The 61,744-nt window shown below is 52.9% G+C and overlaps 1 protein-coding gene across 6 annotated transcripts; it reads right to left on the reverse strand.

Annotated features, from left to right (window-relative positions):
• Positions 1 to 303: 303 nt before the first annotated feature.
• TMEM184B (transmembrane protein 184B) lies at positions 304 to 49,312 on the reverse strand. Of its 6 annotated transcripts, XM_036865738.1 has the most exons (11): positions 49,184 to 49,300; positions 32,884 to 33,046; positions 24,265 to 24,514; positions 22,578 to 22,743; positions 10,968 to 11,058; positions 10,373 to 10,448; positions 7,492 to 7,583; positions 6,459 to 6,628; positions 5,794 to 5,988; positions 3,708 to 3,728; positions 337 to 2,749 (listed from the first exon to the last, which is right to left on the reverse strand). In XM_036865738.1, exons 3-11 carry the CDS (start codon positions 24,454 to 24,456, stop codon positions 2,508 to 2,510), a joined length of 1,245 nt encoding a protein of 414 aa, XP_036721633.1. In that variant the 5' UTR covers positions 24,457 to 24,514; positions 32,884 to 33,046; positions 49,184 to 49,300; the 3' UTR covers positions 337 to 2,507. The 6 variants fall into 6 exon arrangements, with proteins under 6 accessions (XP_036721634.1, XP_036721633.1, XP_036721632.1 ...); XM_036865737.1 differs by lacking the exon at positions 32,884 to 33,046 and having other exon boundaries at positions 49,184 to 49,312; XM_036865733.1 differs by lacking the exons at positions 32,884 to 33,046; positions 49,184 to 49,300 and adding an exon at positions 35,411 to 35,844.
• Between the last annotated feature and the right edge of the window lie 12,432 nt (positions 49,313 to 61,744).

Raw genomic sequence — 61,744 nt, forward strand, 5'->3', positions numbered from 1 at the left:
CTGGGTACGAGGTATCAACCCACTGTGCACGCCAGCCCTGTGGGGTGTTGAGGAGGGTGGACCCCTAGTGACCAAGGCTGCCACCATGTCCCACTGGCCGGGGGACGGGGAGACACTTTGTCCAACAGGGGCCTGGACCCCAACTTCAGTCTCTGGCAATGGGAATCCCCCCATCACCTACACCTACACCGGGAAGGAAGGGGGTTTCCTAGGACACCCTTGTCCACAACCACTAAACCCACCCCCAAACACATACAAGGGAGCCGAGAAAGAGGAAGGAAAAAGCCTTACCCACAGGCAGAGGAGATTTCAATACAATCTATATTATCTCATATATATATTTCTTTCTCACTGTATTTGCTCACTTCTGTCACGCATTTAAAATGTCACAGAGACCAAAATAGAGCGGCTTTCTGGTGGTACTCATGGCAGTCATACACGAGATACAAAACTAGGGGACTCTGTCTTCTCATACATCATACAATTAATTTTTCAAGTATTTTTTATGTACAAAGAGCTACTCTATTGGGGAAAAAAATTAACAAAAAATAAAAAATAAAAAGACAAGGCAGATTACACATCCTAGGAAGGAGGGGTGGAGTGGTCGGGCACACGTTCCCAGCCCCCAGCCCCCCAGGGGCTGCTAGCTCCCTGCCACGGAGCCCCGCATCCACCATGCCAGCGGGCAGGTAGCAGGGTAGGCAAAGACCAGTGGGGCAGGGAGTCAGCAGCACACTTTGGCCTGGAAGGAGAATCAGAGAAACAGATTCATGAGAGCAGATGGTGGGGGCGGATAGAGGTCCTCCTGGGACGGCCTGCACCGACCTGCTGCCTCCTGCATAGCCTGCCACCACTGGCCAGGCCCACCAGGGGCCCGAGAGCTGGCCTCCGGTACCAGACATGCAGGCCTCTGTGCGCCCCCACCTGCAGGGCTGGCTTGGTCACTGAAGGAGGCCAGGGAAGACTACTGTGATGGAACCCCCCTCCCGACCTCGGTATAGTTCAGTCCAAGAGTGGCCAGAAGGAGAGATGCCACAGCGAAGTTCTGCTCCCACAGGACAGGGCCCTCCTCCCCCACTCTGCCCCCTCCTCCAGGCTGTTGCAGCCCAAACCCATGTGCTCTCTGGGTTTCAAGTGACAGAACACTCTGCCTGTATGAACGTGCATTGTGTCCCATCACAAGGCTCTTCCGAAGACAGTGGCCAGTGTAAGCCCGGCCTGCCTGGGGGCTCTGGCCCCAGGAGGCTCCATGATATGGGCATGGAGGTGGGGGAGGGAGAGGGGACTGGTGGTCCTGGCCACCCCTGAGGCCTGTCCAAGGGCACTTGGCCCAGCACTGCAGGATCCTCTGAGCGCCAGCAGCTTAACAGGGGGCCCCCAGGGAGTGTCTGGGACAGGCTGAGGGCCCAGTGAGGGGGAGCTTTCATATGTGACTAAGGCACAGAAGAGATGGGCCTTGGGGCCAGACAAGGCAGGACACCAGGCCCTGTTCGGATACGGGGCCAGAGAGAGGAGTCCCTCATCTCCTGGCTCCCCGCCACATGCCCCATCCCTCCCTCCTCCCTCCCGAAGGACTGTGCTCCTCTGGAAGCTGGTCTGAAATGCGGAGACCAGACCCTCCCCAGGAAACAGGACGGAGCAGCCCCAGGGAGACCAGGATCCAGCAGAGGTGCTGACTGCTCAGCCTGGGAAGGAGGGGTGGGAACCCCTGACCCTTTGAGTAGCTGGGAAGCAAGGGCTCTACCCAAAATGCTCTCAAGAGGAAAGACCGCAAGTGGGAGGGCAGTGTGGGCGGCTGGCTGTCTTCAGCAGGCCAGGAGGAAGGGGCATGAGGCAGGCAGAAGGTGCAGCCGCAGAGAGGACACTCAGGAGCCCAGATGCGCCTGAGCACCCTTCTGAGGTGGGACCCGTGGCTCTTGGTGTCTGGCTCTGATCCCTGCAGCATGCCAGTTAGGCCTGGGTCAGGAGGAAGGTCCACAGAGAGCATCCGTGTTCCCTCCTCCCTCCTCCTGCCCAGGGGGAGGCTAATCTAGCATCAGACAAGGGGACAGGGGAGGGAGCAGGCGGGAGGGAGAGCCCGGGTCAGAGTATTGCACGGTGTTTGGGGGAGGGGCTGTACGTCTTGTGGGGGAGGGGCTGAGAAGGCTGCAGCCGCTGGTCCACAACACAAGCGTCTGGGCCTGGGCACGGCTGGTCCCAACATGCTGCCACCAAAGGACGAGCCGCAGGGGCATGGGAGTCGCTCCCACTGTCCTCTGCCCGTCGTCCAGGCAGTAGGGCCTTGGCCTTGTATAAATATTCCTGAAGGCTCCTGGGTGAGCCTGGGCCATCCTCCGGGCAGACAGCATCTGGCTGTTCCTCTTGAAGCGATATGTGTTTCTGGTCCAATAAATTAAAGGGCACTGCCGAAGCTGAGCCAGCCTGCCTCCCAGCCTGGACGTGAGGCTGGAGGAGGGGCACACCCTGCCCTGGCCAAGGTCCCAGCCCTTCCCCGCCAGCAGCCGCACCTAGAACTCGTCATCAGAGCTCAGCAGGAGAGTCTTCTCGTTGTCCCGGGCGCCAGTGAGGCTGTGGGAGCGCGAGAGGCCGTGGGCACCCCCGCGCCAGGTGGGCCCGGGCTCCAGGGTGGACTGCTGCGTGTACTGCTGGTAGGCAGGCGAGAAGTTGTGGATGGCGTCCTGCACGATGTCGTGCGGGTTCATGGTCTCCTTGAGGCTGCTGGAGATGCTCTTCATGGGGGCGCAGCGGCCTACAGGGCAGGAGGCGGGGGTGAGGGGCCCGGGCAGCGGGGGGCAAGGCAGCCTGGCCCCCTGCCCCTGGTCCCGGGACCGAACCCCCTGCCCCAAGGCTGTGTCATCTAACCAACCCCTCCTGGGACAGAGAATGGGGTCCTGGACATGAGAAGGGACAAGCAAAGAAATGGCTCCTTTGGCGGGGTGCAGAGTGGAGCGCACCCCCGGGGAAAACGTAAACAGCCACTTGGGAAAGTCTGGCAGGTGGGAAGGGAGCTGGGGTGGAGACTGGCGTGCTGCAGGCGTGAGCCCGAGCGCCCTGGGGAGGCCAAGACGAGCTCCGCGCCAACTGAAGACAGGGAGTGGAGGCGAGGGGGCCCAGGCTCCACGGGCGCTGGCCCATGCCCCTCTCGCCTGCGGGGTGCTCCCCTTCGCTCTGGGGAGTGGACCAGGGACCCGCTCCATCAGGACAGGCCGACAGGGGCCTGGACCCACAACGGAGCAGACATCTTCGCTCTGACAGGGCAGGGGCCACCTGCCTTGAGGTGCTTCCTCGTAATTCCCTAACAAATCATCCCCAAGGGCTCTGGGGGGCAGAAATGGCCCAGGCCCCCAAACCGAGATGGAAGGGGTGAGCCCAACTCTGGTCCCAGGTTTTCAGACTCAAACTTGCATGCTCTTTTCCCCTTCACACTCTCTGCCACGGAACAGAACTAAACTCCCCAATTCCCCACTAACAAGCACCGTGCCCCCAGACAGAGCAGGGCATGTTCCAGGACAACGAGAGACCAGGACGGAAACAGGAAAGCTCTACGGAGGGCAGCCCTTGGAGGCGAGTGCTCTGGGCTCTGCCGCCCAGGGGTGCCTGGGGGGGAGGAGGCGGGGACACAGCGAAGGAGCTTGGGAGACACATGCTGGTGACAGGGACCAGGACTGACGTGCAGGACAGACGTGCAGACTGAGAGCAGAACCTACCGTAAGGGCCGTATGTCGGCACTGCCCGCGGCCAAACCCGGGGCAAAAGCGGGGCAGGGGGAGGGGGAGAGGAGCCAGAGAAACAGAGAAGACAAGAGACAGCTGAGTGAACACCTCGTGCCCACCACCGAGGCCGGCACCGCACCACGCACCCTGCCCGCCCCGCCCCAGGCCCTGCCGGCACCCAGGCAGCCCGCTGCCCCCCGGGGCCTGGGGGGCGTGTCCACCTAGAAGACTCCTCCTTTGGGGCTCACACTTTCTTCTGGTGGCGGACAAAGAGTGGACCCCCAGAACGCTGGTCGGAGTTCCACCTCCGCACTACAGTAGGGACCACCCACCCCACTTCTCCTCAGGCTTGGCTAGAACTGCTGAGCCTGTGCTGCATGCTTTACAAACCTCACAACACTCCACAGACGGGACATGGAGGAGGGGGCAGGTGACGTGTACTGACCACACCACGGCTTTGCACCCAACCCTGACGGGCTGAGAGGGGCCGGGCGCTGCGGTTAGTGAGGGGACAACTGGCTGGGGACCAGCACAGTGGTGGACAAAGGCTCGCAGCACCTTTCCCAGGCCGGGCTGGGCTGGGCTGGGCTGGCATCCCCGCTAGAGCTGGAGGCCTGGCCACGCTGTTTCTGGCTGGAGCTGGATGTGTCTGGGGGCAGTGGACGGGAAGACAGCCCAGGCAACCGCGGAGAGCCCCTGCAGGGCCACTAGTGCAGAAGCGCCAGCTTGAACCATGTTAAACCTTAAGGGTGTAGAAAGGGTTCTTGGCCGTGGCCTCAGACTCCTGGCATAAGGGTGACTTTCCCAAGGGCAGAGGGTGTCAGGACCAGGTCGAAGGGACATCGCCCTCAACACTGGGAGGGTGTCAGCCAGATCCTTCCAACTGGGGGCCTGGTGGGAAGCAGGTGGGATGGCAGCCGGCAGCGGTGAGCCCTGGCCACTACTGCGCCCAGCACTAAGTGTAGAATCCAAACCGGAAGAAGTACCTAGAGTGCCCAGGCAGCAAGTGTCAGGTGCCCAAGAGTCGTGAGGCCTGGAGGGTGATTCAGTCCACATGCTTCCAGCAGCCTCGGGTATTTTATGGCCTCTTCCCAACCAGGGAAAGAACACGGCAGGTAGGGTGAGAGGTGGGGGCCCGAGGAGCCCTGCACAGGCCAGGCCAGGGCTTCTACACTCTGCTCAGCACGCCGCTCCCCGGGGCCCGAGGTGGGCACAGGTGGTGGGCCTGGGCAAGTGGGTCCTGCTTTCAGCCCCACAGGCAGGGAGCTGGCAGCAGCCAAACCCCTGGGTGGATGTGTTGGACCAGGAGGCTTCCTCCTCCCCAGGCCACCCCCCCACACACGGGGTGAGTCAGTTCAGGCATCCCGAGCCTCCTCTTCCTCCTCCCCCCTGAGCATCCCCTCTCTGCCCAGCAGCATCCAGAGGTGGCCCCCAGCCCCTGCTTCTCCAGCCAGCAAGTTAGACTAGCCTGGGGATCTGTCAGCACATCCTGCCAGGCCCAAACCCAGGCCAATTATGCAGACTCTCCGAGGGTGGGGCCTGGACAGCATGGACTTTTAAGACTCTCCAGGGCATCTTAATATACAACTGGGGTTGCCAACTGCTGTTCTAACAAAGCGAACATTAGCAGGTGTAAAAAGAAAGCTGTTAAAAGCTATTACCATCTGAGTCTGTTTCTTAGAAGGGATCAGGTTAAAAACAAAAAAAAAAGAGCTTTAGAGACAAGGGAATTACAGGACAAAATGGATAACAGTGTTCGATGTCAGGAACCCTTAGGAACTTGTTTATTCTAGGGTCTCTGTCCTGACCTTCCCATGGGGATATTGTGCTATATCATCTCCATACTCCAGATCTGCTTCAAGAGACAGGTGGGTGTAGCTTCCAGGACCAGTCCCTGACCCTGACACCTTGTGACAGGGGACAGGGGAGCCTGGACCTCTGTGGCCCCTTTCCTACACCTGGGATCCCTGACCTGACCCATCAACACCTGAAGGACCCTGGGAGGCAGGAGGGGCCCTGGGGCGGGGCCGGGAAGGAGCCTTCCTACTGGGGGGGTCGACTCCAGGACCCTGGCTCATACCTTGTGCGTCCAGCCTCTTGTCAGCATAGACCTTGTAGGTGAAGGCGTGCCGCAGGGCCAGAGCTGCAAAGAACATCTCCACACAGATGATGAAGTCCTGGTAGCCAGCAGCCACGGTGCCCTCACCCACCGACACGCGGGCCGAGTGGATCTTGGGGATGGCCCCGCACTTCTCCAGGATGGCCAGGAGCATGCCTGGAAGGGGAGGTGTGGAAGGGGAGGCGTGGGCGTCTGGCCCCAGACTGGACCCCCTCCCCCATCTCTCTTCCTCCTTACAGCCCCCCAAATGCCACACTCTCCAGAGAGGTTGGAAGCACGGTCCACGGTTACTCCTGTTGGGCAGGGATGCTGACACAAGCCAAGGCCTCAGGGAAACCACACTCCCCAGGTCCTGGCTAGACACCACCTGGATTGGATCCCCCTGTCCAGAAAGCAGTCCCACCCAAGGTCATGGCTCCTGTGAAAGGCCCCTGAGGGCCCAGACGTCACACCCCACAGGTGCTCAGTGGATAGAGGTCCCTTTGAGCTCCAGGCCAGGATCGCCTAGGGACAGCCCCATGGCCTGGGCCCTCGGGGCACTGCGGAAGGTGAGCAGGAGCAAGAGGACAAGGCTCAGGGGACAGGGAGGCACAGGCCAGCCTCACAGGGGCTGGGAGGAGGCTCACCTTGCCAGAAGGAGAGGAAGATGACAGACTTGACCATGAAGAACTTGAGGACGGGGCTGTAAGGGCTGAGCAGCTCCCGGGTGGCAAAGTAGAAGAGGAAGAGGGCGTAGAGGGCCAGGCTGACGGAGATGTTGTAGATGATGGTCACGTAGAGGTAGCCACTGGTGACGCTGCGGGAACGGGGAGCATCCTCTGGCTTGAACTGACCCTTCTGTGGGACAAGGGGCCTCCTTCCCCCCTTTGCCCTGCCCACATGCCACTCTGCACAGCTCTCAGAAATGCTCCCCGAGCCATCAAAGGGAGGGGACGGGTGATCAAAGCGGCCCAAACACTGGGGGGAGTGCGAGGGTGAGCACCTGCAGGACAGGCCAGCCCTGCCACCTGCAGCTCCGGTGCCCACGCTCCTGGTGGAGGACTCCAGGTGTCCTCGGGGGCGGGGCCTCAGACTGATGGTCAGAGGGACACGAAGCTCAGCTTTGCTCTTTGCGCTTGAGCCAAGTGACGTCCCCTGTGAGCCTCTGTTTGCTCACCGGCCCTTGGGGGCTGTCGTGTAGGGCACAGGGAGTGTGTCTGAAGTGCGTGCAAGCTCAGGGCCACGTGGGACACGTGGTCACTTTCACTAACCCCCTGAAGTCTTGTGTGTGCGTCAATTCACACAGGAGAGGAGACTCGAGACGGGACCCTCAGGGCTCTGGCCCTCTCGCCCCCTGCCCTGGGATGGTCACTGTCCCTTCTTGCTCCCCCCGGCCCCCACCCGGCACCACTCTGCAGCCTGAAGGTGACAGATGCTGAGTGCTCACGGTGGTGCCGGAGGCGGGGCCAAGTGCGATGGCACCACTGCCAGGCTCCGGCCTTGCAATTCAGGGGTGCAGCAGACGGGAGGAAGGCCGGGGTCAGGCTTGGCCTCCACTCAGAGGATGAACACGGGGGTGGGGCAATCTGAGGCCACCCCCTTCCCTCGGCCAGGGCATGAGCCTCGGGGCAGGGCCACCCACTCCTCCCAACACGTGCCGTGGGGGGACCCGCTGCTTACTCAAAGTCACCGTCTCGGTACTTGCCGAAGGCCTGGAGGACCACAGTGCTGACAGCCATGAGTGGCTTCACCACGCAGAACTGCAGGGTGGCCTGTTGCAGAGAGAAGGTCAAGAGTCAAGGATAAGCACAGAAACCAAGGAAGAAGCACCTCCTCTGGCCAGCTGGGCCTGGGCTGGATGCCAGGGGATGGGGGCGGCCCAACCTCCTGCCCCTGGGGGAACTGCTGCCAGGAGGGGAAGGCAGAATACACGAGACAGTAACAGGGCGATGCAGCTGCGTGAGAAGACAGGAGGGTGTGAAGGAAGAATGGCAGGAGAGAAGACAGGAGGGTGTGAAGGAAGAATGCAGGAGACAGAGATTCCACCAGAGGAGGGGCCCCCACGAACGTGCCAGGGACGGGGGGACGGACAGAGGGAGCAGCTCACGCCAGGGGCATGAGCTCGGCCCAGGGGCAGAGAGCAGACAAGTGCAAGGGGTTAAGTGCTGGTGAGGGGCGGCAGCAGGGAAGTGGCCCCAGAGAGCAGAGGCAGGTGAGGGTCTCCTTGTCTACCCCGGGTCTGGCTCCCATGCTCTAGGCCTGGGTCCAGGGTTTATGTCAAGCTGGGGTCTTACTGGGGATGGAGATGACCCCACAGGAGCACAAAATAGGAAGCAGCCTGAAGCCCGAGGTCCGGAGTCCCGACACGTGTCTGAATTCTGGCCTTGCCAACTACCGCTGCAGAAGCCCGAGTGGGCGGTCACTCAGCCTCCGAGTGGCTGCTCGCGGTAGATGGCTGTAACCAGCCCCGTGTTGCGCGGTCGCTGTGCGGGGACTGGGGAGCGAGACCGCACGGGGTGTCCTTGGAGGTCTCCCACTTCTGAGCACTCAGCAGAGGCCTCTGCCACGGAGAGAATCCCTCAGCCAGGTTTCCACAAGTCCCTACAGAGGCACCAGTAAACGCCAGAGGTACCCTCGGTGCCCAAAAAATCACTAGAAGCACCATTCTCTTGAAACTAAATAAATCTAAGCCACAAGGCCCCTTCTGTGGAGATGGGAGTCATTTTACAAGGCTAAGCTAGTGTGGCTCCAAATGGGACAAGGACCCCGGAGCACAGAAAGTAACCCGTGGAACCCAAAGTTTCTGTCCCGAAAGAGGCTCGAGCGAAGTTTGCAGGGGAGCCCGGGGCGGCCTGAGCCGTGTGGCTGCCAGGAGGAGAGGCGCGTGTGACGGGGGCTAGAGGGGCGATGCTGCTGTCAGCAAACCCCACAAAACCCCCCTGCCCCCCAGCCCCTAGAGGACGCGGGACCGGCACGCTCTGGGGAAAGGGAGGGTCAGCAGCGTGTCCCAAGCGAGCCCTGCGAGCCTGCCGATAGGCTGGTGCTGCCCCGGGTCAGCTCACTCGGTGCTCACGACAGCCCCGTGACGTGAGTACTGTCATCATCCTCAGGGTACAGGCGAGGAAACTGAGGCACAGAGCAGCTGAAGTGGCAGGAGAGGCAAACTCTCCCGGAGACTCAGACCCGGGAGCCGGCACTGACGACAAAGCTGCGGTGTCCTCTCTCACGTGGGAAAGCGGGGAGGAGGCTTCTTCAGTTCTTTCCTTTTACTACCTGACCCTGCCACTTCCAGGAGCAGCAGTGGAACACCAAAGCCCACAGGGCTGGGGAATAATCTGCAACAAGGCAACCCAGCTAGTGAGCTGCGGTCAAAACTTCATACACAACATCATCATCAAAGAAGGCAGTGAGTCAGCTGGGCCGGCACTGGTAAACAATGGCTCTGATAGGCCCCACCCTGAACCCAGGACAGTTTGAACTCCTTCCCTGCAGGTCCTGTGGGGAGGTTTTGAATTTAGAAACACCCTAGGGAAGGAGGATCTGGAAACAGAACTGGAGACTGGGCCATCCAGGCAGTGCTTTGTGGGTGCGTCTGCACTGCGGGCATGGCCCCGCCCAAAAGGGAGCAGAAAGGCCAGTCCTCCCACAGGTCATGGTGATGGGCCATGGGTTTCATTTCCCCTTGTGATGACGCTGCACGATGCTGGACGGGCTGACAGGCCCTGTGGAGCCCCAGAGGAGACTAAATCGAGGTCATGCCAGCTGGGCGTGGCGCCTGACTCCCTCCCGAGCAAGGGACAGCGGGCTCTGAGCCAGGGCTGTGTTAAGGGCTTTCCCTCACCTGTTCCTCAAACCATCCCTTGAGGTAAGTATCATTAAGCTCATCTCACAGAAGAGGAAACCAAGGCTCAGAGAGGTTTCGTACTTTATCCAAGGTCACACAGTCATAGGAGAGGCTGCAATTCAAACTCAGATGGTCAGACACCCAGACCCCATGCACTTACGCACAACACCACGCTGCCTCCACCCAGGCCACTCGAGGCCACTGTGGGGGGCAGCTCTGGAAACTGGAAGCTGCTAGACTGCCTGCCAAGTGAGAAATGGGGGAAAGGACCAGAGGCTGCTCAGAGCTGTTTTGTCATGTTCTTTAATGCAGAAACCCTCCTGGCCTCTAGCCGCAGCTGATCAGAAGTTTTCAAACTGAGATTCTAGAATCGCCATGCACTTCCTCAGACACACACACCACAACTTGGTCAAAGTGAGCAAGAGTCTGGGACCACTTCCTGCCCAGGGCTGCATCAGGCACTCCTGGGACACCTGTTGCTGCCCCTCTGAGCACGCCCCACCAATGCAGGTGCATCCCTAACAGCTCAGGGAGTGGGTGCTGGGGCTTGGGGTGCCTCACAGGAAATGGGAACCCTGCAGATGGGCCCTATGAGCTTTGTCACTATGTCAACCAGGGGCAGCACGGCCCCTGCAGCTGCTACTCCAGGGCACAGACCCAGGCTCCTGGTGCCTGGCCTGCAACTCTTGACCAGGGCAGTTTGCTAGGGGTACCCACCTGCTTGCAGAACCGCAGAAATCCGATGGAGTAAGTCTTTCCCCAGAGGCAGCATGTGCCATACATACAGCTGGACCTGGAAGAGACAAGCAGAGAAGGGGTTGGTGAGCAAAGAGCCAGACTCAGGAAGGTAGGGCTGGGGGAGGCTGCCCTCACCCTCCTGCAGATCCAGACAAGCTGGGGTAGGGCGGGGTAGGGTGAGGACGGGGCTTGGATCCTGGGCAGTCTTTAAGCACAAGGCCAAGCACAGGGAGAGACGCAGGAGAGTATTTGCATATGCGGTAGGGTATGCAGGAGCGGGGCGACACTGCCCTTGGGATAACAAACCAACTTAAAAGGCACTGAATGTAAAAACTACAAGAGGGAGAAACAGGCAAACAGGAAAGGACAGGAAGAGAGAGAAGGAGAAAGAGCCAAACAGGCCCTCCCAAGAGTTCCAATGAATGGCCTCGCTCAGGAAGTGTGGGAGAGGCAGAGAGGTCAAGGTCACAGGCAGAGATGGTCTGTGTGACCAGCTGACACCAGGAGAGCTCGGAGAACGTCAGGCCCAGGAAACAGGGTGGTGTGGGGGGCTCTGGGGGGACTTCATACTCACTCGATGGGCTTCCCTCTGATCTCTGACATGATGGAACTTTCCCCCCCAAGGTATTCATAGCACAGGCTCAGGAAATTATAGATGACCAAGGCTGTGAAAACAATGTCCAGAGAAAAACCACTCAAATCAACAGGATGGATAAACAGATGGTGGAATTCTAAACAGCAACGAAAGTGAAAGAACCACAGTCACAGGCAGCAACGGGGAGGGAACCTCAGGGACATAAGAATCCGCAGTGAATATTCCATTTGTAATCAAAATCAGTCACGGCTAAATCATGCTGTTCAGGGATGCGCACACACACTGCTGGTCACACCACAAAGAAAGGCAAGAAAGTGATTACCACCAAATCCAGGACCGTGTGGGGAGCTGTGGGAGGGGAGATCGGGACGGGATGCTGGGGGCTTGAGGAGCTGGCAGTGTGCGTGTTCTGGGTCTTGGCTTTACAGTTATTTATTAGCCTTATGCGCTTTTCTGTTTGTGTGTCACAGATCACAATTTTATGACAAAGCAACAATAAAACTTTCTCCAGAGGGATCTCAGGAGAAATTCTCGGCAAGAATGAGATAGAACCCCTTACGCATTCAACAGCGTGTAGCGGCATCTTAGTGAGCACAGCATGATAAGCTGTAACAAAACCTATGAGAGGTGCACAAAATATAGTGCAAATGTCTTAGGAAGCTGGGCCAGCTCATCCTGAATCATGACACAGCTTGACATCACCCACAAAGATCCAAAATTTACAGCAGCAACCTAGGGCACAGCAGAAGTATGTTGTAAATGCTGCAAATACAGCACTACATTGTAATTGGTCTCCTGGTCAGAGGACTTCCGCGGGGTCAGCAAATGCAAGCTGCTGCCTGCAGGGTGCTAGAAGCACACGGAAGTGTCGGGAGCCAGGGAGACAGGCCGTGGAGAGGAGGACGAGGAGCACAGTGGAGGACGCCACGAAGGAGAGGATGCAGGAGGCAGATCAGGGACCTAGGGCAGGGGAACAGGAGACGCGTCCAGCGCAGGAGTGAGGCCAAGGGGAGGGTCAAGGCGGGGTCAGGGGATAATAAGATCCAGGGAGAGGCACCAGCAGCCCTGCAGCCAGCGGGCTCCTTCTCATCTGACTGGCCAACCCCCGTGCAGCAGAAGGGCCTTCAAGGCCCCCCGGTGCAGCCCCCTGGCTCAGCTCAAGATCTCTCACCAGGTGGCTTGGTCCCTGCCCACCCCTCACACTTCCTTCCCAGCAACACTAGGTGCCCCCTTCCCCTCGGCAGGGTCTTGTGCCCTCCGTGTTTCTGCCCTTGCAGATCCTACTGCCTGGACGCCCTGCCCTCTGACCTCCTAGTACTGTCAACCCGTCAGACACCACCCACCATGAGAAGTCCCCGGCCACCACCATGGGGGCTCGTGCGTCCCCACCCACGGAACCTACTGGTTTGCAGACGGACGCTGTGCCCCCGCCCCGCCCACCCCCGGAGTGCGATTACCGACTGGGAGCTTGCTTCTCCCTCTAGCGTGGGCCCAGCCCTCGGCACATACTAACCACACCACAAACGCTTGACTGCCCGAAATTGGAACACAGGAAATCCTGGCCGTACGGTTCAAGGTAGAAGTTGGCCTTCAGCAACGTGGAAAGGAATATATTTGAGGGCTCTACGTCCCTCAGTTGCTCTAACCTAGTAAGGTTTCACATCTGGGGCTGGGGAACAGGGGCCCAAGTGGCACCCTACATAAACATGACCTGTTTAGCACCTGTCACCTGTGCTGCAACCGTCCCCCTAGAGACATACAGCAGAGGTGTGACTCTGCTGGGAGGTTCTCTGCGGCTCAGTTTCCTCATCTGTTAAAATGGGGACAGAAAGCGCCCCTCCGGAGTTAGGAGGCGGTGGGATTTCAGTGAGTATGCAAAGTGCTCAGAAGAGTGGCCAGCACACTCAGTGTTGGCTGTCACGGCCACTATTGTTTATCTGCCCGCCTCCCTCAGGGGCCTCTGTCCCCTGACGGGGCTGAGGGCCCTGTGAGCTGCCTGTCCGACACGGAAGCAGCTCAGGATGTTTGGTGGCTGCAGGAACCTCCACTGACTGGGCTCCAGATCACTCTCCACTGACAGAAACTTCGGGGTATCTGAAGGCAGGGGGGTGAGGGGGCGGGGGGCATCAAGCCCAATCTGATGTCAGCCTGCTAATAACCTTTGTCCAAAACCATGTAAGGCCAAGTAGAGTGGATGTGTCCATTCCAATCTGGGTCCAGCCGTATTGTGGTTGATGGTATTTTCCAAAGGCAGCCACATCCCATGACAATGACACTCCTCTCAGAAGATGGGGTCTTCTTCCCTCTTTTTGCATCTGGGTGAACTGGGGTGACCACAGCGGAAGCGAAGCGTGGTGACATCTGATGCTGGGGTTAGAAAAGGCCTCTTTCTTCTGGCTCACCCTCTCTTGAGATGCTTGCCCTTGGACCCAGCCACCGTGCGGTGAGGAAGCCCATGCCGGCCCACGTGGAGAGTCCACATGGAGAGGCTCGTGTGGGGGAGGAACTGAGGCCCGCAGCTGACATCAGCATCAACTGCCAGACACGTAAGTAAACCAGACATCAGATGGTCCCTCCCCTGCCTTCAGGTCTCCAGCTGAGGCCCAGGTATCATGGAGCAGGACCAAACTGTCCCCAAGATGCCCTGTCCAAATTCCTGACGTGCGGTATCCATGAACACAATAAATGGCTGTTTTACACTCGTCTGTTTTGGGGTAGTTATGTACACAGCTACAGTAAGTGGAATGTACACAAAACCACTTCCGGAGTTCCCAGGACACGCCGTGATCTCTCACGCCTCCCCTTGGTGGCACAGCCCGATCTCTCTGCTAAATCCCAGAGGCAGCCCCAGCTCAGATGCCACCTCGTCCTTGGCGGCCTCCCCTGTCCTGTCGCCATGCTCACATCACACCCCACAATCTCTCTGCTGATCTGTCTGACCCTTCCAGGACAAGAGGCAGCATAAAGCAGCCAGAAAGCCATGGATCCTGGAGCCAGACTGCCTGGGTGCGAATCATGGCTCCACTACTTAGGAGCTGTGTGGTCTCAGGCAAGTTTCTTAAGTGCTCTGTGCCTCGGTTTCCTCATCTCTAAGCCGGGGATAACAGCTTCTTCCTGGTGAGGCTGCTGTGAGGACGGGCCTCAGGGGTGGGAGTGTGATGCCTTATCTATAAGGCTGTGCTCACAATGAACAGCCCATAGTGTTACCCACTGTCTTCTGTAAACACTGTAAACACCTTGCAGGCAGGAACCGAGGCCCACCCACAACAACTACCAAAGGGCTTGACACTTCCATCCTCAATCAACACGGAAGGAATGAACGGATGGACACAGGCCACAGCTCCAGGTGAGGCTCAGAGAGGCGGGGCAGGCGGGTATGGCCAACACTCAGTCTTGCGCTCAGGAGCTCACCCTGCCACACAGCCTGGGAAGCTGCACCTTCCCCAAGTCCCCAAAGACAAAACCCTCAGGCGAGGCCACAGGGGCCCAAGGTTCATCAGCCCCTCTGTCCAGAACCACCAAGCTAGGCTGTCCTGCAATCCACTCCTGGGAAGAGCTTGGTGCCTGAGCTCACATCCTTTCCTGTGTCACAACACACGCGGCATGCTCCTGATTACGTGGTCCACTGTCTGTCCATGTGCAGCTCTGCATTCAACTGGGCAGATCATCAAATTTCATCCATCTCTCTCAGTTCAGGACTTTTGACCTTTTCACAGTGCTATGGGGCCAGACAGTCTGGCCAAATACCAGTTTGCTGACGGTGTCTGTTAAAGAGTCGTTAGTGAGTCAATAATGCATCTCGGAGAAGGGAGACAAGACAGAATCTCCTCGAGATGACGCAACCAGCTCACACCAAGACCACTGACCATCTGGACAAATCAATGCCCTTCCGAGGAAATGATGGAGCCGTGCAAAATACCACCCCCCCCCACCCCAGCAGGCGTGTTTAAACTGGACAACTCAACACACACCCCAGGAACAAACACAGAGATATGCTGGCTCTGGACATCAGAAGAGCAAAAAAGATTATGAGTGGGGTTCTCAACCAGCAGCACTGTCGCCTGACCACGCTTCTGACCACAGCTCCAGTTCTGGTCCCCTGGAGAGGCCCCAGACACACAAGTGACCAAGGGGCCCACAGGGAGCATCCAGCTTGAGGAAAGGGATGGGTTCCCACCCACCCCACCCCCCCGGCCTCTCTCTCTCTCGCCCTGGAAAATCAGGTACCTGGAACTTTCAGCTCCATTCTAGATACCAAATCTTAAAGGAACTAGAGACAAATGCACACAATCAGGGGCAAAGGACCAGAATGAAGATGAAAGGAGGATGGTGCTGGAGACTTGAGGCCTGGAGAAAAGATATTAGGGATCATTCTCTTCATGTAAGTGATGACCACCTTCGTCCAGAGGGTCAGACAGGACCCACTCATCCCAGGGGCAGATCCTAGGACTTCAGCTTAGTATAAGAAACAATTTCTGGCAGGTAGTCTTCAGAGATGAAAGGTAGTGAGCTCCCTGCCAGTGGAAGCATGCAGGCTAGGCAGCCTCTGAGATGAGAGATTAAGGGGGTTCCAAGCAGCTAGGATTTTACGGGTCCCTTCCAACCCTGAGAGGCAAGGCTTTCTTTCCTCACTGGCAACTTCTCCCACCAAGAGCTGCCCGGACAGGAAACTGCAGACCAAGAGATTACTCTCCACTCAGCCTCCCATCCAGCGTCCCCCGTGGCCTGACAACTGCAGCCACACAACCCTGAGGGGCCCGAGGGGCTTCAAGAGAGGACCCGCTAAGAAGCATATTCAGACTGTCCCTGCCAGCTGCAGGGGACTGTCCTCATGAGTCCCCCACTGCAAGTGACACTGGCTACAGGTCACTGACTATCCCAAGTTCACCTCCTCCACACACCCGCAGCACCTAAAGCCGGCCGCAGGGCCTAGCCCTCTTCGCTGCACAGAAATACTTTGGTTATTTGGAAAGATATATTTCAGAGTAACTTGTGGATGAGCCCGGAAAACTTAATTTTGACCACTTTGGACAGAAATCTCCTCTGCTCAGTAAATAGGGGCACCCAAACATTCTTTCCCGCTTTTTCTGTGACTGGTGATCACCACTGACAACAACGGATGCGACGTGCTACAGCCAGGTGGGCGGGGTCCTCCCTAAGCACCTGTCCCCAGACTCTGAGCTGCTCCGATGGCACTTTGCTCTTCCTCTCTCACAGCTTTTCTGTCCTTTGCTGTTCCTGCTCATTGATGCTTCTTGCCACCCGAAACACTGATTCTGGTCCCTCTTTCTATTGGTTTCTTCCAGATGTCTGCCTTTATTCTGATTGGTTGAGCTCTTCTGATTCCTGGCTCTCTCAGAGCCATGGCCAGCAAGGGCCACTACCAGCCCGTGAGTCCTCCTGGCAGCACACTGGCCTCTGGGTCTTTTGTGGTCCTCAGCTGTATTCATCCAGGCTGTATGCTCCCTAGCTGGGAAGACGTTTTACTTGGGCCAGATTCCAGGAAGCTAAGTTTGTCCTAAATCTGAAACTGGGACAGATTTCAGAAAATGAAACATCATTCTTTGCTTCTTTCATGCAAGTAAAATCTCTTCCCTTAACAAGAGTTCACACTTTTGCAGGGGAGAAACTTGTCCTGTATTCCTTCACCAAGCCTGGCACAGAGCAATTCCTGGGCCTCAGAGACCCAGGGCTGAGTCCAGCCTCTGGCAATTACTCTCTGGGTAACTTGGGCAAATTTCTTAGCCTACGTGAATTTTTTTTTCACATTTGTAAAACGGGGATGATAATATATACCTCACCAGGTAACTGAGAGGTGAGAATGAGCTAACAGTAATGAAAAATACATGGTAAACTGTGAAGTGCCACACGAACATTATTAAAAAAAAACAGTGCCGCACGAAACACCTGTGGAGGGCGTCTCCCTCGTCTGAGCTCTGGCCACCCACATGTGTCTGCCCACAGAGCTCCCCAGGCTGTCTCAGAGTCATCTTTAGGGGCTACCTCTCACCCCGACCACAATCAAACACTAAATGTAGGTAAGGGGGTTGGATTCTACCCCTCCACCACCTGCCTGCCCCCTACACCCTGGTGGCACATCCTTAGGCTCTGTGAATTCCGGCCCTTACCAGGTAGTAGATGCAGAGCAGGGGCACCGTGGACAAGCATTCACTTCTCCCTGGAAAATGGAAACACTACCTCCAAATTCGCAGGGTTTACCTCCACTCTCCCCTGAAATGCCCCTGAAGTGAGAACGAATGGGGGGAAAGGTACAAACCTTCAAAGACAAGGACATGGCACCAGAGGCAGCAAACAAGGGATGTCGACCAAAGCTCTGGAAGATGCGGCATGGTCACTAACCCCAGGGACAGGGGGGAGCCAGTGAGAACCCCAGGAACCCGAAGACGGCGCACCATGCAGCTCTGATGGCTGTGGGTAGGGGTGCAAACGGGAACACTGGCCTACAAGTCTCCACGTGGAGCTCTTGGCTTTTTACTTTCAAGACAGGTTGTGATGGTTCTGTCCTCACAGAACTTGGCCCAGCTGAGGACAGCAATGCGAAGACTTGCGGAAAATATAGAGAGGAAGTCTAAATACCAAGGGGAGATGTCCAAGGCCTTTCCCTGGCTGCACCCATAGCTCAGCCCCTCAGCTCCTTCCTCCCAGGCAGGAGATGAGAACATTATTCTCTGGGGAAACAGGTCCAGAATCAAAGCCTTCATTTGGTGTCTGCCCCACCACCACATGAAAATGGAAGAGGAAACGCCCCGTGTCCTATCACCCAACTGGGAGGAGGCCCAGCAGTTTTAAGTCCCATTCTTAAATATAAAAAACAGCCAAGGACATGAGACATTGGAGGAAAGCTTCTTATCCAAAGGTCAAAGAGCAAAGCAAACAAACAGATGGAAGGAACTCAGGAGACAGAGATAATGCAGGGAACAGAAGAAAACTGTAATTAGCATCCCCAGAGAAAGAAAAACCAATACCAAGAACAAGGCTAGGAAAAAGAGAGCAGGGACGAGCTCCTGACATTTTACAACATGATAAAGGAAATAAAACCTCAACGGAGGGACTTCCCTGGTGGCGCAGTGGTTAAGAATCCGCCTGCCAATGCAGAAGACATGGGTTCGATCCCTGGTCTGGGAAGACCCCACATGCCGTGGAGCAACTAAGCCCGTGCACCACAACTACTGAGCCTGCACTCTAGAGCCCACGAGCCACAACTACCAAGCCCGTGTGCCACAACTACTGAAGCCCGTGCACCTAGAACCCGTGCTCCGCAACAAGAGAAGCCACCGCAATGAGAAGCCTGCGCACCGCAATGAAGAGTAGCCCCCTGCTCGCCACAACTAGAGAAAGCCTGCGCGGAGCAACGAAGACCCAATGCAGCCAAAAAAAAAAGAGAGAGAGAGAGAGAAAAACTTCAACAGAAAAGCTCAAAGGTAAAGATTAAAAAACAAAACAAAAAACAAACAAAGAAAAAAAAACACCTCCTGAAAAGCAGAACAAAAAAGAGATGGAAAATCCCAGGAAATTGTAAAGGAAATTTGAGGCTCAATCCAGAAGTGCAACATTCTACTTAACAGGAATTCCAGAAAGGGATAATAAAGTGGAGGGGAAGAAATTATCAGAAAAACATTCAGGAAAATTTCCCAGAACCATAGGACAGGAGTTGTTTCCACACTGAACTGAAAGGGCCCATCAGGTGCCCGGCACAATGAACATCCCACCTCTTGTGAGGTTTCAGAACAATGGGGATAAAGGCAAGATCCTAAAAGCCAGGGGGAAAAAAAAAAAAAAAAAAGGTCACATACAATCATTAAGGATCAGAATCCAGCAGACTTTCCAAAAACAACACTGGAAACTAAGAGAATGTGAAAAACATGCCTTCAAAATTCAGAGGGAAAATGATTTCCAATTTAGAATCATATTTCCACTGAATACCAATCGAATAAACAATATAATAACGATATTTGCAGATAATTTTCAGATTTCAAAAAACAAAACTCCCATGCAACTTTTTTTCTCAGGAAGCTCCTAGAAGATGTGCACGAACTAAAAAGAGAGCAAACGTCAAAAGTGGAAAAGATGGCATCCAGGGGCCAGGTGATTCAGGACAGGAGAGGCGACAGGATTCCCGGAATGACGGTGAAGGAAAGACCCAGGACAACAGTTGAGCAGTAAGAGGCCTCAAGGGCAACCAGTCCAGATGGGAGCAAGAAGGGCAGGGCCCCAGGAGGATCACCACCCGGAAACCCTAGAGCTAGGAGATGAGCTGATGTGTCTGGCGTCACTGACAGGAGGGCTTCTTTTTTCACTCGACTGAAGCATTTGCAGAATAAAGTAATGATAGAGACACAGAAAACAGAGCAAACCAAAAAGCAAGACAAGTAGTAACCAGAGGAAAAATGAAGTCCAACAAGGAAATGTCGTCTTGGGACACTGTCAGGCTCAGCTCTGAACAACATTTACAGACATGAAATGATGTACACGCTGAACACAGACTAAGAAGGAAAGAAAACGTGTGTGTGTGTGTGTGTGTGTGTGTGTGTGTAGTTGGAGGTAACATACCTAAATCAAGACCTTCCACAGCAGGAAGTCACTATGTAACACTACATAAAATTGAAAAATCAAGAAACAACAGTATAAGCATATTTTTAGGTTATTCTAGAAAGAGAAACCAGTTTAAAGAGTTTAAAGTAGGATGACTTTGGGAGTGAGGAGGAGTTGGGGCAGTTCTGTGTTTCAAACATGTGTATGTATTACCTTAATAAAAGTAAAACTTTAGTTGTTTTAATTTTGTTAAAAAGAAAAGCAAATGTCTCTGTGATGCCCGGCAGAGAGTCTGGCTCTGACCTGGCCTGCGGGACGGGCTGGCTCCGCCTGAAGTAAGAGGCCTCCAGCCCAGTCGATTCCTATCCCACCCGGGTGTTGGGACACTGAGGAGGAAGGGTGGGAGGAGGAATGAACGGGGAGGGGGGGTTCTTTTTGAATTGTAAGGGACACACCCCATCACCAACTCTACAGGGGAAGCTCTTGCTAGCAGCTGCTGGCACCTGCAGATAAGACCACAAAGGGGGAGGGTCCGAGACAGAGCAGAGGTGCACGAACTGGCCAGGCCAGGGCCAAGCCCACTGACTCAGACATTGCAAGCTGGTGAACTCGGGGGCAGCCTGAACTTCACAGCAGCTGCTGTGCTGTTTGTAAACTCCCTCGGAGAGGCCAAGCAGATAATAGCGTTGCTAGGAGATGTGCTTCGCAGGGCAGCAGGCTTCCCGTGAGGACCCTTACGTGGCTGGGAGGAAAGTTGGGACAGGCAGGGCCTGAACAAAAGGGCTTCTGGGGTGGGGGGAGTTACCAACCATCTGCTGCTGTCTCTGCGGCCTGGAGTGAGGATGGTGCGGAGGCCCCGGCGGTGCCCCCCCTTCTGCCACGCGCCCCAGACTTCAGGGCCCAGGAGAGAAAGGAGCCTATACTTGCCCCCCATCACATAGGAGACACCCCCCACCTCCGCCCCCAGCAGGAATCAGCTTTTTGCTTCTGAAGAAACCAGTCGGCATTGGCTGCTCCTGGGCACCGTGCAAGGCTGGCAGCTGAACGGAAAAGGGTTCTCAGCCCCACCTTCCCCATCCCCAGCCTTTACAGCTCCCCAGGTGCCCAAAGGTCTCCCTGGGGACTCCACTGCTTCCAGGAACACCAGGCGCTAGAGCCCCAGTTATGCCCTGAGCAGGTCCCCGCCTGGCCGCAGTGTTCTCACCTGACAGAGCCGGGCCAGCCTGGGGATTCAATGAGGCCCCATGTGGGCGAACGCAAGGCATGCAGCAGGTGTTCAATAAAGTCCCTTATTCATTCGAAAAATACAGAAGGAGTGAGCACCCATCATGTGCCTGGCTCTGTCGCACAGGCTCTCCACCCTTTCCTGCTCTCATGGAGCTGACAGTCCACGAGGGAGACGGAGCAAACCAGGCTCGCAGGCTGTCTGAGCTTCACTGCAAACCGCGGTGAGGCCGAGAGGACTCGGACGGGGGCTGGAAGCGGGAGCGACGGGGAAGGCCTTTCTGAGGAGATGCTGGAGTCAAGATGAAGGAGGAGGAGGAGCTCTGCAACCACTGGGGAAACTGATGTGCCTGGGTGGGCGGGAAAAGGGGTCAATGTGACCGCAGGGGCTGGTGGGGCGCAGTCTGTGCCTGTTAGGTGCCTGCTGTCCCTCGCCAAGTCCAAAGGCATTTCCTGTGCTCTGCGAGTCCTCAGGGATGCACAGGTTCAAAGCGGGACAAGAAGAGAGACTCTAGCTTCTTTGGGGATGAGCATGCTGCACCCCAATATCCACTGAGCCCAGGGCCGGGGCAAAGCTCTCTGGGGTCTGGGAAGCAAATAACCAGTCGTGGTCAGAGCTGCCGGGCCTCGGCATAAGGAATACCAGGTCCGGTCACTCTACCCGAAACCAGCAGTGCAGGTACGGGGAGGATCAGGAAAACGCAGGACCGTGAGAGGAGGGTGGGCATCAGAGCAGGGATCTTGAATTCAGGGCCCTCCTTCCCATCCCTGCTGGCCTGTTTGGGTACAGGCCAAAGCATCGCTGGCCTGTGACCTGTCTTGGGGACTCTGGCCACCCCCTCCTTCACCCACCCACCACCTGGAGATTTTCTAAACTGCAGTTTCCAATCACATCATATTTTTGTGTATCACCAGTAAAAAAGAAAATCTAAGTTTCCCTCTATGTCCCACAAGGCTTTGTATGTCCCCGTCCCTGCTCCCAGGGCAATGCCCTCCAGCTGCTGGCCTCTCCTCTGCACAGCTCCCAGGACCTCCCAGCCCAGCACGCTGGGGCTCCCCTCTGCCCAGAATGAATGCTCATCCACGGTACGACATGGCAGACGCTGACTCATTCTCTAAGACACTGCCCCCTGCCCACCCCAGGCCAGGGCCACTGGAGAAAGCATCCCTGTCTCCTTGTGCTGACAGTTTAGGTGGCACAGACGCCCGGAGAACAGGCGGGTTGAGGGCGGGCTTGCCCAGGGCCCAGCACAGGGCCTGGCCAGTGCTTGCAACTCGGTATAGGAGCGGGTGATGCTTTCACACCACACATGAGAACTGCCCCCTGAAAGGCAGCGAGTCACCTGTCCCAGGAGCACGGGCTCCTCCTGGGACAAAGCCCTCACAATTAAGACACGCGGGGAGGGAGGTCCAGTCCTGCTGCCACCTTACCACAGACCCCTGGATAAGCCCCTTACCCGTCTGTACCTGGGGTTTCTACCTACAAACGGACCACTTATTTGCTGCCCACCCCCCCATCAGAGATGCCGGCACTGAGAAATGAGACACAGGTGGAGGGTCCCTGCTCCCAGGTATCTGTGGAGGTGTTTGGGGGCCACATCGCAAAGCGCCTCAGCAGGTGAGACTCTGGCTACATGTGCGCTGGTACCTGGATGGAAACCGTGAAGGGGGTCAAGAAGTGACGGCTGGCCCCTCAGGGAGGAAGCTGGGAGGAGGGGCTTCTGGCTCCTAGACAAGGTGGGTGCACAGCCCCCGGCCCAGCTCTGCACCCCCCTCCCCTGGCCCTCCCGGTGCCGCTCGCGCTGTCCTCACCCTCGTAGCAGTCGCGCACGGTGCCGAAGTACACGTAGTACTGGTCGTTGGTGAAGAAGAGGAGGCTGAGCCAGGAGTCGAAGGCGTAGATGGGCACGATGAAGAGGATGCGGACGATGTAGCGCTGCTCGTTGGGGCAGCTATAGCAGCGCAGGTGCATGTAGATCTGGGGGCAGAGGGGCCGGGTCAGTCAGAGCCCACGGCCCGCCTTGGCCCGTCTGCTCCACAGAAGGAGGAGACCAGCCCGTGTCTAGCTCTGTCCTCACTAGCGCCGGGACCAAGTTACTCAACCCTGAGCCTTGGCGTCCTCCTCTGTAAAGTGTGATGACACACAACTTCCGTCATGAGGCTGTGGAAGCATCCAACCACAGGGTGCGTGAAGCTCGCAGGCTGCACGCGGTGGCGCCGGGGACACCTCACAGACACTGGCCACGAGGCCACGCCCAAGACTGTGCAAATCAGCCAGGGATGTGGCGGCATCCACAGCTGTGACAAGCTCCCTGGGGACCCGTGTGCACGGCCAGGTTTGGGAACTGGGTGCCTGGTGCAGAGGAGGCTATTAACATGCGTGTGCGTGTCCCTCCGCCGCCTGGACTTTCTAAACACCTGGCCCCTGGGGCATGGAGCTAAAACACAGGCGTCCAGGTGATCGCCCACCCCACCCCGTCCCTTAACTAACTTATGGTGTAGAGGACGGGAGGGACGGGACCCTCACTTTCACAGAAGGTGGGAGCACTTCCTGGCTGAATGGCTGCAGTGATGGCCTGTCTCACTTTCCCATCTGTTGAACAGGTGCAGTGCTGCCTGCCTTGCTGGGAAGTTGGGAGAATGCAATGCGGTTTTTAGAAAGCAGGAGAAAAAATAAAAGCTGCATACAAATGCCAAGAACTGCTCTAACCACGCTGCACAGTCCCAGCAGCCAGAGTCTCTCGTCTCCGCTCCCATGACTTCATGCTTGGCCCAGCCGAGCCCTGGGCTTGGGAGGAAGAGAACAAAGTATTCCCCATCTGCTGTGAGCCAACCGCCTTGGAAGCAGTCGAGTTCTAGAAGGGACGGGGAACACAGGGACCCGAACAGGCTCAGCCTCCCCTCTTCGCTTGGCAACCTTCAAACCTTCTTCCTGGGGCAGCCAAGGCACGTCCCGGCCCATGGCAGCCTCCCCAGGGACAGCGAGCACAGGGGGACGGGAGACTTGACTTCTATCCCAGCTCCGCCACCAACTTGTACGTGACTAGGCTAGTTCCCCGCCCTCCTCCCTCTCTGGGTCTCAATTTTCTCATCTGCAAAGGGGTCACTGCCATCCTGTTCTCCTGTACAGTTCCCAGGCTACCCTACAGTTTAGGCTAGACACATGACCAGTTCTGGCCCATGGAAGTGGGCCATTTCTGGTTGAGAAGGTTAAACACCCAGAGTGCTTTCTGCACACGCCCCTCCCCACAGCTGTCAGATGGATGATGTCTTAAAAGCTGCAAGATGCTGGAGCCACGGAACGGAACCTGACTTGCACTGGGCTGAGTGAGCAAGAACCTGACTCCCCCGGGTGAAGCCCCTGAGATTTCGCGCTTATTTTTTACTGCAGTGTAGCCTGGCCTGGCCTAACTAATACTCTGTTGGACAACAAACCTTTCAGGACCTCCCTAGAGGGCTGGGGCTCACTGGCTCAGGGGCTCCTGCCCGGCCTGGGTACCTGGTGGCAGGTGATGAGCAGGGCCGTCCAAACGAAGAAGCCAGAGATGGCCTGAGCTGCGGTTGTCATCAGGAACACGGGCTGCTCCATGGCCGTGGGGCTGCCTTCGGGCATCACGGAGACACTGGGCGAGGCTGCTGCTGTTGTGGGCGACGCTGGATCTGGGGCCAGTGCGGCCCCCCTCACAGTCATGGTGCCCGGCAGCAGGGGGCTTCCTGAGAGAAACCCTCGGGGTAAGCGATGAGCTGGCCTAGAGAGAGGGAACCGCAACGTTAGCCTCCTTCCAGCGTCAGTGGTGGTGTTGGAAAGAACCTTCCAGGTCTCTACTTCCACCTTCAAAATGTGACCAGACCCTGACCACGTCTCACTCCAGCCCCCAGCATGTCTCCCCTGGATTAATGGAACAGGCTCCTGACCAATCTCTCTGCTTCTGCCCTTGCCCACACCATCCCCACACGGCAGCCGTGTGAACCTTCTAAGATGTTAGCCAGATTGGGTCCCTCCTCTGCTCAAAACCCTCCAACAGCTCCCATCTCCGTCGGAGTATAAGCTGCTGTCCTTACAGAGCACGTGGGCCCTCCATGCTCTCTGATCTCACCACAATTCCCATCTCGATCCTTCCCTCCAGCCACACTGGCCTCCTGCTGTTTCTTGGACACGCCAAGCCTGCTCCTGCCACAGGGCCTTTGCACTGGCTGTCTCTGCCCAGCCACACAACTCGCTCCCGCACTTCCTTTAGGCCTCTGCCCTGACCACCTGCTCAAATGTGGCAAGCCCTCCCTCACTCCAGGCGCTCCTGACCACTTTGCTTTGCTTGATGTCTCTCCAGAGCACTCATTACCATCCGACTCCATCTGACAAACTGTACATTACTCACGTGTTCATTAACTGCCTCCTGCACCAGACACAAGCTCCCTGAGGGCAGGGGCCCCGTTCTGCTCACGACTGGATCTCTGGCACTTGGAACAGTGTGGGCACACAGCAGGTGTTCAGTAATTACCTGCTGGCTCCACCCATCTTTACACCTCCAGGTCTAGCAAGATCACTTTAGCACTGAGGCATCCCCTCTACGGGTATGTGTCTTTTCTTTGCCATTTCTCCCCAGTTTCCCTAATGGCTAACATCCATTCCTCACCATCCAGCTGTGCCGTTCTGGAGACTTTGCGGCCCTTCGCCACCAACAAACTGCTCACCTTTTAATTTAGCTCATGTATCACTCTTCCTAAAAGCCTGTCCTGTTCACTTTCCCCAGCCAGGTACTTCCATGCATTTCACCCGCCTCTGTTGTTCTACATAACACGCAGTTCTGTCATTTGCTCGCGTTTATCCTCCTAAGACTGCCTACTCTTTGAGGTAAGACCACTTTTCCATCTTTAAATCCCCAGCACCGAGCTTAGCACCAAGGCCATTTGTAACATTTATTTTATTATCTATTGATTTCACAACTTATTTCAAAAGGAATTTGAGGTACTTCAGAGAGAAGCAAAGAACAGAGTTGAGGAAGCTGGCATAAAGGAAGATTCTAGGTGGGAGAGATGGGAGTGGGCGGGACACAGGACGGCACTCCAGGGTCCCAGGCAGTTACCCCAGGTGGGCTGTCATGTCAGCCCCGCACTCCCTGGTGGCAACAAATTAATGGTTTCATGCTGGATGGTAACCCAGATGTTATGGGAAGAGCTGTTGTTAGGGATCTCCTGGCAAGTTCACAAAAGGGACCAATGCTGGCCGGGGGCTAGAACTGTTCTCAAAAAGCAAAGCCATTCTGTCAGAAGCACCCGGAACTGCTCTTGGGAGGGCTGGCCACTCCTGCATCCGCGGGCTTCCGAGACCCACAGCCCTGACGGAAGTGCCTTTCACTGCTGCCACCTGTTGACAGGTTGGGCACGCCGTCCTGGGGTCACGGAGTCTCCTGGCAACAGAGGCCCTGGAAAACTAACCTGCAATGGACCAGGGGACCAACCAACCACTGATGCAAACAGATGCAAAGGTGAGAGTAGAGAGAGCCCAGGCCGGGGCTCAAGTCTCAGCTCCACCCCAACCAGCTGTGTGCCTGCACGGGCTCACTGGGCCCAGAGGGTCCCCACTGCCTGACCCAGAAAATGGCCAAACCCCCAAACCCAACCATCTCAGCCTGAACCCTGAGGTCAGTCCAGATGACCTCTCCCAGTGCCTTCCCAGTCTGAGCTGATATTCTCAGCCAAAACATTCTGACACCAACGGGAGGTTTCCCTGGGCCTTCCCGGGGTGCACCATGACCCCGCAATGAAGAAGAGGTTCTTTGCCCACCATCTCCCCCTCCCCACCCTTCTGCCCCCATCTGAGCCATGTCTGCTCCTAGCTGTAAGTTATTACCCCAGGAGAGCCCTCTATATTGCTATTTTCCTATAAAAATAAATGATCTCTAACACACCAACCAAGAGAAGAATCTAGATTAAAAACTCAAAACTGGAGACGTCATCTATATAAAGAAACTCAAAACTGGAGAAGGTGTCTATATAAAGACTGGTGGTGCTTTGAAAAAGAGACACAGTGACAAGTCTAAGAATAGCTCCTGTAAGTATGGTTGCAAAACTGAAAACCAGTGCCAGAAATATTTCCAGAAAAAGAAGATTTGGGTTGTAAATCATCATCTTTGTCTGTCATCCCAAATTAAATGAACAAACACAAGGAAATGGGAGGGGGGGGCTTCAGGAAGTACAAATACTCCCCAATCTTCTCCTTCTGAGCAAGGGCCGGGTGTGTCAAAGGCTGTTTTGTCCTCTACTAACGGCAGCGCTGAGAGGGCCCTGTACAGACTCCCCAGAGGGGAGACCGCTGAGCTCTGACCCCACCACAGGTGACCCTCCAGGGCATATATGCAGCTTGTGGGAGCTGATGAAGGCTCCGCAGCGTTTCTGGCTGGGACTCTGCTTCCTCACACTCAAGTGCCCTCCTTACGTAGGTCATCTGGTTCCCAAGAAGTCTACTCAAGAGAGGGCAGGTGACTTGCCCCCAAAGTAGACGCTGGACTTAAACCCAGGTCCTATAACACATTTTAGGTGCCTACTGTCTACCAACCCGGGCCGTGGATGAGCTGCCCTCGGGCTCCAGAGCCCCCTTCCAGGACAGGGGTCATGGCCGTCTCACCAGGGCCCTGACTTCTTCTTGCAGGAAGGGGAGGGAGGTACTTCCCAGGAGGGGAAGCCACAACCTGGGCGAGCACTCCAGCGGCCCGACCCACGCTGGCCACGTTTCGTACTGGGGCCTTGTGATATACAAATCATTTACTTCACTCTCGGGCGCCCCTCGCTGTTTGCAAACCATTTTCCCCAACATGATCTCATGCTTTCTCTCACAGCAATTCTGAAGTAAGTAACACTATCTACATCTTAGAGATGAGAAAAATGATGTGAAACTGGGTTTTACAGCTTCCTGGGATAGCACAAAATGACTTGAGGGTTTTCATAATAACCCCCCAAAATACTTCAGGCAATGTTCTGACTTACAGATGCAGGGTCCCCGGCACCCAGAGAGGCAGGTGAAGGCAGCTCCTGGAAGGCTGTCTCCCAGAGTTCACCCTGTTCCCAGGACCCCAGGCAGCTCATGGCACTAGACCCCACAAACTTCACAGAGTGTGGGTGCTGGTGGCAGAGGATGTACATTGGGGTCCCATCCTTTCACACTCGGGACGGGCACCTACCTGGAAAGGACCTCTGCCTGCCCGGGTCCCACAAGTGAGCAGGACACTGGCCCAGTGGAGCCCCGGACCTGGGAGAAGTGGGAGTTTGCTCCCCAGGGAAAAGGCCCCCCCCACCCCCCGGCTGCCTTTCTTCAATGCGGCACACACATGCCAGAGCGGGGGGATATACGGATGCAGCTCAGAACCCCAGATGCTCTGGCAGGTCCCCTGTATTTTCTTAATCGACTGAACGTTAAACTTCTGCCAGGGTCAGGCAGAGAGCCTGAGGGGAGACACTGGAGCCATCTTTCCAACAAACACGTCCGGAGGCCTCTGGATGCTGTGCTGGGCATGGGAGACCCGGCCTCGGCCTCAAGGACTCACGGCTCCTCTACACGCCTGCTCGATGCAACAGCGGTACCCAGAGGCCTTACCCCACCGCACTGCACAAGGGTGCGTGCCGAGCACCCAGGGAACCCCGAGGAAGCACCGACTGCCTTGGCCAAGGCCGGGGAGAGGGGTGGGGAAGGCTTTGAAGCGGCGGGGACTTTGGGGCAGAGTCTCTACGGAGCGTAACCAAGCTCCAGCTGTGAAGTCACCGAGCCGAGTTCCCGCCAGACTCCACCGCCTGCTGGCTTGACTTCATCTCTCAGAGCTTCAGTTGTTTCATCTATAATATTTGAGGGTAACGACGTCATTGTCGGGGGAGTGTTCCACTTTACACAAGCCCATTAGTAAATGGAGACAGAACGCGACCAAAAAATGACCATTTTGCAACTCCTAACACAAGTAATGGGCATAGATACAGATCATCAGTGGATGATGAAACCACTAAGTGACAGGCTGAAGGGGAACTTGATAAGGGATGGAACAGGCAGCACCCTCCAAACCCACAGTCAAGGTCAACATCACTAAAGAGGGGCAGCCAGAAGTGTTGAGCCCCCCAGTGAGGTGCACAGGCAGCACACAGCACCAACTAGGAAGGACCCTCACCCCAAAAGTGAACTGGAATCAAAACAAGTCGCTAGAACTAACCACCAGTATCCAGGAAATACAGAGGGTAGCAAAACAGATGATCACCAGGAAGTAGCAGCCAAAGCCAGACCACGGGACGGTCTATAGGACAAATGACCTGGTTTCTCCCAGGAATTAGTGGCTTATAAACAACGGTGGCTGAGGGGTTGTTATAGAACAAGAGCCAAGGAGACATTACAACTAAACGCAATGTCTACTAGACCTTGCTGGGTCCTGATGCGAACAAACCAATGATTAAAAGAAGACATCTTTGAAATACACAGCACACAGGAATTCTTGCCAATTTTGTTAGGTGCATGGTGGGTATGTAAAAATAAAAGTCCTTATCAATGGAGGAAGAATTAACTTTTTAATAAATAGTGCTGGAACAACTGGATATCCAGAAGCAAAAAAGAAAAAGAACCTTAACCTAAACCCTATACCATATACAAAAATTAATTCAAAATGGATCATGGATTTAAATGTAAAGTGTAAGACTACAAAACTTTTAGAAGACACAGGAGAAAATCTTTGAAACCTAGGGCTAGGCGAAGTGTTCTTAGACTTGACACCAAAAGCATGACCCTGTAAAAGGAAAAATTGACTGGACTTCACTAAAAGTAATAACTTTCATGCTGTGCCTCTGTGAAGAGGATGAAAAGACAAGCCACATAGTGGAAGAAAATATCTTCCAGCCACATATCCAACACACGACCAGCATCTAGAATACTGAGTATAGGAAGAATGCTCAAACCTCAACAGTAAAAAACAAACAAACAAAAAAAACCCCAAACAATCCAATCAGAAAATGCGCAAAAGACATGAACAGACATTTCACTCAAGAAGGATCGTGGCCAACACATAAATAGCTGTTCAACATTAGCAATTAGGGAAATGCAAACTAAAACCACAATGAGATCTCACTACCCACATATAAATACGAAATAGTGACATCAAATGCTGGTGAGGATGCAGAGAAACTGGCTCTCACATACATTCCTGGTGGGAGTATAAAATGGCTGAGCAGCTCTGGAAGAGAGTTTGGCAGTTTCTTGTAAAACTAACATGCACCTACCATACAACCCAGTCATCACTTTTAGACATGTATCCTAGAGATATGATTGTACATTCACCCAAAAACCTATACACAAATGTTCACAACAGCTGTGTTTGTAATCCTCAAACCATGGAAACAGTCCAAATGTCCTTCAACAGGTGAAAGGTTAAACTCGCTACATCCAGACCATGGAATACTACCCAGCAACAAAAAGGAACAAACTATTGATACAGGCAACAGTCCAAACAGATCTCAGGGCACTACGTTTAGTGAAAATAGCCAATCTCAAAAGATCACATACTGCCCGATTCCGTTTATATAACATTCTCGAGATGACAGGTCTATAAAGATGGAGAACAGATTAGTGGTTGGCGGAGTCAGCAAGGAAAGTGGGCGCACAGATACCCAGAGGGTAACACAGGGAGTTCCCTCCAGGCGGTGAGATGCTTTGTATCTTGATAGTGGTGGTGGCTACAGGGGTCTACCGGAGACAAAACTGCATAGAACTACACACACATAAGAACAGTGAAAACTGAATAAGGTCTCTTGTCTAGTTAACAGTACCGTACTAATGTCCACGTCCTGGTTTTGATACTGTCCTACAGTAATTTGAGATGTCACCATTGGGGGAAGAAAGGTACATGGGACTCTACATACTATTTTTGCCACTTCCTGTGAGCCTATAATTATTTCAAAATTTAAAAGTTTTTAAAGGGTTCTTATCAAGAAGAGATGTACAATGAACTACTTAAGGGCAAAAAAGAACACGACATCTGGGCTTTTGCTCCTTGAAAAGGGGGAGAGGGACAGATGCAACAAGATTGCCAGATGTTGCTAACTGTTGCAGCTGAGTGACTGACAGGTAGAAATGCATTCTATCAATACTATGCGCTCTACTTGTGTTAGACATTTTCCATAATAAAAAGCTTTAGACTGTAGAACGGTAGAATTTTCCACCAAATTTGTAAAGAGATGGGCAGTCACTCAGGAAATTGTATCAGAGATTTACTGGTTATCTTGTAGAAATGCAATCAGAAAGATCTGTCAAACCTAACAACTGAGCTCAACACATCTTTCTTTTACCAAAAAAAAAAAAAAATAGTTCCAATTCCCCATTTTTTCCTATGACCACTGGTTATCAGAGATACGCTTCCCAGGGATGTTTCAAAAACATCTTAAGGCGTATTTAATATGTCCCTTCACAGGAAAGGCATGTTATCACAATGAATGAGAAAGGAACTGCTCTTCGAAAGAAACCTCAGTTAGGGCAGAGCTTTCTGGAAAAGTATATGTGAAAATGCTTCTCCTGTTGTAGGATTTTATCACCAAAAACAGTATGTCTGTAACTTACAAAAACGCTCATATCTGAGCTCCTAAAAGCCTACGTAACAGAATTTTCTAATCTGTTTAAAAATTTCCAAAGCATTTGAGTGGGTTTTGGACTCATGTGTTAAGAACTTTAAAATACCTTCCATTTAGTTCACAAGAACATCTGATTGGCATCAGGGAGGATGGAAATGTACTAGCCAAATTTCAACAAATCCTCTGCGTACACAGTGGATGGGATGGAAAAATGAGTAACCCGATTTAGAAAAAAAGCCAATGATGCATTTCCTCTGTGTGCAGCTACATGTCCTGGGAAGGGATCTTTTTCAGGGAGGGCGGCCATTAAAACCAAGCATCTAAACAAACGGCTCTTTCCCAGAGCATCAGAGGACAGTTTCCAAAAATAAGTACATGAAGTCAAAAGGTTTTTGTACCACCAACAAAACTTTTTTTTTTTTTTTAATTTTTAAAAATGATTACATCTTTAACTAACTCATCCTTTGATTTCTGTTTTTGGTGTAGGTTTTATGATATACATAGTATAACTAACATAATACAAGTATAGAATAACTTCATCACTATCCATATATTGGGGGTGCATGCCCCCAAAGTTCTATTACTGATAGGGATGTGTGGGTAAAGAAAGTCTAAAGAGTGGTGCTGTAAAGCAGTGGGAAAAGCCAGTCGATGACATGGCTCTTAACTTTCTCTGCAATGTCTCTGCCTCTGCCCTCCCGCCGCCCTCAGTCCCAGGCTGAATCAGACCGAAAGCCCAGTCAAGGCCCGGTCCTGCCTCTCTCTCCCAGCGGCTCCACACCCGGGCCCTCACTCACCCGCCTCCCTTGCAATCCTAGGCTCTGAGTCTCGGGGAAACTGAGCTGGAATCTCGGCGCCACCACCCAGCCCGGACTGGATGTCTCCGAATTTGTTTCCTGGGTGCATCGTGCTGTAACCAGGACCCTTGGGCCAAATGAGTTTAGGAATTCAGAGCTTTTCAGACTTTAGGAAGGATTATGGTGCTGTATATGGTGCTTAGGCAGCAAAACCCCCAGAGGGGTCTGGGCGGCACCCCAAAATCAAACACACAGTACTTCCACAGAGAAAGGTGAGATATTTTTAAAGACCCTAATTAGTCTCGCATCAATTCAGGTCAGATTTTTGCCACGAAATTAGCTTGCTGCAGACTTAGGAAGAACCTTTGGGATTTCGAGCGTTCTGGATTCCAGAAAGGTGGAGAAGGGACTTGGGCGTGGACCATCCTCCAGAGCTCCGGGGAGGTTGATGCTCAAGGGAGCAGGAATCCAGTGTGGTTTATTTTTTCACTTATTTTCAAAGATGACCCCATCCCACCTCCTGACCTGAAATCCTTTGAGAACATGTGAGGCTCTGAAGGTGGGATGCAGTCCTGACTCCTCTGCAGGGCCCAGGGTCCTGCCAGCTGGGCCCCAGCCTCCCTCCCTAAGTGCTGGCAATACCGGGTCCCTCCACACGTAGCTCTGGCCCCTGTGCCAACGCACCCTCCCCTCTGCCCTGGTCCTCGTGGCGGGTGACAACTTTCACTCACAGGTCATCCTCAACGTCACGGCCTCACCGAGGGCCGGCCCACTCACTCCCGCCCAGCCGCACCGTGCTCGCTCCATGAGGTTTGTTCTGACAGTGTTCCCGTCTCCCCACACCTGAGTCATCTCTCTGTAGGCCTGGCACAGTGCCAGACACACAGCAGGGACCTGGAAGAGAAGAATCAATCAGATGACTGATGAATGTCCGGCATTAAGCCACGTGCTGCACGCTGCCGGCTCCCCGTCACTTGGTCCCCTCCCCACCATCCAGAGCTCAGCTAAGGACCTGGACGTTGGCTGGAGGGAGGGATGGGCTGGGTGAGGGCAAAGGATGGAGGCTGAGTCACACCATCTCACACACATCTTCCATTGTGGAGAGCCACACCAATGAGGGCAAAGGAACTTGTCCTAAGTGCTCCATCAGGACACAGCCCGGTCCACTGGGTGCGAGCAACAGGAAGGTGAGAATCTGCCAAGATAGACACATTTTTACCAGCTGGCACAATCTAGCAATGTTCTGCCAGAATAAGGAAGCTCCCAATCGAACAGGGCTAGAAGTCTCCTGGGGCAGGAACACTGATCAAGGAACCTCTGAAGGGTGGTCACTCGTCCCTGTCTTCTCCCCAACCAGCCTGCAAGCTTGTGGAGGTCAGAGGTCATGTCTTATGTGTAGCTCTGATCCCCGGCACCGACCTCAGAGCCTGGATGTGGTTAGCACTCAACAGGCTTTGGCTGGATAAGGGGGCAACCGAATGAATGTTTGGGCTTTGCAGCTCCTTCCAACTCTAAAACTCTATGACACCCTCCACCAGCCTTGTACCAACTCCCAGGAATGGCATGTTCTCCTGCTCCTCCCCCCCACCACCAGATCTTTATTCCCACCTGCCTTTGTAGCTATCCCCTTCTACAGCCTATTACAGTTTGCACGTGGCATGTCTTCCCTGGTCTTTACCATAATTGTGATTAGATTTGTTCTCTTAACATCCTGTGAGTGGGGCTCCATGAGGGCAGGGACCAAGTACTGTGATGAAAAAGTACTTGCTGAATGACTGCTTTGGGGATATGCTGACAGACACTCGGCCAGGGGTGTACCCAGAGCAGGCCTGTGGCACTCTTCAGTTGACAAAGCACTCCTGACAGCCGTGTGGAGTAGGTCTTATTGCAGTCAGAACATCCCGGCACGGGTACCAAGGTCCCCGGAGAGGGCCTCGGGGAGCACCAAGCCGCAAGGTTGGACAGAGTTCACCTTATGGGTGCAGAAAGCCAGGCTTCCGGGGATCAAGGGAACAGGGTCGGGCAGACCCAGCTCCCAAGAAAAGGGAGGAGTGCCAGTTTATGAATGTCCTCTCCACCTCCTATTAGCTGCCAGAAGGGCACTTGAGAGCACAGGATCGGAGTACAGGGAAGTGAGGGGTCTCGAGTAAAATTCAACCAGGCCCTGGCAAGGCCTGATGAACCAAGCCATGCCCTAGCAAACAACACGGAGTGATGCAAACGCTCACGTCCCCTAACACAAGCCCCACCCCGTCCTTCTCTGGGAGGGACGTCTCTGGCTGACTCCCTTTCTGAAGACACCCACCTTTTCCAGAAAAGCTACAGAGCTCTGTGTAGTCACTAGACTCAGCCACCTGCCTTGGAATTTAGGTATTTCAGAGAATCTCACCGTCTCACCCAGATTTTATTCTGCCATTTCGCTTCATGCTTGGGAGACACCTTGCTGTTTTGTGTCCCCCACGGATTTCCTGCCTGGAAGGCTGAATAATGGCCTCCCAAAGATGTGCACATCCTAAACCCCTGAACCTGTGAATATTTTACCTTAAATGGCCAAAGGGACCTTGCAGGTGTGATTAAGTAAAGGATCTCGAGATAAAGAGATTATCCCAGATTATCTGAGTAGGCCAGATATTATCACAAGGGTTCTTACAAGAGTGGGAAAGAGAGGCTCTGAAGCTGGAGGAAGGGTCCTGAGCCAAAGAATGCACGTGGCCTCTAGAAGCTGGAAAAGGCAAGGAAACAGATTCTCCCCTTGAGCCTCCGGAAGGAACACGGCCCTGCCAGCGCCTTGATTTTAGCCCCGTGAAATACATTTTAGACTTCTGGCCTCAAAACCAGAAGATAATAAATTTGCATTTTAAGTCACTAAGTTTCTGGCAGTTTGTTACCAGCAGCAGTAGGAAACTAATACACCTAGTTTACAGATGAGGAAACAGAGGCCTGGAGGGCTGAAGTCATTAGCCCACAGAATCCTGGTAAATGGCTCCTCACGCTGCCCGTGCCGTCCTGTCAGGTGCCCAGATATCCAAGGACTGTTGAAGAGCCATGGGCTCTGGAGTCAGACACCTGGACTTGACTTCCAGCTCTGTCACTTACTCGCTCTGCGTCTGCGGGCAAGTTATACAACCTCTCCCTGCTGCAGCTTCCTCAGCGGTAAAATGGGCTGCAGCCACACTTAGCTCCGAGGGAGCTGTAGGGAAGAAACAAGTCACTATAAGGAAAGCACTGAGAACAGGGCCCGGCACCTTATGACGTTACCTGTGATGATTTACTCCCGTTTCAATCATTCCATCCTTCAGCCAGGCCGGGAGAGCACACTCCCAACGGTCTCTGAGACCCGGGCCAGTCCTGTCTCTGGTAGTTGGCTCTTTTTTTAAGTCTTCTGAGGTCATAGTTTCATTTATCAGTTTCAGATCCAAAGCCTTTTGAGCTGCGCCCATGAAGTGCTCGCTCGGGCAGTTGCTACACACCCACGGGCCAAACTGGGCTGGCAACACGCTCGCACGCACGTCTCCGGAATACGAACGCAGCCTGGGAGGGGTTTCGGTTCTTTTATTTAAGATACATGGAGGAATCTCCATCTTCGCAGAGCTCACTAGGCAGCACTTGACCTGAGCACGGTTAACCTGAACTGGCCACTGCTCTCACTTCAGTTGCCTGGGGATGACGGACCCTCCGGTCTCCGGGGGCTGTTTGTTCTGTGGACTTCTGGGTGGCTGCCTTTTGGGGGAGGCTGACCCACATCAGAGCAGGTCAGCAACCCACAGCCTGGCCCTTCTCCAGAGGAGATTAGAGGGAAAGAGCAGCCAGGGGCTGGGCGGTGCTGCCTGGTTAACCTTTGGAAAAAGGATCACATGCCCTCACGAGGGGGCAGGGTCCCATCTCTCAGTTCCACTCCCCTTCGATCAACACGGACAAGCTGAGGCCACGCTAGTGGTTCCACATCTGTCCCTGTTCTCCTGGGGTCAAGTTCTCACGAATCTCTCAACAGGAAAGAAAAACCATCCAATCATGTATCTGTCCTTCACTTGGTGTTGGGGGCAGGGGGTAGGTGCAGAAATAAAAGAGAACAACAAAGTAATCCAAAATCCTTCAGCAAAGACTTACTTAATTCAGTCTTGTAATTAAGTCTTTTTTTTTTTCAGTACATACCAGGCCAAATTTTGATCCTTACAGTTTTCTCTCAAACTGAGAACGGATGGGCCAGTGCTCGGTCTCTCTAGCTAGACTCTGTGTCCCTCTAATGAGACCACCTTTTCATCCAGCTAAACCCCACCCAGTCCTAAGCAAATGGGTCCCCTTTGGATGCGGAATCCTGAACAGTCCCGCTGGCCCTTGGGTGCAGGCTGTCTAAACTGAGACCCCTGAACCTGCCCTGACCCCTGGGACCCCTTTGGCAAGAAGCCCAGCTCCAAGGGCAGAAATAGAGGCACAGATGTAGAGAACAAACGTATGGACACCAAGGGGGGAAGTGGTGGGGGGTGGGGGTGGTGTGATGAATTGGGCGACTGGGGTTGACATGTATACACTGATATGTATAAAATGGATAACTAATAAGAACCTGCTGTATAAAAAATAAAATAAAATTCAAAAAAAAAAAAAAAAAAGCAGCAGCCCAGCTCCAGCCCAGTGAGAAATCCTAGCCTGAACTTCATTCATGCCAACATGTACTGAGTTGGGCGAGTCAGTGTTCCACCCCAGGTGCACACCCCACAGGAGTCCATGTGTGCCACACAGACAAGAACAAGAAACTTCATTGCAGGCCTGTTTATAACAGAAAAAGCCTGGACACAACCCAAATGCCTATCCTCAGAACGAATAGTGATGGCTGAACCTTGAACAACAATGGGTCAGGGGCGCCGACCCTCAAAAATCCACGCATAACTTATAGTCAGCCCTTTGTATCTGCGGTTCCACATCCTCGGATTCAACCAACCGTGGATCATGTAGCACAGTATGTATTTATTGAAAAGAAGCCATGTATAAGTGGACCCACACAGTTCAAAGCCATGCTGTTCAAGGGTCAGCTGTATATTTAAACAGCGTGGACTTCCATGGCACAGTGAGCAAGGACTGCTCTACACAACCTGGGTGACTCTCACTACAGGTTCTCCTATAGGATTCTATTTGCAAGAAGGTCAAAAACAGTCAGTAGTGATGAGGTGTGAACAGTGGTTACCTCAGAGGTTCGTGACCTGGAGGAGGCCCCAGGGAGCCCCCAGGGAGAGGCTGGGAATGTTCCACAGCTTGATCTGGACAGTGGTTTACACGGGTATTTACAGAGGTAAAAATCCATCGCACTGTTCATCTAGTTGTGTGTTTTACTGGAGTAGGTTAATAAACATACACTTTCAAGCACCTTCTATATGCTAAGTCCAAAGGGTATCTCCAGCAAGACTCTAACTGCTTAAGAGCTTACAGTCCAGTGGGGAAGAAAATATGCTCAAATAACAATATAAGACTGCCTGTGGCCAGTGGGGCAGTTAATGAGAGTGGGCCAAGGGATCAGTATTACTCATGAGTCAGGGGAAGTGGGAGAATAAACTGATCAAATGCAGGAGTTTTGGAGGCAGCCAGACCTGTGTCCAAATCTTATTTCTAACTGTGTGACCTGGACAAGATGTTTGCTCTGCTTCTTCATGCTATGGGGGAACCACAGTTGAACCACAGCACTTCATGGGTCCTTGTGAGGGTGAGGGAAAGAATGCACACAAAGCACTGGGGCATAAGACTTGTTATTCCTGTTGCAGGGTGGGCCCGCCCTGTGCCAGGCGCCACGGTTCACAGATGTGAAACGGGCCCCGCCCCCCATGGCTCCCGATCCCACCATGAAGAGAGCAGCCCCCGTTCACCCACTCGGCAAACATCTAACAAAACAGGGGCTGTGATGTGGACTTTGCCCTAAAGGAGCCCACAGCCCAGTGGGGAATCAGACACCTAGGACACAATGTAAAAGGCTTAAGTGCCAGTGGAGAGGAACAGATAAAGAAGCAGGGGAGGTCAGAGGGCTGAAAGAGTTGGAAACTGAGCTGGGCCTTGAGAGGCAGAGAGGATTTGGGCACGTGGAGACTGCTAGAGAGGGAAAGGCAAGCAGACAGAGAGAACAGCATGAGCAAAGGCACGGAGGTGGGAAGGCGAGGAGGCACGTGGAGAAAAGAGCGACCAGTCAAGTGTGGCTCAACAAGGGACCCAGTAAACAGGGCCTGGGACAGGGTCTTTATTTATGTGTCAGTGGGGAAGCCCCTGAAGGTTTCAGGGGAAATAAGCATATCAGAGCAGGGATTTAAATGACAAGCCAGACAACAGCGGTGATTCAGAGGGGCCAGAGGGAGGTGGTTACATTTCTCCAGGGCTGGGGCCAGGGGTCGGATTTCCCAAGAAACACCTGGTCCCCTTCGTGAGACCCAAGCTTACATTCTTGATTAGCTGATGGTCAGGGGCCTGAATGAGGATGGCTGGTCCTTGAGGGGGTAGCCTTGACCTGCCTGCATTGGGCAAGAGGGTGAGGATACATTTCTTAAGGTTCTTGTTTATTTAATTGTATTCATTTTAATTTTTTGAAAAAGTCACATATTCACATGAATCGGCACTCAAAGCGTAGGAAGGGTCTCCAGTGAACAGTCTCCCGCCACCAGCCACCATCCCAGAGGCACTGCAATCACCAACTTCGTGTGAATCCTCAGAGACCCTGAGCACATACATAAGCGAATGCACTTTCTATTTCCCTTCACTTTCACGCAGATGGAGGCACACCAGACATACATCCTGCACCCGCCACCTGCACAGCAATCTATCTTGGTGATTGTTCTGTATCCGTGCTGGGAGTCTCCATCTTATTTTTTATGGCTGCACAGTAGTCCATGGTTTGAATGGACCATAATTTGTTCCTGGCCCCTGCTGATGGACTTTCAGGTTGCTTCCAACCTTTTGCTATTAAAAATGAGGCAGCCATGACTAACCTTGCACATGTGGTAACTCATCTGTAGGATAAATTCCTAGAAGTGCAACTGCTGGGTGAAAGACTTCAAGCATCTGTAATTTTGAAAATGTTGCTAGAGAGGCAGGATACATCTTAATTGCTCATCCAAAAAATAAGCCTAATTATTGGGGAAAATACTGACAACATGTAGTTCCAAGGATGCCCAGATGAAGACACAGTAGAGACAGAGAGAGCACTGGGTCGGGAGATGGCTCTGGACCCAAATCAGCCCCAACTCTCCCAGTGTCCTGGTCCATGGACTCGCATTTCCTCACCTGTGAGAGAAGGGCCAGACCCGCTCAGCCCCTCGGCCGTTCCCAGGACAGGCTCTGGTGCCCTGGTGCCAGGGCAGGGGGAAGTGAGGAAGATGACTGGAGTCACCACGACACCCGGCCCTAATTGGTCTCCCTGGGCAAAGGCGCCAGGGGAGGAGCAGGCAGGCCACGGAGCGTGCACCAGAAGCAGGTCTGGCGGGGACAGGTGGGAGTGCAGAGCCTGAGACGGTGGGGTGCTTCCAGTCTAGCTATCCTGAACGAGTGACAAGCACCTCTGGCCACTTCCCCTGCGTGAGCTGTAGGGACACCACAGCCATGCGAGACACACTCAGGCTCCACGACATTTACTGCTGTGTCTATCACGGACCTGCTACGTAACAGCAATGGCCACCTAAACCTCACTCATCAAGCTGTGGCTGGCAGAGGATGGAGGTGGGTCTCTGGATACCTAGTGTCCTCCCTGTGAGTGAGGACAGCTGGGTAAACGCAGCGGGCAGGGCAGGGCTTCCTCCCACCCTCACGAATCTGGCTCAACTACTGAGAACTGCAAATGGAAGAAATGGTCTTCTGCCCCCAATCAAGTGGGAGACACCTCTTGGCAAAGCAAAGCCAGCCTTTGAGAGGCAGAACCGTCGCCAACCTTCCTGTTTCCCAGCCCGTGCTCTGCTCCAACAGACTGGACAGCCAGAATGCCTGTAAATCAAATCATACTTAAATGCACTGAGGTTATCGCTATTAACATTTTTCTAACCACTGCCCAGTGCATCAAGCTTTCTTTGTAAAGCAAGTATGTACTGTTTTGCTAAATCTAGATTTTCATACACCCTATTTGTTTAAAACCTACTGACAAACATGTAGAGATGTACTTCTCTTCCGGGAGGTGAGGCCTTGACGCTAATTACTCTGGGAGAGCTCACTCCCTCCACTCCTCCACTCACCTGCCTGGAAAGCCAGGGCTACCTGGAAAGCCCTCCCCTGCTTCTCCACCTGCCCACCTCCACTGTCCATCAGAGCCCCCAGCTCAACTGCCCTTCCCCCAGGGAGCCTGGGCCCCCGGCCCACCGGCAGGCAGAGCAGACTGTTGTCTCCTGGGGCCCCCACAGCTTCGACCGGCTCCTCTATGAACGCTCTTTCCAAGTCTAAGCAGCAGTTCCACCTGCTGGCCTTCCCAGTGGGAATGCAGGCTCTCTGGGGGCCATGGCTGTGCTGAAGGGGTCACTCAGAGCAGCAAGGGCACAGGATTTGAAATAAAAAACCTGGGTGCTTCCTTCCACAGGATCTTAGGCAAATTCACCCCTCTGAGCCTCAGTCTATCCATCTACAAAGTAGGCGCAATAATTCCAAGGTGCCAGGGCCATTGGGAGGATTAAATGAGATGATATATGTGAAAAGCAATTTGCAAACTGCAAAGCCCTACACCAATTCCAGTGAGGATTAGTAATATTAGTACTAATCGCAGCAAGATCTTGTTTGACCCACCTCCTAGAGTAATGAGAATAAAAACAAAAATAAATAAATGGGACCTAATGAAACTTAAAAGCTTTTGTACAGCAAAAGAAACTATAAACAAGACAAAAAGACAACCCTCAGAATGGGAGAAAATATTTGCAAACGAAGCGACTGACAAAGGATTAATCTCCAAAATATACAAACAGCTCACGCAGCTCAATATCAAAAACAAACAAACAACCCAATCAAAAAATGGGCAAAAGACGTAGACATGTCTCTAAAGAAGACATACAGATGGCCAACAAACACATGAAAAAATGCTCAACATTATTAATTATTAGAGAAATGCAAATCAAAACTACAATGAGATATCACCTCACACCGGTCAGAATGGCCATCATCACAAAACCTACAAACAATAAATGCTGGAGAGAGTGTGGAGAAAAGGGAACCCTCATACATTGTTGGTGAGAATGTAAACTGATACAGCCTCTATGGAGAACAGTACAGAGGTTCCTTAAAAACCTAAAAATAGAACTAACATGTGACCCAGCAATCTCACTACTGGGCATATACCCAGAGAAAAACCATAATTCAAAAAGACATAGACCAGACAAGGACTTCCCTGGTGGCGCAGTGGTTAAGAATCCGCCTGCCAATGCAGGGGACATGGGTTCGAGCCCTGGTCCGGGAAGATCCCACATGCCACGGAGCAACTAAGCCCATGTGCCACAACTACTGAGCCTGCGCTCTAGAGCCCGCGAGCCACAACTACTGAGCCCATGTGCCACAACTACTGAAGCCCGCGTGCCACAACTACTGAAGCCCGCGTGCCTAGAGCCCGAGCTCCGAAACAAGAGAAGCTACCACAATGAGAAGGCCACGCACCACAACGAAGAGAAGCCCCCACTCGCCAAAACTAGAGAAAGCCTGCGCGCAGCAACGAAGATCCAAACAGCCATAAATAAATAAATTAATTAAAAAAAAAAAAAAAGACACATGCATCCCAATGTTCACTGCAGCACTATTTACAATAGCCAGGACATGGAAGCAACCTAAATGTCCATCAACTGAGGAATGGATAAAGAAGATGTGGTACATATACAATGGAATCTCACTCAGCCATAAAAAGGAACAAAATTGGGTCATCTGTAGAGACGTGGATGGATGGAGAGACTGTCATACAGAGTGAAGTAAGTCAGAAAGAGAAAAACAAATATCATATATTAATGCATATACGTGGAATCTGAAAAAACTGGTACAGATAGTCTTATTTACAAAGCAGAGGACTTCCCTGGTGGCACAGTGGTTAAGAATCTGTTTGCCAATGCAGGGAACATGGGTTCAACTCCTGGTTCGGGAAGATCCCACATGCCGCAGAGCAACTAAGCCTGTGGGCCACAACTACTGAGTCTGCGCTCTAGAGCCCGTGAGCCACAACTACTGAGCCTGTGCGCCTAGAGCCCGGGCTCCACAACAAGAGAAGCCACCGCAATGAGAAGCCCGCGTACTGCAAGGAGGAGTAGCCCCCGCTCGCCGCAACTAGAGAAAGCCCGTGCGCAGCAACGAAGACCCAACAGAGACAAAAATAAATAAAATAAATAAATTTTAAAAAACAAAGCATAAATAGAGACACAGACGTAGAGAACAAATGTATGGATACCAAGGGGGAAGGGGTGGGGTGGGGTGGGATGAATTGGGAGATTAGGATTGACGTATATACACTATTGATACTATGTAAAAAATAGATAACTAATGAGAACCTACTGTATAGCACAGGAAACTCTACTCAACGCTCTGTGGTGACCTAAATGGGAAGGAAATCCAAAAAACAGGGGATCTATGTACACGTATGGCTGATTCACTTTGCTGTACAGTAGAAACTAACACAACATTGTAAAGCGACCATACTCCAATAAAAATTTTTAAAAACAAGAAAAAAAGAGTAACATTAGTACTTAATAGTATGTTAACATTAATATTAATTTCCTCACAACACACATCCATTCACCAACACCTATTGTTGTGCCTGCAGGCACCCGAAATGACTGCTGATGGAATCCCAGGTTCTCTGTTCATTCCAGACAGAACTAAAAACACGGCTGCTAGAGATGGAGACCAGGAGCCTCTGCCAGTGGCTACAGCAGCAGCAGCCGTGGGGTTAGCTATTTTTCCCCTGGAGCTTTCCTGTAAGAGGTAACCCAGAGGGCTTTGGAAAACAGCCCCATCCAGCAGAGTGGAGGTACTCAGCCACCTGCCAACAGGACAGGGCTTCCCTGGGTGCAGGCTGCCCACAGGGGTTGTAGCAGGAGAAAAATAAAGGCACCAAACTCCACACACTTCTCCCAGGGTGGGGAGGCTGTCTTATCTGAAAATCACTTTCAGGGCGGCAGATGTAGTAACTTCCAGAGGTCTCATTCCACCCACTTCGTTGAGGTGAGGGTTGGGGACAGCCATCCTGGGACCACCCGTGGCCTGAAGGTACAGGGTCCTCAGATCGTGGCTCCCGAACAAGGATTCTGAAGTCTTCAGGGGGATCACAAAACAGACTGCAGGTTGGAAAACAAGACACACACACACACACACACACACACACACACACACACACGCCTTCTCTATCCATCTTCACATGACGGTGAAGACCAGCTCTCCCTCCAAGACAGAAACCAGGCCCTCCTCTTGGGGGCGGGGTGGATTTCAAGGTTTTCTAACCTGGGACCTCATCTGAGCCCTGTGGCAGCCGGGAGGTGGGCAGAGGAGGATGAATAACCCCACCGGAGGGCAAGTGACCCGCCCAAGGTCATCACCAGGTTCTCTGACTCTGTGCAGTGCTCTGCCTGCTCCTCACACCATGGTGCCATCCAGCAGAAAGGGTGGAGACCTCGTCTTTCCTACAGACCTTGAAATAAAGCACCAAGGGGCTCTGTTTTAGAACTTCTCTAATTCTTTCATATCTACGGCTAACTTTCATGTCATGGGTAAACGCCTGCAACTCGGTGTTATGTGAACAATGAGCTAATGCAGGATCATGCCTAGAAGGAAAATATGCCCACTCTTCAACAGTGATTATTTCTTGGTTATTAGAAATTTGGGGTGATTTTTATTCTTATCCTCCAATCTTTTCTGGGTTCCAAATTTACTATAATCAACAAGTACTATTTTCAAGAGCAGAGAACCCCATTGTTTTTCACAGGCTGACACACTGCAAACCTTCCATGAAATACTCATTTTGTTGTGTGTGACTTTTTAAAAACATGGTAGAACTGGAAGTGATGCAGGTTACGAACAAAAGTTTTCTGGGTGGGATCTTCCCTCTCTGGTTTCCGCCCCAGAGGAGAAGGAAAAGGAGGTGACTGTGGGGCTTCCTGCCTCTCAGCCCAGGCCTGAGACCTCCAGACCATTGGATGGAGCCTGTCCTTGAACACATCCAAGGCTGTTTAATGTACCTGTCAGCTCCTGATATAAGCTCAGTTCTAATAAACAATCCTGTTCTGACCTATCTCTTCTCAAGAATAATTCCAGCTTTATCCTGTGTGGTAATGATACTAACCCATCCAACTGTTGGTTTGTTAGGCAAAGCGGTTTCAGCACCTACTCTGTGCAAGGCATCGTGCCAGACCCTGAGCCGCCATTAACCCAGGACTGGAAAAACCACCAACCAGACAGAGGCCCCATGTCATCCTCCTAAGTTCTGCCCAAGCATAGGGTTTCAGATGCACTAAAACAGCAGCAAACAGGAATGTGAACAAACGCAGCCTAATTCCAGCGCCGCCCCTCCGAGGACTTTGACAAAGCAGGGGCCTAGCACGAGTCCCTGATGAGAACACTGGCAGCTTAGCTGCACTGCATTAAGGTACCTGCACCACATGCCACTCGGCAGAGGTAGACAAAATGGGTAGGGAACATGAGACAACCCGAAACTTGGGGACCATCCAAATCTTCCCTCCAGGGCCCCTCACACTTTATTTCCCCCCCTTCCTGTCCTCTTTGAGGCCAAGAAGATCACATTCAATTAACATTTACTGAGGGCCTACTACGTGCTGAGCCCCAATGCCAAACAATTTTGCAGACAAAGAACTCAGACCTTTGCTTTGCACATGCTGTTCCCTCTGCCTGGAACCTGCTTCCTTATACATGGTGACAGCGTAAATGTCACCTGGTCAGAGAAGTGCCTGGCCAGGCGGGAATGCCTCAATGTTCCCTCAGAGCACCCATGACAACTGGAATGGCTCTCCCCAGCTGGACTCAGCTCCCTGCACTGGCACACAGGCATGCAACACCTCTTTCTTGAATAAATTAAACAGCCTGTAAGGTAACAATAAAAGCCAGTGTTTACTGAGCACGTACCATGTACAGCCAAATGCTGTGCTGAGCTCCATGCAGACATCAGAGCGTTACAGCCATATGATGGCTGCACTGTTATTACTCCTCTTTTACAAATGAAGGAAATTGCATCATCTCCCGCTATTCTTAAAGAATGGGAATCAGAACCTGGTAAGCAACTTGTCCAAGGCCACAGAGCTAATAAGAAAGCCACAGCTCCCAATTCTTTCTCCAGAAGGCTCAGCTTACCTCCCTCTCTCCCCGGTGCCCAAAGGGGTGCTTCTTTCTCCTGTGCTCCCAGTGACCATTCTTGTCCCCTTCCTGAATTCTCAGCCTCCTCTCCCCAGGCACCCAATTCAGAAGTTTTCCCCGATTCCTCCCCTCACGTCCTACACCCATGGGCTCCCACAGCCAAAGTGGACCCCCCTCAGCTGTGTTTCGGCAGCCATCCTGTGCAAAGACCCCTAGTCTTTCAGCCCTGTAGGGAGGGACAAACTGGGGCGCTCAGCTGGCCGCTCAACACCCAGCAAAGCAGGCGGGGAGGGCAGGCATCCCCTCAGTGAACCCACACATGAGATCTGGCAGTTAAGCCTGGCTCTCCGCGCCCCACTTCCCACTATGTCCCCACCCCCCTTTGCCTGTATTTATAGCACTGATGAGCATGGGGGCCTGGAGGATGGAAGATGGGGGAAAGGAGCCGCCCACTCGGTCCAGATCCACAGTGTGAGAGGTCAGTGAGGACCTGCCAGACCCGGGAGAGCCAGGAAGAACCCGGTTCCAGTTCAGGGAGCCACCCCACCGCCAGCCACGGAGGCCAGGGTAGAGCCACCATTACAGCAGCGAGCTCCAGAGGCCTGTCCTGAGTCACACAGGGCTGTCAGGACCAGAAGCTGCTGGAAGAATAGAAGCGAAACGCAGCAGGGACCAAAAAGGATGCCAGTGACCCGAGGGAAAGCAAAGGAGGGAAAGGCCCAGTCTCCTTGGAGTTACCTGCAGGAATGAAGAAAGGAGACACGGGCATACTGTCCTGGAACACGCGGCTGAGGCTGTCGCTTCCTTTTTGAAAACTTCAGGGCTCCCTGTTGACCACACTGGGGTCAAGCTCAAACTCCTTAGTGGGGCCTTCAAAGGTCTTCACGCCCTGGGCCCACCGTAGCCATGTCTGGGTGAGGTATTTCAGGCCTCCGCACCTCTGCCCACGGGGGCTTCCTCTGCCTAGAATGCCCTCTCCCTCCACAGGCAGAGCACTCCCCGTCCGTCCTTCAAGGTGCAGGAGGTTTCGACGATGCCGGGCACACCCCAGGGTTAGTGGGGGAAGAGCGTGGGCTCCAAGGTCAGCTCCACCACCCAGCGCGGCTTTACCCTCCTAGGCTGCCTCCTCTGCAAAACGTGAAGGTAACTGTTCCCACCTCACTGTGGTGGGAGGATGAAACTCAGTCGTTCATGAAAGCACTTTGAACTGTGCCTGGCACACAGTAAGTGCTTAATAAACGAGCTGTTGTTCCTATTGTCCTCCGGCCCCACTGGGGCCCTCTGTTTCCACCACAAGCAGAGCACTCTCTGTCGCATATCTGTTACACGGTGGACAGCCTCAGCCAACCACAGCCTCTTAAAAGACACAACCCACGACTCAGCACGGTGCTGGGCACACAGTAGGTCTTCAGCAAGTGGTCACTGCCTGTGAAGGTCCGGTGGTAGACCCTCCCACCAGAGTTCTCCCAAGGCCTGGCAGCTGGCCTTCCACAACTCACACACCAAATCCCCAGTCTCAAGGCCCAGCAGAGTGAGAAGGGTATTCACAGTTACCTGGTTTCAAAACAATAAAGGACCGTACTCTGCCTTCCCACTCCAGGGAATTCACAGGGAGAAATGAGCACAGGAGGGACTGGAAATAGCATAGAGACCCTCTTGGGGAAGAGAGCTCGGCCGGCCCGCCAGAAACCAGGAGCAAAACCTCAAAGGCAGAGGAGGAGAAAACAGCCTCCAGACAGAAGCCCAAGCTCCACGGAACTCGGCCAACACCAGTGAACTAGGACAAGATCACTTGCACCCATTCTGCGCTGAAGCTCTTCTTCCCACCCACTTGGAGGCCTTTAGAAGGGGCTCCTGGTGTAACCCACTACCACATGGGAGCAACTTAAAACACATCCAGAATCCCAAAGGCTGCACAAAGGAGCCAGGCTGCCTGTGGCCAGTTCTTGGGGGGAATTGATGGTGACTTCTCCACGCACACTGGCTATAGGGGTCTTGTGTCTGGACTGGGGTCACTGTCTATGTCCATCTCCCCAGCAGACTGGAAGCCCTTAGAGGCCGGGCACCAGGTCCCATTCATCTTTAGACCCCTGTGCCCCTAGCATAGTGCCTGGCATGTAGTAGATGCTCATAAGTTACAAGGCAGCAACACCTGGCAGCAAGAGAGGTCCTGGTTCATGGACAACTCCATTCAGGCCTGCCACATACATGGACAAGGAGTCATGCGCTCCCTCTGGGTCTCAGTTTCCTCATTTGTAAAGAGGGATAACAAACAGTTCTGTACACGCACAGCCTCTGAGAGAATTAACTGGGGAAATATACGTGGAAAGCACCAAAGCATCAGAGGAATGCTAGCTAGCCATCCTTCCAGTTTCAGCTCAGCTCCCCTCGCCCCCTCCACGCCATGCTGGAACCTTTTCTGCCTGCCACGTTCCCCCTCCCCCAGCGCTGAACCCACTCTGCATTCCCTCTATTGTTTTATATTTTTCACATCATTGTGACTACTTGATTCTAAGTCTGATTCCCCGACCGACCTGAGAGATCCTGGATCCCAGGGGCATCATGTGTTTCTGTTCAAAGCCTGACAAAATGGGCACACAGACCTGACCGCTGGGGCCTTCCCACCCCACGGTCCCAGCTCTGATACACATGGCACCCTCCGGCAAGAGGTCCCGATGTGCAGAGCCTAGGGAGCCCACCAAGCATGCTGAAAAGGAAGGGAGATAGGAAGGGACGCTGCACACATAACCTGTGCAAGAGTCACACCTCTGAGACCTGCGCCGCCTCTGCAGGTGCGTGAGCTTGTTTGCCTGGCTGCCTCCACAGCACGAGGGCCTCCAGGGCACAGATTGCTGCTTCTTTCCTTACATGAAGCACCCGGCAGTCAGATAAATAATACATGACGTTCTCCTCACACGCAGGTATCAGACGTGCAAACACCTGCTTTGCCCCACAGTGCCCTGGGTGTGGGTGTGTGCGTGTGTGTGGGTGTGTAATGTCTGGCCTTGCACAACCCCAGAGGGGATACGGGTTGGGAACAGATACGCCCACCTCTCAACCCCATCTCCTTGCCTTGGCCTGGAGTCAACTAGCACTAGACCCAAGCAGTGTGCCCGGAGAGGAAATGTCTGGGATGGATGCACACACCCTAAGCCAGTCTCTGTGGTCCTTTTCCAAGCACATATCCTTGGAGCCCCGGGTTCCTGCCGGTGCCCCTCCAAACTGCTGACCTGTATGCAACGCGTGTACACCTTCATGCACGCATCCCCAGAGGCCTCGCCAGGCTAGCCACCAGCCCAGATCACAGCTACCCGCACAGGGCAAGGCTGACTCCCCCACTCACTCGGCTGTGCCAGGCACCAGCACACCCACCGGACGCATACCATCCTACTTGCAAAGGGCCTGTCCATCCGCTTCCCCTCTCTCCCGGCCACCCCCACGGGCAGGTCCGATTACACTCCAGGCGCGGGCCCCGCCACGCTGGCGAGGAGGGGGCAGCGCACACCCACGGGCGGCCCGCGACCTCGCAAGGCGGGGACAGAGCGCAGGGCGAGACGGGCGGGGCCGCAGACGCCCCCTCCCTCCCCGCCAGGCCGGCCACCTTCATCCGCTCCCCGCCCGGGGACCCGCGGCCAATGCGACCCGCGGGGCGCCCCCCGAGCGGGCCTCTCCAGACGGGACAGCCCCGCCGCCCCCGGAAGCCCTCGGCCGCCCCCCTCGGGGCCTCCAGCGCAGGGCCGGTGGGTAGGGTACCTCAGGAGCCCATGGCGGCGCGTGTGCGGGCGACGCGCGGCAGCCGGACTGTGAGAGAGAGGCAGGCTGACTGCACCGCAGCCCTACTATCTCGCCGCCGCCGGCTCGTCCCGGGCCCAGCGGAGTGCCGCCGCGGCGCGCCTGCGCACCGAGCGCGCCGCCGGGGAGGGCGGGGCGGCGAAAGCGAGGCTGAGATCACCCTCCCGGCCTTAAAGGAGCCGCCGTCCCAAACCCCCGGTGGTGGGAGCGATCCCGGCTTTCCAGCCGATCGTAAACCAGTCAGGAGTCGCCTCCCCAGCCTCCATCCCACCCCCAACCCTGCCCACCAGTGAGCTTCTTGGGGTGCAGGGACAGAGTCTTGGGCTCCAAGCTCTCGCTGGCTGTATGGAGCTTCACCTCTTTTCCTCCATTTGGGCCTGTTTGAAGATGAAACAATGTCTAACGGCTATTTGTCGAGTGAAGGATGCATGTGGAATTGTGGAATGAATGTATACTGAGGTGCTGTGTGCAATAACGCGAAATGAAATTGCAAAACAGAGAAAGAGGTTTTTCTTCCCACTCCACCTAGCAGCGCTTCCTTCCTGCCCCACCTCGCTCTAGGTGGCCTAACTAGCAAAATTCTTCAGATATCATTCAAACCGCCTAGCCCATTTCTGTTTGCCAGGTTCACACCCAACTCAGTTTAACTAAAAAACATAAAATCCAATCAAGTTCTGGCTTTGGTGTGTTCAAGATCCCCAGATGTATTTCTATCCCCAGCCCAGGCTCCTCCCCTGAACTGTGTACTCACCCCCTCATACCTGAGGTTCCAATAGGATCTCAAAGTCAACATGCCCACAACAGAACCATTTCCTCTCAAACGCAGAGACCTGCACTCTCACAGCCTCCCCACAAGAACGGTTAGCAGCTCCATCCTTCCAGCCCCTAGCCCAGAACTCCTGGAATCATCCTTGAATCCCTCCTCTCACCCCTTTACGCACTGGAGCAGGAAATTATGTTGGCTGTACCTGCAAAATATGTCTAGACTCTGACCTCTTCCACCCCATCTCCACTGCCACCACCCCATCCACTTTCTGTCCAGGATTATTGCAATATTCTTGTTATGGACTGAATGTTTTTATCCCCCCAAAATTCATGTGCTAAAATCCTAACCCCCAATGTGATGGTATTAGGAGCTGGGGCCTTGGGAGGTGATTAGGTCATATGGGTGGAGCCTTCATGAATGGTATTAATGCCCTTAAAAAAGAGACCCCAGAGAACTTTCTAGCCTTCTTTCTGCCACGTGAGAATACAGTAAGAAGTTAGCAGTCTATAACCCAGAAGAGGGCCCTCACCAGAACCTATCACACTAGCAGGCACCCTGATCTCGGACTTCCAGCCTCCAGAACTATGAGAAATAAATGTCTGTTGTTGATAAGCCACCCAATCTATGGTAATTTGTTATAGCAGCCCAAGCTGATCAGGGTTATTGCAACATTTTCCTAACCTGTTTCCCTGTTTCCAGACCTGCCCTGTGTCCCAGTCTACTTCATTGCAGGAGCCAGAGGGATTCTTTTAAAACCTAAGTCAGAACACGGCACTTCTTTGCCCAAAGCGTGCCATTGGCTGTGCATTTCACTCTGAATAAAAGCCAAAGTCCTTACAAATCCCTGCAGAGCTTTGCTTCATCTAACATTCCATCCACCCAGCGGTGTCTGACCTCATCTCCTCCTCTTGCTTCCCTCCACACTGACCCCTTGCTGTTCCTAGAACAAATGAAGCACGCTTGGCCTCAAATCCTTGGCACTGGCTGTTCCCTCTGCTGGGATTGCTGTTCCCTCGAACACTTGAATGCTCCCCCTTTCACTTTCTTCAAGGGTTTGCTCACGTGTTCCCCACTCAGTAAGGCCTGCCCTAACCACTCTAGTAAACTTGCCAAACCCCTTACATGCAGTCCCGATTCCCCCTTTCCACGCTCTAGTTTTTCCCACATCGCTTAATTTCTATCATGACATAGTTTGCCTGTTTTACTGTTTGTCTTCCACCAGTAAAAGGTAAGCGCTACAAGGACAAAGATTTTTGTCCTTTTTGTTTCCTGATATAATCCCAGTACTTAGTACAAGGGTTGGTATAGAGAACATGCTTAAAAACTTTCTGTAGCATGAAGAGTCCTCTAGGAAAAGTCCTTCCCAGCCCCCAGGTAGGAAGTTGCTCAGGGCTTTCCAGCACACAAACAAGGCTTATCATCAATTGCACCATCATCATTTGTTCATGACTTCCCAGCTCTCCCTCCCTACACATGAAAACTCCCCCAGGGCAAAGTCCTTGTCTTAATTTTCACCATATCTTATGCTTAGCATAGAAACCGGACATGATTTGACAGCCAGAGTGGCAGGCCAAACCACACCCTAATTCAAGTTGTTAGCCCCTGTTCATTAAGGGCACTCTGGGTCTCAATTTACAGAGGCCCCAGGCTGACAGGGGCAGGGGCAGGTGGTGGGTATTTTTAGGCTTGGGTTGCCAGAAAGGGGCTCAAAGACAGAAAGTCACCTGGCCTGAGTGACATGGCAGGTCAGCAGCAGGTGGCACTGTGAGCCCTAGTTTGTTGCTACCTGCCTTTCCTCATCCTCTCCCCAGGCTGTCTAATTTAGAAGTAAAAATTTACCCCCTCTGTCACCACCCCACTCCATGCAAATGCCCATTCACCCTGGCTCAAAGATGCCACTCACATCGGCCCCTCTCCCTTCCATGCCTGGGGCCACTGTCCTGGTTCAGGTCCCCTTACTTCTGGACAATTCCCCAACCCACTAGTTACCTTTACCCCTGCTCACTGGCTACTGAAGGAGCCTTTCTCCACCTCCAGCAACCAACTAATCTTCCTTCAAAGGCCAAATCCGATGTCATCTTTTGGTTCTTTCTTGATTCCCACCTCCCTCACTCTCCCCTCCTCCATTCCGGTCTAATTAGTTTCTCCCCAACAAAAAAAATCGCAATAAACTGAAATTCATCAAAGAATAGTTAAGTAAATTATGGTAGATCCATACAATGGTATATTGTGTAGATACTAAAACAGCCACTTTACACACTTCAAATAATAAGGGGAAATGATTAGGAATAATACTGACTGGAAAAGGTAGTAATAAATTTGCATGATAGCCTGATCTGAAGTGTTTAAAAAAAATTTTTTTTTTTAGGCTTAGAAGAAAGATTGGAAGGAAATATAACAAAATGTTAACAGTGGGTTCTCCTAAGTGGCAGAATTATGAATATTGGTTACCTTCTCCCTCTCTCTCCCTTATTTAATTTTTGTTTCTCTGTATTTTCCAAAATGTTTGCAAAAATCATGCAATCTCTTCAAAATAAGAAAAAAGGTTATTTAAAGAAATGGTCTGGGACTTCCCTGGTGGTGCAGTGGTTAAGAATCTGCCCGCCAATGCAGGGGACACAGATTCAATCCCTGGTCCGGGAAGAACCCACATGCTGCGGAGCAACTGAGTCCATACGCCACAACTACTGAGCCTGCACTCTAGAACCTGCGTGCCACAACTACTGAAGCCCGCACGCCTAGAGCCCGTGCTCCGCAACAAGAGAAGCCACCACACCGCAAGGAAGAGTAGCCCCGGCTTACCGCAACTAGAGAAAGCCCGTGCGCAGCAACGAAGCCCCAACACAGCCAAAAATAAATTTCTAAAAAAAAAAGAAGAAGAAGAAATGGTGTGTTGTTCCCTTCTGTTTTCTTCTCTCTGTGCATCATAATTCATCTGCATGCATCTGTCTCCCCCACCAGACTAAGGGCCTCTCAAGGGTAATAGGGATCAGGTTGGATTATCTCTGCATCCAAAATCCACTCCTAGCATCTGTAGGGGAGTGCAGAGGAAAGAGCCAGGGCCTCAGCGGTGCTGGTGAAACCGTGCACCTCAGATTCGGACTTGAACCCACGTGGCTGGGACTCGAACCCGGCCAAAACCCAGTCTTCCAACTGAGATAACACACCTGGCTTCTCGACTTTATGAAGCTCAGGTTCTTGATGTCTCATCGCAGAAAGAGTTCAGTGAGAGACAAAGTGATGGGTAAGAAGTGGATTTATTTAGGGAGAAACACACTCCACAGGGTGTGGGCCATCTCAGAATATGAGAAAGGCACCAGGGTATGGGGTTGTCAATTTTTATAGGGGTGGGTAATTTCGTACGCTAATGATTGGGAGGAGTATTCCAGCTATTTTAGGAAGGGGCAGGGATTTCCAGGAATTGGGCCACCATCCACCTTTGATCCTTATGGCCTGTCTTGGAACTGTCATGGTGTCTGTGGGTGTGTCATTTAGCTTGCTGATGTGAGCGTATACTGAGGCTCAAGGTCTAGTGGAAGTCGACTTGTCTCCCATAGTGAACCCATTTGGTTCTAATTAGTTTATGTCATGTCCTCAGGCTATGTCATTCTTTCAAAGGTTGTGCCCTGAGCCCTTCCCTCCAGTTTCACTGGTGCTAGCTAATGAGTGGCCCAGAGTCCAGAGCACTCTGAATCCATTTACCTGCAGTCTCTGCGTCTCCCACGTTTCCCCAAGGATGCTGTGGGAGCCCTGGCCAGGTGCCCTGGAGAGGCAGTGTGGTGTGGAGGGCAGAGCACAGGGCCAGCTCCATTTACTTCCTAGCAGTATGATCTTAGGCATGCGGCTTTGCCTCTCTGAGGCTCCGTTTCCCCATCAATATGTATGAAAATGTCGACACGGTATTTTGCACACAGCTGACAATCATGCTGCAGTCTATAGCATGGGGCTGCTGAAGGCCCAGCTAACTTTTTACCTGAATCAGACCCTTTTGGTTGCAACGGACTAAAACCCAATTCAAACTAAGTTAAACAAAGGAAGGGAATTTAAGGGCTCACTTAATTAGGAAGTGCCAGGCAGAGCTGGATTTGAGGCCTCACACACCGTCATTAGGACACTATTTTTCTCATTCTATTGGGTGTGCGTGTGTGTGTGTGTGTGTGTGTGTGTGTGTCTCGGCCTCATTCCCAGGTGGTCTTTACCCCGCAAAGGCACAGAGAATATGTCTTTCCTAAGAATTCCGAAAGTTCTGTTCCATACTTGCCTCGGATTGGCCCATCTTGGGTCACTTTCCCATCTCTGAGCCAATCACTGTAGCCAGGAGCTGCAGTGCTCCAATTGGCCAGGCCTAGGTCAATGGCTCCGCCCCTGGAGCCAGTGGGAGGAGTCAGTTCCTACTGAACCAAAAGCACTGAGAGGGAGGGTGGGCCCCTTAAGGAAAATGGGATGCCGTGACCAAAAGAACCAAGAAAGAGTGCTGAGGAGGAAAAAACCCTCAGATGTTCAGCAGCTCAGGGAGTTTAAGTGGCTCTCCCAGGTCACCCAGAAAGGAAGATCAGGGACAGGGCAGAAGTGTAACCTCAACCAGAGCAGAGATGGAGGGAACTACGAGAGCCATCTGGATGGGGTGGCTTTTTGGAGGCCTTTAGCTTGTACGGTGACCAGACTGCCTGGTTCAGATCCGACTCCACCACTGACAGTCTGTGAGACTTTGGGCAAATCACTAAGCTTCTCTGAGCCTCTGTTTCTTCATCTGTAAAATGGGGTTAATAACCATACCATCATTTCAGGGCTGATGTGAAGATGAAATAACACAAGTAAGGCTGTTAGCACAGGGCCTGGCATGCTATAAGTACTCAGGAAGTGCTGGGGGGGATTTTGTTTTGTTTTTTTGTTTTTTGGCCTCACCGCGTGGCATGTGGGACCTTAGTTCTCTGACCAGGGATCGAACCCATGCCCCCTGCAATGGAATTGTGGAGTCTTAACCACTGGACCACCAAGGAAGTCCTGGAAGTGCTGTTTTTAATATATATAAAGAGTAAGAAGGCCTTTTCTGAAATTCCTGTTTGCAACTGAAAACATAAACAGGCCTAACTGAGACGATTTTGATGAACTTGCCTCAAACTCTGCCGTCAGTGAGTCTATCCCCAGCAGCCACCTTGTGCCTGGTGTCAGGGTCTTGCTGCTGCTCTTCCCATCACCTGGAACACATTTCTTCTCACACCCTTTCCTTTCCCTAGTTAATTCCTGCCCCTCCCTCAGGTCCCTGATAAAACGCTGGTTCCCCCGGGTATGTCATTAAGTGGAAAAAAGAAAATATCATACAGAACAGTAAGTATTAGATGTATCATTTATGGAAATATATGTGTGTATGTCTATTTGTGTGTGTGTGTGTGTGTTTATGATTTAAAATGCATAGTAGGGGGGACTTCCCTGGTGGTCCAGTGGTTAAGACTCCATGCTCCCAATGCAGGTGGCCTGCGTTCGATCCCTGGTCAGGGAACTAGATCCCGCAAGCCGCAACTAAGACCCAGTGCAGCCAAATAAATAAATAAATAAGGACTTCCCTGGTGGCACAGTGGTTAAGACTCCACCTGCCGATGCAGGGGACATGGGTTCGATCCCTGGTCCAGGAGGATCCCACATGCCGCGGAGCAGCTAAGCCCATGTGCCACAACTACTGAGCCTGCACTCTAGAGCCTGTGAGCCACAACTACTGATGCCTGCGCGCCTAGAGCCCGTGCTCCGCAACAAGAGAAGCCACCGCAATGAGAAGCACACGCACCACAACAGAGTCCCCTGCTCGCTGCAACTAGAGAAAGCCCACGTGCAGCAACAAAGACCCAACGCAGCCAAAAATTAAAAAAAAATTTAATTAAAATAAAAATAAATAAATAAATATTTTTAAAAATAATAAATAAAATGCATAGTAGGGAATTCCCTGGCAGTCCAGTGGTTTGGACTCTGTACTTTCACTGTGAGGGTGTGGGTTCAATCCCTGGTTGGGGAACTAAGATCCCACAAGCTGTGCAGTGTGGCCAAAAAATTTAAAAAATTTAAAAAAAATGCATAGTAATTTTCTGGAATTCATGAGAATGCACCCTCACATGAACAGAGGGCAAACAAAGACCAGGTCTTAGTCATCTTTGCTCAGAACCTGACACACAGGGTCATCATCTTCATCACAACTACTTTTCTTTGAGCAGTTGCTATGTGGCAGGCAATGTACTAAGCTCTTCATTATCTCAACAAGCAGCAGTGACGGCCATTTGGCAGATGAGGAAACTGAGGCACAGACCTTGGCATCATTACTTGGCCAAGGTCACACCTGAGCAACCCGGCACACAGGGAGCCCTCGTGGATGTTTGTTAAATGAACCCAGAACCCACACTAGCCCGCACAGGGAACTAGGAAAATCAGCCAGTGAGAGAAAATGCTTCTGACTTCACAAAGCCTTTCCTCTTAGGGTGGTGATCTTCAGGGCATCAATGGCCATCAGCAAGCAGAGCAAGGCCATTCCTGGGGGACACCATCTAGGTCATGTGTATGTGTGTGTGTGAATCAGGGATGTGGCTGGGGATGATTTACAGGTTGCTGTGAAAAGACCCTGAGTTGGAGACACAGAGAGAAGGAACTTCCTCTTTCTGCCTGTCAGTCACACACACACAAACGTACACACCTGTACCTCCAACAGAGGTGAGGTGAGTCCCACTTCAAATTCACCTAGCCAAAACAAGCAAAAGAAAACAGGCCAAAGAGAAGGATTTACTGCCAGTTTCCTTGGAATCACTAGGAACTTGTTTCAGATTCTCTACAAAATCCCAGGTTGCAGCCAACTATCCTGAGCGCTGCCATCAGGAAAGGGAGGTCCTCCCACAGGTCAGGGACGTGCAGGAGCTGGGGAAGCTCGGTCCAGGGTTTCCTGAGAAAGCCTTTAATAAGAGGGAGGATAGGAGAGGAGGAGCAAGAGGCCTGGTGTCCCAGTCTCAGAGCTGCAGTGACCTGGAGGGCATGACTTCAGAGGGGCTGCACCTTAACCATAGGTGCTTTGAAAATGTTGGGATGAAAGGCTTTGGGAGGCGTAATTACCTGAGATGTTATTCTCCCAGGGAACTGCAGGAGCCCAAGTTACTATCTGCAGAGATCTGTTGTACAGGTCCCCAGTGGGGCCTTCTTAAACGGGCAGTACCCCAGGACTCGGCCCTCTGCTCCCCTCGCCCTGGCTGCTGGCTGGACTGCTCTCCCATCCCATCAGTGTCTCCCGCATGGCTAGCGCAGCCTCAGTGAAGCCAGGCCCCAGAGGTGCAGCTTCCTGAACCTCAGTAGGCTACGGGACATGGCCTCACATGGGACAGTTGGGAGGACAGGGAGATGCTGTTGGTGCCTCAAGGCTAGGGTGAAAGGAAGGATGGCAGGGAGCAGGCCAGAGGAAGAGGAAGAAGGTGGCTCTGTGTCACCATGGCAACATTTATCCTGCTCGCCAGACCTTTTCTCCCTCACCAACTCACGTGCAGCCAGGAAAGCAGGCCCCAGAGAAGTGTGGCTTGAGCGAGAGTAGATGTTTGGTGATTGGGCACCTTGAGGTTGGAGCTTGGAATGGGTTTACTCCTTGGAAGGATTAGATGGGTTCCTGCGGGAACCTGTGTTGCAGGCTCTGGGAAAGAGGATGTGACATGGGGTCTCAGCATTTTAGCTATAACAATTCCTGTGTCTGTTTCTGAAATAGAGTGTGGATGGGGGAGGGGGCGGTAAGGGAAGGAGACAGACACAGGAGTGGAAGGCTCTCCCCTTTGCTAAAGCTACGCTGGAGTGACCCCGTCCCCCGACTGGAGCTGATGGCAGGGGTCTGTCCCATCCACTCCTCCATGGGAGGCCCTGGCTTGTGGGGGGAGGGGGAAGGCATCAAAAGGTAGGTAGGAAAGGAGAGGGGATGCCACCACCTAGGAGGCAGCAGCCGCGGGGAGCGGATGGCTCGTGTTTTACGGGGGGTGGGGGTGGGGGGGTGGGGGGGAGTGAATGAACCAAGTTCAGAGGAAGCCTAGTCCCTCCTTTTGTCCCAGACCCAGTTCTCCCGGTGTCTCCTCCCCTCCTTCCTCCTCCAAACCTTCTGCCATCCAGTCGTCAATCCCCCTCCTCAAGGGTTCTTTGGCCTCCAAACAAGAGCAGACCTCTTCGATTCTCAAAACCACCTCCTTCCACGCCTCACCCTCAGCTGCCTCTTCCCCCCACTTCCCACCCACCCCAGTCGAAAGGTCACCTGTTGATTTTTAGAAGAGTGGTCACCTGTGTGTCTGCGAGGGGGAATACTGCACGGGAAGGGGCATGGGTGAACTTGCTGGGGTATTGACAATCGCCCACATCTGCATCAGGTGGTGATTACACGGGTATATAGAAACAGGTAAAAAGCTATGGACCCGTGTACACTTAAGATGTGTGCGCTTTTCGTACTTGAATTATACTTCAATTTAAAAAAAAGAAAAGAAAAAGAAAAAGAACTAGGGGAAAATGATCAGTAGGAAGCTTGTTTTTTTGCCAGCCTCCCTTTCCTCTGCCCGGTGGCTTTGAGCCCGCTGACCACACCCTCCTCCTTCTTGCCCCGCCCCCAGCCCTGCTCCTCCCTCCCTGGCCGCGCCCCCTTAGTTTCGAGCTGAGAATGCACGTCCCCCATCGGTGTTCTAGTTTTCTATCAGTGGTCCTGCTGTGCTCCCAGGCTCCCAGGCAGGTAACCTCAGAGCCTCCGACTCCCTCTCTCAGCTGGCTAAGAACACCGCGTTCTGAAACGGTTCCGTCATCCTTGCCTTCTGGATGCCTCCTGCCTGGATTGTGACCATAGCTCCCTAACAACTCTCCCTGTCCCCTTTCTCCATCCTCCAATCTCCCTATCCACTGTTCCCAGATTCATAGTCCTCAAGTTCACATCCATGGTGTCCTCTTCTCTAATCAGCGGTCCCCCACAGTGCAGGTGCTGGCGGATGGAAATCAGGCCTTTGGGATCTGGCCTCTGCCTCTTCCAGCCTTGGCTGCTGTAGATCTTCTTCCCCCTCTGAGCTTGGAAACTCTGTATCAAGCTGGTCCTTTGCACATGCTGTTTCCTTGGTTGGTAATGACGGTCTCCACCTCACCACCTTCCCCAAACCCGGCCGCCGCCACCCAGTAAACTCACATTTCAAGGCTCAGGTCAAGTATCTTTTTAAAAAAAAAAAAATTTTTTTTTTATTTGGTTGTGCCACGTCTTAGTTGCAGCAGGCGGACTCCTTAGTTGTGGCAGGCGGGCTCCTTAGTTGTGGCATGCGAACTCTTAGTTGCGGCATGCATGCAGGATCTAGTTCCCTGACCAGGGATCAAACCCAGGCCCCCTGCATTGGGAGCGCAAAGTCCTATCCACTGGGCTACCAGGGAAGTTCCCAGGTCAAGCATCTTTGAAACACCTTCCTGATGACATCAGACACATTCCTCCCTCTTTTGTCCCTAGTTCACACTGGGTATCTCACACTGGATTTTGGATTGGGATGAACCACTTGCTAACCTGAGTCTTCCCCCTAACTTTGGCCCCTGGAAGCCAAAGTCACAGCTTGTGTTTGAAATGTGTAGTTACCATTACTGAGCACTTAAGAGGTGCCTGACTGTAGTGAAGGTTAAGAGGATGGGGCACTGCACCTCAGTGTCCTCATCCATAAAACAGGCATCATAATACACCAACCTCATAGGATTGTTATGAGCAGAGGGTGGGAACAGGGCCTGGCACAAGGAGCCTCCTCAGCCCTTACGCGCATCTGTGGTTTTATTTAATCCTATAACCTCTGAAGTAGGTATTGCCACCTCCACTTCACAGAGAAAACCGAGACCCAGACAGTGCCCAAGATCACAGAGAGATGGAGTCAGCCCTCTGGATTCCAACCCTGTGCTCTCCACCCCTCCTCACCCCTGCACTCCACTCCACCTCAGCCCAGCACCTGGCATCCACAAGCCCAGTCAATGTTTGTTGCATGAATGAAAATGATTCACCAAGTGGCATGTTTGCCCCCTCCAGTCTGGGCAAAATTTCTGGGCAGTTGTTTGGCATACTTGATAAAAATAGTTTGCATGGTTGACGCATCCTGGTCACTCCTCTGGCCTCAGCTTAAATATCACTTCCTCAGAGGCTGTCAGTCACCACCTCCTCTCTTACACATTAGCTCCCTGAATAAGAAACGCAGGAAGGAGAAACCAGAAACCAGTGAGGATCGTGGGTAGGAACACAGTGGAGGGGGCAGGGATGGGAGTGATTCTAATTGTTACTTGACTTTTATATAGCTTGACGTTCATATATGTAATACCTCCAAAAAAACAGAATAAACCAAAAGGGGAGGGACACACTAACTCATCATTTATAATTTTTTTTTTTTTTTTTTGTGGCTGCGTTGGGTCTTTCTAGTTGCGGCACCTGGGCTTTCTCTAGTTGCGGTGAACAGGGGCTACTCTTCGTTGCGGTGCGTGGGCTTCTCATCGCGGTGGCTTCTCTTGTTGCAGAGCATGGGCTCTAGGCACATGGGCTCAGTAGTTGTGGCACACGGGCTTAGCTGCTCCACGGCACGTGGGATCTTCCCAGACCAGGGCTCAAACCCGCATCCCCTGCATTGGCAGGTGGGTTCTTAACGACTGCGCCACCAGGGAAGCCCACTCATTATTTTTTTTCTTTTTAATTAAATTTATTTATTTATTTATTTATTTTTGGCTGCGTTGGGTCTTTGTTGCTGTGTGCAGACTTTCTTTAGTTGCAGCGAGCGGGGCTACTCTTCATTGTGGTGCGCGGACTTCTCATTGCAGTGGCTCCTCTTGTTGCGGAGCACAGCCTCTAGGCATGTAGGCTTCAGTAGTTGCAGCACGCAGGCTCAGTAGTTGTGGTGCATGGGCTTAGCTGCTCCACGGCACGTGGGATCTTCCTGGATCAGGGCTCAAACCCGTGTCCCCTGCCTTGGCAGGCGGATTCTTAACCACTGTGCCACCAGGGAAGCCCCACCCACTCATTATTTAAATTAATAAAATAACCGCACAGAGCACAGAGAAAAGAGTAGTTTCAAGTTACTTCTGGGCACTATACTCTGACTGTATTTCCTTAGATACATTCTAAGGGGGAAAAAAAAACCTGTAAAAAACTTTTTACTCCATAGGTATACTTTTTTTGTTGTTGTTTCTTTTTGGCCACAAGGCTTGTGGGATCTTAGTTCCCTGACCAGGAACTGAACCTGGGCCCTCGGCAGTGAGAGCTTGGAGTCCTAACCACTGGACAGCCAGGGTTGTCTGTCAACAGATACCCTATTCCCATCCATAGGTATACTTTTAGTAGTAACATTAAAATTGTAATTTTGAAACTTATTGTAATTTGTACTTTCAAAATTGTAATTTTGAAATTGTTAATGAAAATACCTATTCCCATCCATAGGTATACTTTTAGTAGTAACATTAAAATTGTAATTTTGAAACTTATGTATATTATAGGATACAGCAAATAAGCACATTAGTATTAATAAGATCTAAGATTTTCACTGCAAAAGATATATAAATTAAAAATTTTTTTGAAAAGAAGATTAACTCCCTGTATTTCCCCTTAGGGCCCACAGTTGGTAACATCACACTGTTTGATGTCAGACGGGAGGGGCTGGGTATCACCAACTATACTGTCACTCTGCTCCAAGGCAGGTCTCCCTGTGGTTCACTGCCTACAATGCAGGGCCCTCTGGCATCTCCTGGTGGTTAAGAATAAGGACCCACCTTTGCCT

Source organism: Balaenoptera musculus, chromosome 10 (genome assembly GCF_009873245.2).
Source record: "Balaenoptera musculus isolate JJ_BM4_2016_0621 chromosome 10, mBalMus1.pri.v3, whole genome shotgun sequence".
Classification (NCBI taxonomy): domain Eukaryota; kingdom Metazoa; phylum Chordata; class Mammalia; order Artiodactyla; family Balaenopteridae; genus Balaenoptera; species Balaenoptera musculus.

Excerpts from the sequence above, each read along its gene's own strand:
- TMEM184B (XM_036865733.1), bottom strand. The coding sequence starts at position 35,733 with ATGGAGATTCCTCCATGTATCTTAAATAAAAGAACCGAAACCCCTCCC. Across the intron at positions 11,059-22,577 it reads CGTGCGCGACTGCTACGAGG|CCTTGGTCATCTATAATTTC; the intron begins GTGAGGACAGCG and ends TTGTTTTCACAG. Across the intron at positions 10,449-10,967 it reads ATCAGAGGGAAGCCCATCGA|GTCCAGCTGTATGTATGGCA; the intron begins GTGAGTATGAAG and ends TGTCTCTTCCAG.